Raw genomic sequence first — 72,089 nt, forward strand, 5'->3', positions numbered from 1 at the left:
ACGCCCCCACGACTAGTAGCCCACTATTTAGCATATTTATATAAAAATGATTTTTAGCATATGCTGTAATCAATAAGACAATAAAATGTAAATGTTTTGAAGGGTATAATGGTACTAATAAATACATGATGGCAGTTTAGGGGGACCTGGGAAGCTATCAGGTTCCTCTTAAAGATGTTTCATTATGACCGCAGGTTGCTAGATGATGCAGGAAACCGGTTCCAGCATTTTAGTAAGGACGGAACCACGCCAGAATGTAAAAATAAACTGTAATTTAATAGAGGCACTGATGAAATGCTTTACACAGAAGTACTCATGTTGCGGTTACAGGTGACTGTGCATTTCTTGTGAGAAGCATTTCATTTACACAGTGGAATTGAATGGAGCCCTCCATTTCCAGCTTGCTTTCCTTCCTAGTCACAGTTCACTTTGGTGAAGAACCCATGCACTTGATGCGCCCCCTGGGCCGTGGGGTACCCGGTGCCGGGCCGGTAGATGCAGGGGGATGATGTCACAGTGGCGGTGACCCGGTCCGTGACCCAGGGCGGTCAATAAAAGGGGTTATTTACAGGGGAATTAATAAAGTTTTTAGATAAAGTTCGTGACGCCACCTGTGGTATGCGGCCAAGGGAGCCGCCGCTGCGGAGCAGTCCTCTGGAGCTGATGTTACTGCAGCAGGGATGGTGTGGCTCTCCACAGGTAGAGCTTAGATCCAGGGCAGTGTAGATGTGATGGGTTGTGCTGGGCGTTGTAGTGCAGGGGTTTGATGGCGCAGCAAGGATCACAGAGACAATGAAGTGCAGTCCTCAGGGTCTTTACTCACGGTTATTGCAGTCCAAGTTACAGGTACCAAAGTAACTTCCCTCGTCGTGCTGCGCTTACTCAGGGAGGGGCTCAGTCCACCCTCAGGTATCTCCGGAGTGCTAAGCAGGACCACCTTCTGTGTCCTCTCTCTGGCCGTCTCCCTGCACCTCATACCTAGTGTCCCAATCCGGTACCTGCGGGCCTTGTTGGGCGACGTCTGTTCCGTCCCCTGGGTCCTCTATAGCTACCTTCTTGGTGAGACTGATATGGACTGTTGGCTGCAGGACTTGAAATACTACAGCCTCCGGTTTCTAGTTAAGACATAAAGTCCTCCGCTAGTTGAGGGACTGGTCCCCTTTGTGTGGCCTGACCCCTTCACCTCCTGGTAGATTCGGGCATACGGGTGGCCTCCAGCACTGCCCGTACCCCTGGGGTCCCTTCCTTCGTTCCTGGAGCCCTTCCTGCTCCTCTCCCTCTCCTTCAGTCCTGGGCCTCTCCTCAGGCCCTCTGCCTGAGCAGAGCTCCTGCAGAGTCCTGCTCCACTCCTCTCACTGTAGACTGTTCTCTCTCTCTCCTCAGACTGAACTGAACTGAACTCAACTCTCTAAACAAGATGGCTTCTCTATTTATACCTTCCTCTCATGTGCTCCCCTAAGCAACTTCCTCCACCCACACCCACTACATGGTTCCCCCTCACTAGGTTCCCCCCACTCCAGCCAGGGAAGGGGCTCAGCAAGAACCAGAGGCATCTTGCCCCCTCCTGCTGGCCTGGAGTGGTGTGTTGGATGCAGGTGTTAGGGTCCTGAGCTGTACTCCTTCCTTACCTGAGAGTGAGATACCACACCTCTGGTTGAGATGCAGTACCTCTGTGGCGACCGTACCCTCAGGGGCGCCACACACTGGCCAACCCAATATCTATGCACTAAAATTTCAGGTCTGGACTACACACAGCCTCTGTCTCTTCATCTCCTATGCCGTCTCAGGGTCCCCATCAAACCACAACTCTGTACCATGGAAGCGGAGCTCGAATGTTTGTTTTCTGAAAAATAGAGGAAAAATCGCACTCACCCTCCTTTAAAACATTTCTTCTTTATTAGAAAATTAAAACGGGGTGAATGGAATGCTTACAGGACGGCAGCTGTTTCTCACCAACTGGTGCTTCAACAGGTCCTTGTTTGTTTCCGGTGCTACTCTTCTGACCGGGGACAGAGCAGGTTATAACTCTGCCCCGACCCCCCGTCTCGAGGCCTGAGACCGGGAACCGTGGACCATCAGCCGGCTGCAGCTTTGTGCTGACTTGCCGTCCCAAAGACCCACGACCAAAGACCTTGTTATTAAGATGGCCTCCAGTTAAATAGAATTCTAATTAAGTGCTTAAGTAAATGCTTCCTCCACCCTCACTCACTACGTGGTTCCCCCTAACTTTGGTTCTCCCCAACTCCTCCATTCAGGCCCGGGGCAGCACTATGGTGCTTTAGGCCTGTAGCGTCGGCGTCCCTGCCCTCTGCTAGGCAGGGACGCTGTTCCCCTCACCTCCCTGCTCCGTGCCCGGCGTCCTCCTCCCGCTCTGCTGGCAGCGTGCGCTCCTTCCCGGCCACTGTGCTTAGGGTGCGCGCGCGCGCTCCCCCTCCCTCTTAAAGGGGCCGCGCGCGCCGTCCTAAGGAGTCCCCGGCCAATGGCCGGAGGACTTCACCATATATAAGGCACCTCCTCCAAAATGGAGGTGCCCGAGCAATGTTGTTGCACTGTTCACTACTCTGCTTCAGCCCTCAGGTCCCGTTGCCAGTTACCTGCCAGTTACCTGCCAGTTACCTGCCAGATTCCTGCCTGATTATCTGCTACCTGCCTGCTAGTCTGAGGTCCGACGGTCTGCCTTACTACTTCTGTCAGTCTGTCTAAGGACCAGCCTGTCCGCTCACCTGGGAGGGCACATCAGCCACCTGCCTGCTTGCCTGAGGTCCGACGGTCTGCCTTCCATCTCCTGTCAGTCTGTCTATGGACCAGCTTGCCCGCTCACCTGGGAGTACACACCAGCTACCTGCCTGCTAGTCTGCCTGGAGGCTCCGCCGTCACGTGCTGTGACCACCTGCCTGTCCAGTGACTCCTGCTCGCTCACCTGGGAGCGCTCTTCTGCTGCCTGTCTGCTAGCCTACCTGGAGGCTCTGCCGTCACGTGCTGTGACCACCCTCCTGTCCAGAGACTTCTGCCCGCTCACCTGGGAGCGCTCATCTGCCGCCTGTCTGTTGGTCTTCCTGGAGGCTCCGCCGTCACATGCTGTGACCACCCGTTCATCCAGAGACTCTCGCCTGCTCACCTGGGAGCTCACGTCTATCATCAGCCGCCACAGGTCGTACCAACCCTTTACCTAGAGACTGCCCCGGTCACTTGCCGTGACCATCTGCCCGTTCATCCAGAGACTGCCCTGGTCACTTGCCGTGACCATCTGCCCGTTCATCCAGAGACTGCCCCGGTCACTTGCCGTGACCATCTGCCCGTTCATCCAGAGACTGCCCCGGTCACTTGCCGTGACCATCTGCCCATTCATCCAGAGACTGCCCCGGTCACTTGCCGTGACCATCTGCCCGTTCATCCAGAGACTGCCCCGGTCACTTGCCGTGACCATCTGCCCGTTCATTCAGAGACTGTCCCGGTCACCTGCTGTGACCTCCTGCCCGTCTTCCCTGGTCGCCACCCGCTCCCTTACAAGGACTGCCCCCTTGTATAGTAGCTCAGAGGTTCCGCCTCCCAGACCCGTTACAGTTTGCTCGGGCCATGGAACCCGGTGGCACCCAAGCTCCCTCGCTCTCGGACCTGTGTCATGAACTGTCCCGTCAAAGGTCCCAACAGGAGTCCATCCTGGGTCACCTGCGGAATGTCAATACTCGCCTGGACACTCTGACTGCTCCACCAGCAACCTCTGCCAGTGCCAAGTCTCGCAATCCGGCAGCTCCGCTGCCCACTAATACCATGGTATCCTACCCCGGACCCCGGCTTTCTGCACCTCCTCGCTTCGGAGGCGACTCCGCCCAGGCTCGGGGCTTCATAAATCAGTGCACCCTGCACTTTGAACTATTGTCCCACCAGTTTAACTCCGACCGGGCCAAAATTGCATTCATCATGTCCCATCTCACCGGGGAGGCCCTGGCCTGGCTAAATCCTCTATGGGAGAGAGGAGACCCCCTGGTGTCCAACTTGCTTGCTTTTCTCACGGCTTTCCGGAAAGTCTTCGACGAACCCGGACGGAAGACCTCATCCGCATCATCACTGCTACGCCTCCGTCAGGGAAGTCTCACCGTGGGCCAATATGCCATACGGTTCCGTACCCTTGCCTCGGAGCTGGTCTGGGATAACGACGCTCTGGTATCCGTCTTCTGGGAGGGTCTGTCCGGCCGTATTAAAGATGAACTTGCCGGTCGGGACATTCCTACCACTCTCGATGACCTAATAACTCTTGCCACCCGGATTGACCTACGGTTCCAGGAGCGTGCCAAAGAGGTCACCCGTGAGAGGAGGTTTCCACGTCTAGCTCCTATTTTTCAGAAACCCGTCACTCCCTCCGTCTCTACCCAGGTACACTCTCCTGAGTCTATGCAGGTTGACCAGACCAAGATGGTCAAAACCCGTCAGGACTTACGCCGTGCCGAAGGGAGCTGCTTCTACTGTGGCAGTAGGGAGCACCGGATCCGTGCCTGCCCGGAGAGGTCGGGAAACGCCTGTGTCTAGGTTCGCTCAGAGAGGTCAACCTAGACAAGAATAAATCCTCTCCATCTCTGCTGCTGTCAGTCTCAATCGTCTGCGGGGAGAACCGTTATTTCGAACTAGCCCAACTTGACTCTGGAGCAGCCGGGAATCTTATTTCACAGTCCCTGGTAGAGAAATACCACATCCCCACCAAACCTCTGGCTGTGCCCTTGTCTGTTGCTGCCGTGGATGGGGGTCTCTTACCACGCCCCATCCAACTCATCACCGAATCCATTACTCTGCAGGTGAGAATGCTGCATTCTGAGAGTATCTCCTTTCATGTTCTGCCTGGACTCTCTCACGCCCTCTTGCTAGGCCTACCTTGGCTCCAGAGACATGCACCCGTGCTTGACTGGCAGACCGGAGAAGTCCTTCGCTGGGGACAGGACTGCCATAATACCTGTCTGGTTCCCGTCCATCCCGTCCGTCCTTCTCCTACCCCAGCTAATCTACCTGGACTTCCGATTCCTTATTGGTCTTATGCTGATGTCTTTAATAAAAAGGAAGCAGAGACACTACCTCCTCATAGACCATACGACTGCCCTATCGACCTGTTACCTGGTACTACTCCTCCCCGTGGGCGTATTTATCCTTTTTTCCGCTGCTGAGACCCGGTCGATGTCCGAATATATTGAGGAGAATCTGGCCAGGGGATTCATCCGGAAATCTACCTCCCCGGCGGGAGCAGTCTTCTTTTTCGTCAAAAAGAAGGACGGCTCTCTCCGTCCCTGTATAGACTATAGAGGCCTTAACCAGATCACGGTGAAGAATAAGTACCCCCTTCCGCTCATTCCGGAGTTATTTGATCGTCTGAGGGGGGCTAGAATCTTCACCAAACTGGACCTCCGTGGGGCGTACAACCTGGTTCGTATCCGTCAGGGGGATGAATGGAAGACGGCATTCAACACCCGGGACGGCCACTATGAATATCTGGTAATGCCCTTTGGTCTCTGTAACGCTCCTGCCGTCTTTCAAGAGTTGGTCAATGGCATCTTCCGGGACCTTCTCTACTCCTGCGTAGTGGTGTACCTGGACGACATCTTGGTCTTCTCTCCGGATCTCCAGACTCACCGGAGGGACGTTCGTCAGGTTCTGCTCAGGCTCAGGCAGAATCACCTCTTCGCTAAATACGAGAAATGCCTCTTTGAGCAGACCTCGCTTCCGTTTTTGGGCTACATTATTTCTCAGACCGGCCTACGAATGGATCCAGAGAAACTGTCTGCCATCGAGAAATGGCCTCGACCGGAGGGGTTGAAGGCCATTCAGCGATTCCTGGGCTTTGCCAACTACTACCGCCTCTTCATACCACACTTCTCTTCCCGGACTGCCCCAATTTCCGCGCTCACCCGTAAGGGCACTAATCCCAAAGAGTGGCCGCCCGAAGCAGAGGAGGCCTTTCTTTCCCTAAAACAGGCCTTCTCTTCCGCCCCGGTGCTGCATCGCCCGGACGGCAACAAGCAGTTCTTCCTGGAAGTTGACGCCTCCTCCTCTGGAGCCGGAGCGGTACTTACTCAAAAATCATCTTCCGGGAGAATGGTAACTTGTGGCTTCTTCTCCAAACTCTTCTCCTCTTCTGAGCGCAACTACTCCATAGGAGACCGAGAGTTATTGGCCATCAAACTGGCATTGGAGGAGTGGCGTTACCTACTCGAGGGGGCTCTTCACCCGGTAATAATTTTCACTGACCACAAGAACTTGGCTTACCTCCAGCATGCCCAGAGACTTAACCCGCGCCAAGCCCGGTGGTCCTTGTTTTTTGCTCGCTTTGATTTTGTTCTTCATTTTCGCCCGGCTGACAAAAACGTCAAAGCAGATGCCTTGTCCCGATCCTTTCTGGTGTCCGATCTCGAGGAAGAACCTAAACATATCATCGATCCCGCCAGAGTAATGCAGGTGGCTCCCGTGAGCCTAAATCGTCTCCCTCCCGGTAAGACGTTCGTATCAGTACCTGATCGGGAGAGGATCCTACACTGGGGTCACTCGTCTAAACTAGCTGGCCACGCCGGTCAGAAAAAGACCCTCCAGCTTATTGCCCGGCACTACTGGTGGCCTACCCTGCACAAGGACGTAATAGACTTTGTTTCTGCCTGTGTGTTCTGCGCCCGCAACAAAGTCCCGAGACACCTGCCAGCCGGTCGCCTTCTTCCGCTTCCTGTGCCTGCTGCCCCCTGGCAGCATATTGCTATGGACTTCATAACTGATCTCCCCGTCTCTGCCGGTTGTACGGTCATTTGGGTGGTCGCTGACCGCTTTTCCAAGATGGCTCACTTTATTCCCCTGCCTGGTCTCCCGTCTGCACCCGAGCTGGCTAAAGACTTTATCCGCCACATCTTCCGTCTTCATGGCCTGCCCCTCCACATCGTGTCGGATCGTGGGGTACAGTTCACCTCACGTTTCTGGAGAGCCACTTGTAAACTGCTAGACGTCACCCTGGATTTCTCTTCCGCTTACCACCCACAGTCTAATGGTCAAGTGGAGCGGATCAATCAGAACCTGACCAGTTACCTCCGGCACTTCGTTAATGCCCACCATTCTGACTGACTGATCTCCTACCATGGGCCGAGTTCTCCTATAACAATCACGAGAGCGAAGCCCGTCCTCCTGCCCGTCTTCCCTGGTCGCCACCCGCTCCCTTACAAGGACTGCCCCCTTGTATAGTAGCTCAGAGGTTCCGCCTCCCAGACCCGTTACAAGGCCCCCTTCAGAACTGGAGTGGTGTAGCGTTGAGTGTGTGGTTGGGGTCCTGTGTGGTACTCCATCCTTACCTAGGAGAGGAGATACCACACCTCATTCTGAGGTGCAGTACCCCTGTGGCGACTGAACCCTCAGGGGCGCCACATTCCCCCCTGTTGAAACACAGCACGTCCTCGGGCTGCAATAGAGCAAAGACATGGTACATTTCAGACATTCAAAAATTGTAATTCTTTTTTAAACAATAACAATCTTCCCTTTATGGGAGGCACTTTTCCTAAACGTTCCAAGTTATACTTGATAAATATAAAAACATTGTATATATATATATATATATATATATATATATATATATATATATATATATAGTCATATGAAAGAGTTTGGGCACCCCTATTAATCTTAAGCTTAATGTTTTATAAAAATTGGTGTTTTTGCAACAGCTATTTCAGTTTGATATATGTAAAAACTGTTGGACACAGTAATGTTTCTGCCTTGAAATGAGGTTTATTGTACTAACAGAAAATGTGCAATCTGTATTCAAACAAAATTTGACAGGTGCATAAGTATGGGCACCTCACCAGAAAAGTGACATTAATATTTAGTAGATCCTCCTTTTGCAAAAATAACAGCCTCTAGTCGCTTCCTGTAGCTTTTAATGAGTTCCTGGATCCTGGATGAAGGTATTTTTGACCATTCCTCTTTACAAAACAATTCCAGTTCAGTTAAGTTTGATGGTCGCCGAGCATGGACAGCCCTCTTCAAATGATCCCACAGATGTTCAATGATATTCAGGTCTGGGGACTGGGATGGCCATTCCAGAACATTGTAATTGTTCCTCTGCATGAATGCCTGAGTAGATTTGGAGCGGTGTTTTGGATCATTGTCTTGCTGAAAGATCCATCCCCTGCGTAACTTCAACTTTATCACTGATTCTTGAAAATTATTGTCAAGAATCTGCTGATACTGAGTGGAATCCATGCGTCCCTCAACTTTAACAAGATTCCCGGTGCCGGCATTGGCCACACAGCCCCAAAGCATGATGGAACCTCCACCAAATTTTACTGTGGGTAGCAAGTGTTTTTCTTGGAATGCTGTGTTTATTTGCCACCATGCATAACGCCTTTTTGTATGACCAAACAACTCAATCTTGGTTTCATCAGTCCATAGGACCTTCTTCCAAAAAGAAATTGGCTTCTCCAAATGTGCTTTTGCATACCTCAGCCGACTCTGTTTGTGGCGTGCTTGCAGAAACGGCTTCTTTCGCATCACTCTCCCATACAGCTTCTCCTTGTGCAAAGTGCGTTGTATAGTTGACCGATGCACAGTGACACCATCTGCAACAAGTTGATGCTGCAGCTCTCTGGAGGTGGTCTGAGGATTGTCCTTGACTGATCTCACCATTCTTCTTCTCTGCCTTTCTGAAGTTTTTCTTGGCCTGCCACTTCTGGCCTTAACAAGAACTATCCCTGTGTTCTTCCATTTCCTTACTATGTTCCTCACAGTGGAAACTGACAGGTTAAATCTCTGAGACAGCTTTTTGTATCCTTCCCCTGAACAACTATGTTGAATAATCTTTGTTTTCAGATCATTTGACAGTTGTTTTGAGGAGCCCATGATGGCACTCTTCAGTGGAGCTTCAAACAGGAGAACAACTTGTAAGTGGCCACTTTAAGTAGCTTTTCTCATGATTGCATACACCTGGCTATGAAGTTAGTACAATAAACCTCATTTCAAGGCAGAAACATTACTGTGTCCAACAGTTATTACATATATCAAACTGAAATAGCTGTTGCAAAAACACCAATTTTTAGAAAACATTAAGCTTAAGAATAATAGGGGTGCCCAAACTTTTTCATATGACTGTATATATATATATATATATATATATATATATATATATATATATATATATATATATATATATATATATATATATATATATATATATATATTATATAAAACAGTAGGAAATTATTGTGTAAGTGCAAGTTCAGCAGCATGAGGGACCTGTCCAAAGCAAACCCTCCACATAGGCTCTGGGGTGGCTGCAGGGCATGGCGATCCCGAGTTGGACCTCCGCTTGTGCCACACCAGACAGGTTTTTGTTCTGAGGTCTGGTGTTGTGCATGTAAAACCAATAGGGGGCACCTTAATAGGTGCAAACTATATACAATTAAGTTTGTTGACTGCTCACTGTCCGCAGGCACAATGTCTTAGTGAAACATGAACAATAACTGGGGAGGAAGTAAGGAAGTTCAGCCTCCGGGGCCGCGCTAGCGATGGTATCCCCACCGGGGGTACGGCTCATGCTTGCCCACAGATCCGGACCGGTCACCCGTGGCAATGCGCAGGGGGGTATCTTCCTTGAACACCCGGTGCACCTCTAGGGCGTACCACCCATGTACTCCGTGGTGGTGGGTGTAGGAGACCAAGTATACAGGGTAGAGATTGCGGTCGGGGTGGCCTTGCTCCAAGTGGGGTTCAACGTGCCGCCGATTAACAAAAACGTCATGCTTGAACTGGGGGCTGCGGATGAAGCCCCATCCCGCTTCCTGGTGAAACCGGACGATAAGTCCTTCCTCCCAGGAGCTGGGACGGGAGGCCTCCACCTGTCTAGCTTGGGCCTTGGCTGCTTTTGATCGCACCTCCAGCTGTTCACAGCGGACCCTCCGGGCACGTCGTTCCCTCTCTAGCTGGAGGAGCTCGCGTTCACAAAACTCCTCCCGCTGTCGAGCCTCAGCTTGGGTCTCCCGGGGAAACCCCATTAGATCCCCACCCTGATTGTCCCATCTAAACTCCTCCCCTCTTGGGCAAGCAACCGGGGATGCTGGCAACGGCGTTAACGGGGGCCGCTGTTGGTCCTCCACCTTCGCGGACCAGTCCGGGTTCGGGTGCGTGTACACCCAGGCGAGGGCAGGTGCTTGCGGTTCCGGGAGCGTGAGGGGAAGCAGGCTTCCGGAGGCTGCGGCGGCTTGGGCCTCAGGATCCGGGGCTAGTAACTGCTCCCAAACGGTGGCGCCCGGGGATGGAGGCGACGGTAGGATGTCCAGGAGCAGGTCGGCACACTCAGCGCCCAGGGCAGGGGTTTCTTTCTTACCCGCTCCTGGGCTGCATGCGGCCTCCTGGTCTTCCTCCTTTTCCGCCTGGGCTGGGGCATCGCTGTTGGGGCGCGACGTATCATGGCGTCGGGCCGCAAGTTTCCCCAGCAGGTCCTCTCTCCACTCCGCGACCGCTTTCCGCTGGGCCTCCTCAACTCGACGGGTCAGGTCCTGCGTCTCTCTGCGGAGGAACTCGGCCTCCTCCGCTGTCAAATGAACGCTGTATCCCTCCATGGTAAGAGAGGTGGCTGCTGGTGGGCCAGAGACGGAGGGCACATCCTGTTCTCCTTCCATCGCGGCTGCCAGGTGTGGTCTGTCTAGACTTGCCCAGACCACACCTTGTCTCCCTCTCTTTCTCCTCCTCTTTCGAGGGCGGTTCAGTGGCTGCTCGTAGACGGTCACTCCTTGAGACGTCCCATCCGTCTTGACGGACACAACTATGCGGACAGCCTCTGATGTAAGGGGTGGTCTGAGCTTTTGGTGCCATTGGGGAACCTGGCCCACGATGGGAGGTCTTAAGTTGTTGTCTTCCCTGCACATAATGGCGCCCGTTCTTCTTGGGCGTGCGCCACATTGAATCTGGAAATACAGTCTTTAGGAAAGGCGCACAGTACCCGATGGCAATGGGTATAAATCTCTGCCGTTGCCACGGGCACGAAATCCTGTTCGTGACGCCAGGAAGAGATGATGCGCCCAGGGGATGGGGGAAACGACTCGGCGCCCGTTCCTTGTTGTTGCCTGATCACGGGGGATGTCGCGGTGACCAGCTCCCGGGCCCGTACCCTGGGGTCACTTTTAAAAGGATAGGGGATGTGGGAAAGTTGTATGGGATAGGGGAATGTTCGTGACGCCACCCGTGGTGTCTTGTGAGGATCACCAGCGCTGCAACAGTCCTCTGAGGCCGGTGTTCAGGCAGCTTAGTTGGTGCGGCTCCCCACAGGTGGAGCGGGGCCTCAGGGCAGTGTAGAGAGAGTGAAGAGTAGAGTGTTGGCGGGTGCAGAGCCACAGAAGAAAGAACAGACAGAGGCAGTAGTTGAAGTCATCCAAGTCTTTACTCACGGTAGTGTTTTCTCAGCTCAGAGCGTCTCTCTGCTGTCACACGGCGAGCTGCGGCCGCCATGGTGGGGTTCAGCACACTCCAGGTAGTTCAGGAGAGCTTCACAGGACCCCCGCTCTAGTGTGTTCCTCTCTTGTTGAACTTCTCCCGCCTTGTGTCCCCCACTGAGTCCCGTACGGGTACTGCGATGTCCCTTGTGGGTAACGTGTAGTTCCCGGACCGACTGAGTGCCCTTTTTCGTGACTTGTGGTGAGAACGTGGCATAAGGCCGGGTCCCTCTGGATAAACTCAGATTAGGGCATACAGGTGGCGACTCCGTTCCGTCCGTGCCCCCCTGGGATCCACATAAGCCTCCGGACTTTTCCGACAGAGACGTGAAGTGCAAAGTCAGATAATCGGGGACCGGTACCCCCTCTTGCAGCAGGGTCTCTGGCAGGGCCAGAATAAGGTATGCAGGTGGAGACTCCGCTCCGTCCGCACCCCCTGAGATCCTTTTGCCTGTGGAGCCTATCTCCTCTGCTCCCCTCCTGGGCCTTCTTGGTTGGACCCTGACCGGGGACAGAGCAGGTTATAACTCTGCCCCGACCCCCTGTCTCGAGGCCTGAGACCGGGAACCGTGGACCCTCAGCCGGCTGCAGCTTTGTGCTGACTTGCCGTCCCAAAGATCCACGACCAAAGACCTTGTTATTAAGATGGCCTCCAGTTAAATAGAATTCTAATTAAGTGCTTAAGTAAATGCTTCCTCCACCCTCACTCACTACGTGGTTCCCCCCAACTCCTCCATTCAGGCCCGGGGCAGCACTATGGTGCTTTAGGCCCCCTTCAGAACTGGAGTGGTGTAGTGTTGAGTGTGTGGTTGCGGTCCTGTGTGGTACTCCATCTTTACCTAGGAGAGGAGATACCACACCTCATTCTGAGGTGCAGTTGACGTGCCCCCAGGGCCGTGGGGTACTCGGCAGCCGGGCCTTCAGATGCTTGGGGGAAATCACGGTGGCTGGCCCGGTCCGTGGCCCAGGGCGGTCAACAAAATGGGGAATGATTATATTTATAGGGGTTTTAGAATAATTTGTGACGCCACCTGTGGATTCTGGTAAGAGGTTACCAGCGCTGCGACAGTCCACTGAGGCTGATGTTAGGGGCAGCTATGATGGAACGGCTCCCCACAGGTGGAGCAGGCCTCAGGGCAGTGTAGTGGTGTAGAAAGATGGTGGAAGCAGGAGAGAGACGGCAGGACAGTCCCAGAGGAAGTACAGGCACACACACAAGGGCAAACTTCAATACCTTTACTGGTGGTGATGCAGGTACGGTCCAGGGCACTCAGGGCGAAGGGTACATATCCGGACTCTCCCCAATGAGCGGGTGTAAGGCCTCCTGATCTGTGTCTTTTTCTCTCTAAGCTTCGGGCCTGCCTGGAGCTAGGCCTGGCTTGCTTACTGCTTCCTTCTTGTACCTACTGACCTGGCGGTAGGGTTTTCTCCTGGTTCCCACTATTCCTGGTCTCTGGAGCCTTAGTGGTACCTAACCCTGTTGCTGTGGTCAGCGGTTGGTTAACCTGGGACTTGTAGTTCTCCAGGGATTACGGTTGTTCCTACGGATCATAAAGATCCCTGTAGGCGCGGACCCGGTGTCCGGTATAGAAATTGGGGTGAGCTTACTAAGCTCCTCTGCCCCTTAGTTCCACTTGCCTTCGGCCGCTTGGGGCCCTCACTAGGCTTCAGGGCTGCTGGAGGCCTAGCTTGCCTCACACAGCAGCCTGCGTGCAGCTACATCCTGTCTCTCTGCAGACGGAACACTGACTGAGCTGCCTTCCATTTATATATCCCTATCAGGGCTCCCTCTGCTTGTATGAGGTAGAAGGTGGAGGTGTTTGCATGTAGTGAGGGCCTCTTGTGGAGAAATCCATCTATGCACCCTTCTAGGCTCTGTGGCACCAATGCGCAGCAGGGGCGCCACACAGTACCCCTGTGGCGACTGAACCCTCAGGGGCGCCACATGCCCATCAGAAGTGATTCTTGCCGCATTAGAAGATGCAGACTTGCAACTATCCCGTGCAAGTCCTTGTCCCAGGGCAGTGTTCAATTGTACCTCCCCCATTCCTTGCAATGCAAGCGCAAATATGCAGCCATCCACCCACCCACCCACAGGCTGCAATACCATACTGCTAGCTTTCACTTGAAATGGGGCCTTTTAGTTTGGAGGAGGCCGAAGCTGGCCATTACCTCATGGCTGCTTCGGCAGCAAGGTATCCATACTCAGTTCCCAGCCGCCCGGCGGCCGGGTGTCCACGCTCGGTCCCCAGCCGCCAGGGGGCGGCCGGGTGTCCATACTCGGTCCCCAGCCGCCCCGCGGCCGGGTGTCCACACACGGTCCCCAGCCGCCTGGGGGCGGCCGTGTGTCCATAAACGGTCCCCAGCCGCCCCTATTTCTCCTGTCACCTTCCCACACATTTTTCTTAGCCTGGCCTGCTTTAGGGCAGCATTGGACGAGCCCACCAGAGAACCAGACTCCTCCGGTGGGCCCTGGCTTCTCCATCAGGGGAGTTGAGAGTGCCAAGGTGAGGAGCATGATGATGATGATAGAAGTTAGCATCTGCTTTGTTTTCTTTTAATGCAAGCGTAAGTGTGCAGCCTGCCACCCACCCACCCCCAGGCTGCAATGCCATACTGCTAGCTTGCACTTGAAATGGGGCCTTTTAGTTTGGAGGAGGCCGAAGCTAGCCACTACCTCATGGCTGCTTCGGCAGCGAAGTATCCATACTCAGTCCCCAGCCGCCCGGCGGCCGGGTGTCCACGCTCAGTCCCCAGCCGCCAGGGGGCGGCCGGGTGTCCATACTCGGTCCCCAGCCGCCCCGCGGCCGGGTGTCCACACACGGTCCCCAGCCGCCTGGGGGCGGCCGGGTGTCCATAAACGGTCCCCAGCCGCCCCTATTTCTCCTGTCACCTTCCCACACACTTTTCTTAGCCTGGCCTGCTTTAGGGCAGCATTGGACGAGCCCACCAGAGAACCAGACTCCTCCGGTGGGCCCTGGCTTCTCCATCAGGGGAGTTGAGAGTGCCAAAGTGAGGAGCATGATGATGATGATAGAAGTTAGCATTTGCTTTGTTTTCTTGGAATGCAAGCGCATGTATGTAGTAGCGGATAGGCCTGAGATGGTCAGCGATTTGGCGCATATCCTACCTCCAGGATTGCTGGATGTTTTCCTGCTACTATCCCAGTTCTATGACTCCCGTTAAAACAAAGCTTCAGGTGATGAATGATGGATGAGGTGGTGGCAAAGGAGAAAGAGCAGGAGGAACAGGGACCATTCACATCAATATCAGGCCAGTCAGCCACACAGGTCTTGTAGGATATGTTTCTGTAACAAAAGGAGCAGTTCTGCTACACAGTTATAGGGCATACAGTGAGTGCAATGCCTACCAATACCCCTTGGAAGTGACATGGAGGTCAGAGGGCCTTAACTAAACCATTTTTTCCATTTATAGCAACTGGGTCTCCTGTACACTGTTGGCCTAAGCAGTGAATGGAAGGCTTTCCAAAAATTATGAGGAACTGCAATGCCCCTTGAAACAGACGTGGATTACAGCGTACTAAAAACCTTCTACCCATTATTGGGGAGTGGGTCTCCCTTAGTTTTCGCCTTTGCATTGAAAAGCAAAAGCTGACTAAAATTAGGAGGAAATGCAATGCCCGCTGGAAGAGTCGTGGAGGTTAAAAGGTAATTAAAATCAACATTTCAATGCCCCTTGGAGGAGCTGTGGAGTTCAGAGTGGTTTAAGAAGACGCTTTTAATGCCCCTTTGAAGAGACGTGGAGGTCACAGTAGCTTAACAAGACGGTTTTAATGCCCCTTGGAAAAGTGGTGGAGGTCACAGTAGCTTAACAAGACGGTTCTAATGCCCCTTACAAGAGCCATACAGTACAGCATCTTAAAAATATTATTCCCATTATTGGGGAGTGGGTCTCCCACAGTCTTTGCTTATGGGAGGAACTTTCAATATTGGCAACACGGACCACGGTCACCCTGGTGGTATGGTGGTGGTGGAGGCTGAGGATAAGGAGAAGAACATAAAACAGCCGAAATGAGGAAGTGTATACGCATGTGTGGGTGTGAAGCGGTGCATGTGAATACACCTCCCGAAATAACACAGTGGATTTGACTTTATTTTACTCTGCTGTCATTTGGTGGTGATGAGAAGTCTGGCCCAATCCAGCCCTTGTTCATTTTGATAAGGGTCAGCTTGTCAGCATTGTCAGTTGACAGGTGAGTGTGCTTATCAGTTATAATTCCCCCAGCGGCACTAAAAACACGCTCCGATAACACACTAGCGGCAGGGCAGGCCAGGACCTCCAAGGCGTACAGAGAGAGTTCATTCCAAGTGTCAAGCTTGGATACCCAATAATTAAAAGGCACAGAGGAATCACGGAGGACGCTGGTACGGTCGGCAAGGTACTCCCTCACCATCTTTTGAAACTTTCCACTTCTTGTGAGAGTACCCCGCGCCTCAGGGTCTGTCCGAAGGGAGGGTCTGAGAAGACTGTCCCAGAACGTTGACAGTGTTCCCCTGCCTCTGCTGGATTGGAGTTGCGTCTCTCTTGCATGTACGCCTTGGTTGGGCAACGAACTGTGACCTCTGCCGCTAGCGTGTTCAGATGGGAATTTTTTTTAACAGTTCTGCAGCAAGGGCCTTTTGGTACTGCCCCATTTTTGTAGACCTCTCCACCTCAGGAATAAGAGAGTGAAAGTTCTCCTTGTAGCGGGGGTCTAAAAGTGTCACCAACCAGTAATGACTGTCACCCAACATTTTGACAACCCGAGGGTCACGGTTAAGGCAGCGTAACATAAAGTCAGCCATGCGTGCCAGACTGGTAACGGGCAAGACTTCCGTGTCCTCACCAAGATGACGACTGACCATGCTCTCCTCCTCCTCCTCCCCCCTGTCCTCAAGCCACCCACGCTGAACCGACGGTATGACAGTTGTACAGGTACTACCGTCTACAGCTCATGATACCAGCTCCTGTTCTTCCTCCTCCTCCTCCTCCTCCTCTCCCTCATTGTCCCCCAATGCACGTTGGGATGAGATGAGGCTGAACTGTGTGTAATCGACCGCTACGGCTTCTTGATCCATCTCATCGTACTCTGGCTGCAATGCCTCCTCTTTAATTCTCTGCAGAGAGCGTTGCAAAAGACAGACAAGTGGAATGCTGACGCTAATGATGGCGTCATCGCCACTCACCATCTTGGTGGACTCCTCAAAGTTTGTCAAGATGGTACATATGTCAGACATCCAGGTCCACTCCTGAGGTCTTATGTGTGGAGTATGACCTGAATATCGACGGCCTTGTTGCAGATGGTACTCCACAACTGCTCTCTTCTGCTCACAAATCCTTTGCAACATGTGGAGGGTAGAGTTCCAACGTGTGGGGACATCACACACCAGTCGGTGTGACGGAAGCTGCAAACGCTGCCGAAACACAGCAAGGGCGGCGGAAGCTGTAGCCGACTTGCGAAAATGAGCTGACAGGCGGCGTACTTTGACAAGCAGATCTGGCAACTAAGGGTACGATTTAAGAAACCACTGAACCACGAGGTTAAGCACATGAGCCAGGCATGGCACGTGTGTGATCTCCCCTCGCCTCAGAGCCGCCACCAGGTTACGGCCATTGACACACACGACCATGCCTGGATGTAGGTTCAGCGGTCTCAGCCACAGATCTGCCTGCTCTTTCACAGCTGTCCACAACTCACAAGCAGTGTGAGGTTTCTCACCTAAGCTTATGAGTTTCAGCACAGCCTGTTGCCGCTTGACGGAGGCAGTACTGCAGTGCTTCCAGCTTGTAACTGATGTGGTGATATCTGAGATGGAGGCTGAACATGAGGAGGAGGAGGAGGAGGATGATGCACAGGAGCTGTACACTGTGGGGGCAACTCTGACTGACATAGGGCCTGAAATCCTCGGTGTGGGGAGGATGTGTTCCGTCCCAAGGTCCAACTGGGTCCCGGCTTCCACTATGTTTACCCAGTGTGCCGTCAGGGAGATGTACCGTCCCTGGCCACAAGCACTTGTCCACGTGTCCGTTGTCAGGTGGACTCTCCCAGTAACTGCGTTGTTGAGGGCACGGCCGATGTTTTGGGACACGTGCTTGTGTAGTGCGGGGATGGCACACCGGTCAAAATAGTATCGTCTGGGTACCGAGTACCGAGGGACGACCACCGCCGTAAGGTTGCGGAAGGATTCCGTCTCCACCAGCCTAAAAGGCAGCATTTCCAATGCAAGCGGTCGTGAAATGTGCGAATTTAGGACTGTGGCCTGTGGGGCGTTGGCTGCAAATTTCCGCTTTCGTTCAAAGGTCTGGGATATGGACAATTGAACGCTGCGGTGGGACATGGACATGGACGTTGATGCTGTTTCTTGAGAAACTGCCATAACAAGTGAAGACTGAGAGGAGGGGGCATCTTTGCGTGCAGTATGGACAGGGGATTGCTTTGCACACACAACAGGGGTTTCTATTGCACGCACAACAGCGGAAGAAGCAGTGGTGACACCCACTGACACTGGTCGTGGACCCTGGGGTTCACCCCACAAAGTCGGGTGCTTTGCTGCCATGTGCCTGATCATGCTGGTGGTGGTCAGGCTGGTAGTTTTGTCACCCCTGCTGATGCTGGCATGGCAGGTGGTACAAATGGCCTTTTTGGGGTTATCAGCAGAGTCTTTAAAAAAATTCCAGACTGTGGAAGACCTACAGTTTGTACTGGCAACGTCCCTCGTGTTGGTGTTACGGGGAACTGTTGCTTGCCTTCTGTGTGCGGCCACCACACTGCTTCTTCCTGCCTGTTGGGGTACTCTGCCTCCCTCACCCTGTGTGCTGCTGGCCTCGCTATGCATGTCCTCCTGCCACGTTGGGTCAGTTACTAGATCATCCACCACCTCCTCCTCTTCCACTTGCGCACCACGATCCTCCTCCTCACTTCCTGGCAATTGTGTCTCGTCATCGTCCACCTCTTGTGACAAATTGCCATCGTCAACTTCCTGTGTCCGTGGCTGTTCAAATATTTGGGCATCGCTACATGGGATCTCCTCTTCCACCACTTCAAGCGGAGCAGGCAAGGGGCACAAATCTGGAAATGGACCAGTGAACAGCTCTTCAGAGAATCCAAGTGTGGGATCAGTTGCAGTCTGACGACACTCGGCATGGTGGGAGGAAGGAGCATCAGGGTGAGGAGGAGTATGCGGTCGAGACTCATGGCTACTAATATTTGACCGTGTGGAAGACAGACCGGAGGTAGTGTTTCCCAGGTAACTGGAAGTATTATCTGCTATCCAATTAATAACCTGTTCACACTGATCAGGTCGCAATACTGGTGTTGTTCTGTGCTTCCCTAGTAATTCGGTCAAGAACTGGGAGTGAGAAGATGTGGCTGTTGGTTGTGGCACATTTTCACCTTGGCCACGGCCTCGTCCTCTGCACGCACCATCACCAGAACGTCCAGTTCCACGTACCTTGCCACGCGCCTTGCCCATTGTAAATCAAGTAAAATATCTTACACTCGCACTATCAATGGAAAAAGGGTAATAAAAAGGAGATTAGAACCGTGGAAGAGGAAAACCACAGTTCTATTTCTCTGGCCTACACCCGACTCTTTTAAACAATCTGAACAATCAGGGAGAAACTATTACTGTTTTTCTTTACGGAAAAAATACCAAAAGCTGGATAATAGAGTGTTTTTTACCGAGGAACGGCAAAACCACAGTTATAATTTACTGGGGTATACCAGACTCTTTGAAACAGATATATTTGTGTCTGAACAATCATGGAGAAACTATTACTGTTTTTCTTTACGGCAAAAAATGCCAAAAGCAGGATAATAGAGATTTTTTACCGTGGAACGGCAAAACCACAGTTATAATTTACTGGGGTATACCAGACTTTTTTAAATAGATATATTTGCGGCTGAACAGTGAGCGACACACTCAAACTGGTTTTTTTTAGATAAAAATGGCCCAAAAGTGGATAATACAGAGATTTGACCCATGGAACTGCAAAACCACACTTCTATTTCTCGGGCATACACCAGACTTTTTTAAACAGATATATTTGTGTCTGAACTGTCACAGACACACTTTTTTTTTTTTGGGGGGGGGGGGGGGGACACCAAAAGGTTAATAAGATGGGTATTTGTACAGTGTGAAGGAGAAAAAAAAATGAGGATTTAGATGTAAAAAAAAGGATTTTTCCTGGCCCCCCAGGACCTGGCGCTAAGTCCAGAAATTTCAGCAACAGGAGCACACAGGACTGTAATGCAGCGTTTGCTGGTATAACCACTGCGTCTCCTATACAGCCTGCCTGCCTGATATCTGGGATGGATATTAGTCCTGAGAAGGACTGTTTGTTTGATTTGGCAGGCTTTACAGACCCTACACTTACTATTTCGCAGTATATATCTCTCCCTAAATCAGCAGCGCTGTCCCTACACTGTCTGATCCCGAGCGACTGCGTCCAAGATGGCGGCGCCCGGTTTTAAATACTCGAGGTGACGCTGTGCAGCCAGCCAATCACTGTAATGCCCACAACCAACATGGCTGCAGCATTACAGTGACTGGCTGGCAATCCCTGCATGTTCATTGGCTCTGTAAAGAGCGCCAAACATGCAGGGCGGAGACCCGAGCTCCCGCCCGAGTAACCCGGAAATGCTCGGTGCTCGCCGAACATCCCGAGTAGCGTGATGCTCGGGCGAGTACCGAGCAGTGTCGAGCATGCTCCCTCAACACTAATATATATATATATATATATATATATATATATATATATATATATATATATATATATATATATATATATATATATATACACACACATACATATATATATTTGTACAGTGCATAAATAGGATCACATACACAGTGAATGTAAGAAGCTTGACACAAGTCTGGCCCATGCTGGGTACGGTGGCAGCGTATATTTGGAGGAGAGCAGTTATTTATAGCTATTAAGTCTCAGGCTGAGAGATTAGCATGGGTGAGGATCTTGCAGGCAGTGCACTCAGATGTTACATCTCTTTAATGCGGCTTCATGCTGTTCCTGATTTATTGTTAGCTAATTTATCCACATCGGATCTTTTATCACTGGTGCTGCAAACTGTGTGATTGAGAAGATCTATGTCTCCCTGTAAATGCACTGTGCAATTTCAGTGTAATTTTAGCTAAGTGATAGCGGCCGGACAGTGAGAGTGAATTATAAAATGTGGACTTGGTTTTCTTGGGACTGCGTAAACCACAGAGGGCGAGAATCCGAGGCTATTTTATCAGGGAAGGACTGTAAGTATTTCTTAAATGGATTTAGGAAGAAACCCTCCAAACAGTCACAGGAGTTTCTCAAATGAAAGTTAGTGTAACATTGGTGCCATAATAATACTTGTTGTGCCAAGTACAATGGAGTCACAATAAACATATGTAAGAAGGAAGACTTGCCTAGGGTCAGGTGCGGAGCTCTGGTGCCAGAACTGCCAGGGTCCTGCCCAGTGTTGCCAGGGGACGGGATTAAGAGTGCACGGGGGACTTCCTGGACAGTGCTGGGGGACAGAGGAGAGGGATGGAAGAGAGGAAGTCAGGTGTCTGGGCTCGCGCAAAAGAGACAGTTTGTTGTGGAGAGTAGACCGGCAGTTGGGGAGGAACAGTCTGACCTGCCGACAACAAGAGAGAGACGTGCTGCCCTGTCCTCGGTGAAATAGAGACGTGCTGACCTGTCTGCGGTGATGGACGAACGGATGACACAGCTTGCCGCAAAACAAGGGGCGTGCGGTCTGTACCGGGCCTACAGAAAGTGATCGTTCAGTTACCTGCATCAACACAGTTTTCCAGACGACATCTGACGGTGACCTACGGGTGAGGACGCACCCGGGATTAGTGATCCTAACGCAGTTTGTTGTACGCCGGAGGAGCTTGCTACGGCTCTTAAAGGAGTCCTGACTGCTGTCGTGTGGTCAAAAGGATTGGGGGCCCAGTGGGTGAGACCCGAGACCGCCCACTGCCGCCAGAAGACGGACACCCTCCAGAGTGAGTGTCTGAAGACGGACGTAGTTATCGCTAAAGGACAGATAAGTGCAAGCCTTCAGTAATCTACCTTCTCTTATTCAGCCTGAACTTTTGGGACTGCGCCTTATTGTTCATCCTTTCCGTGTTATACTTAAACCACAATCGTTTATTGTCCAATTTTACTGTTTTATTGTTGTGTTACTTAAATTTACACTTCCTGCGTGGAGAAACCAAATCTTGAATTAAACCTCTGCCATACTCTCTGCGTGCTGTGTGCGGCATCCGAGCCTTTTAACACATACTTGCCCTCTTCTAAAAAATTGACAGATATGAGCAAAGGGCCACTTAAAAAATGAGTCATGTACATTACACTCATGTACAGAAATTATCACATCAGTCTCGGTTCCTCACACTATAGTTTTTCTATCCCATTCATCAAAGACAATTTAACCTACCTGTACATCTCCACCCTTACCTTCTCTTATTCCAATTTCTCACTAACCAAATTCAATACATTATTAGTACAAAGTGCTAACAAAACCCTAGACAGGCTGCAATTCACATCTCAACCACTGGGTGGTCACATGTATACACATATAGCATAAACATCTCCTGATAGAGTATCTTAATATATTTTTTAAAGTTGTGATTGCCCTTCACTCATTATTTATTTATTATTATAGCGCCATTTATTCCATGGCACTTTACATGTGAAAAATGGGTATACATACAAGAACAATTACAATAATCTTGAACACAATGTGACAACGACTGGTACAGGAGAAGCGAGGACCCTGCCCGCGAGGGCTCACAATCTACAAGGGATGGGTGAAGATACAGTAGGTGAGGGTAGAGCTGGTCGTGCAGCGGTGGTTACTGCAGGTTGTAGGCTTGTCGGAAGAGGATATCATTACAGGATATATTGAGCCAAGGGAAAAGGTTTAAGAAGGACATATCTGTATGTTTTTAGAGTGTACGTGGAAACCCAAAAGAAAATATGGAGAACGTACAAACCCCATGCAGATGTTTCCCTCAAGCGGATTTAAATCCAGAACTCAAGCCCTAAAAGGCAAAGTTCTACCCATTGGCTCTTTTCTACCATGTTGTCAACTTTGCAAGCAGTAAATCTGTCATCAGGTTTTTGTCACCTAATCTGAGAGCAGCATAGTGTAGGGGCAGAGCCCCTGATTCCAGTGATGTGTCACTTACTTGGCTGCTTGCTGTAATTTTCATAAAATCCATTTGATCAGCAGACATGAAGGAACAGTGCCATGAGGAACTGTAGATTCTCATGGAAAAAAACTTTCGGAAGGTGCCAGACTTCTGGCATAAAAGCTTTGATAGATCAAGCCCATAGACTTTATTGGTATAAAAGCAACGAGTTTCTACCACGGCTCGAAGACTTTATCAGGCTCCATCAGGTAGCACATTGGTCTTTCTGGTGAGTCCCAGGCATCACCTTGGTTTCTCAGGTGCATGTTTACACCTAGGCAGTGTATGAAACCAGTATGCAGTACACATCCAAACAAACACTTATTACAGATCCAATGGTCGATCTTAAAAACATCAGTCAACACTACAACACTAGCCTGATATGTTTCCCTGGTGAGTTCCAGCCATCATCTTGTTTCTCTGGTGAGGCCCATTTATCATCTTGGCTTCTGTGGTAAAGTCCAGCCATCATCTTGACTTCTCTGGTGAGGTCCAGCCATCATCTTAACTTCTCTGGTGAGGTCCAGCCATAATCTTGACTTCTCTGGTGAGGTCCAGCCATCATCTTGACTTCTCTGGTGAGGTCCAGCCATCATCTTGGCTTCTGTGGTAAAGCACCAAGTTGAGAAAGTTAGAAAAGTTGTGGAGCAGACTATAGTCAGGTATTACAATATATTCAGACAGAGTCCATATCTCCATAACATATATCTGTAATGACTGATTTTCTTTCTATCTCCACACAACTGCGGTATAGCAGTGTTTTAGCATCCGTATTGCAACTGTAGCGCGTGGACCGATTGTGGTTCAGTTGAAATAAACTTTCACTTAAAGCCATGGAGTTATTTGGATGTTGTAGCCATAAGATGTGGTTAATGGCCTAATGCTCCTGCTACATGATGATTATCATACGGCTCGATGACTTACAGGATACTTTCACACCACTCTACAGGGTGGGCTATTTATATGGATACACCTAAATTAAATGGGAATGGTTGGTGATATCAACTTCCTGTTTGTGGCACATTAGTATATGGGAGGGGGAAAACTTTTCCAGATGGGTGGTGACCATTTTGAAATCGGCCATACTGGAAGCCTGTGCTAGCATTTCTTCTGCGGTGTTGCTATCAGTGTGTCAAGAGTGGGAGAAGAGGGTTGCATTGACAATCCAACACAATGGGCAGCACTTTGAACACATTTTATACGTGGTCATAAACTTGTAAAAAACTCATGAAACAATAAAGTTATGTTAAAACCAAGCACACCACTGTATTTCTTATGAAATTCTCAATAAGTTTGATGTGTCACATGACCCTCTTCCCATTGAAAAAAATAAAGTTGGATCCAAAATGGCTGACTTCAAAATGGCTGCCATGGTCACCACCCATCTGGAAAAGTTTTCCCCCTCCCATATACTAATGTGCCACAAACAGGAAGTTATTATCACCAACCATTCCCATTTAATTTAGGTGTATCCATATAAATGGCCCACCCTGTATTTTCAGTCCAATTGGTGTTAGTGTGTAAAGTGCTGCAGAGCTGTAGTCATGACCGAGCTGCTGTCCCGTGATGCTTTGGCACTTTACTGGAAAATTGTGTGGTTCCTGGCTGGGTGTTGGTGTTGTGTGGGCCTGGTGCCCATGCAGGCCACCTTTAGCTGATGGTGTTGGCAGGCCAGGACCACGAGTTCCACAGATCAATGAAGGAGACTTCTGTGCAAACATGGGAACTTTGCTAAACTTGATAAGGTTATGTACAAGGGATAGTGGGTACACAGTCTTAAGCACGTTTTATTCAGAGCAAGAAGCCTTTTCAAAGACATTGTTTCCTTCCACTTTAGTCTACCCAGGGCTGGTATAGCACAATGTTTCGCCCTACCTCATCACAGCCTAGCTTGTCGCCACAGAACTGTTCAGCGAGTTTCTCTACACCCGCTCAGTGGCTCCACATCCTATGGCTATGGACGCCCTGTATCTGCCGCTTGGGACCTTCGCTAGTCCCACAGTATCAGTCCTCTTTAGGTGTGTATCTTTGATGTTTATCAAGCTCAGGATTTCTCGTGAAACGTCGTCCTATCCAAGGACCCCTTTAAGGTGGAAGACCACTCTCTCTTTTCTGTCAATTCCTGTATCCTTCTAGCTGTGGATCACCCTTTGGCAGCACTGCACACTCCTTGATCTACAACTTTACACTGCCTCTTTTCAGGAAGTAATCTGTCTTCCCTGGCACTATCCCCTCTCACTGTGGGCTATTCCCAAACATTAACTATATCATAACTCTCCCCGTCTCTGCCAGCTACCTGTGGCTGGGCAGACTACAGCTTCATACTAACAATGTAAAACATTACTATACACTAAGCCTATTACACTTATAATGCTTATCCTATGCTATCACATCCTGTACTGTACATTGCTTACATTACTACTTACATTACATAGCCAAATATCTTACACAATATGTACACAAGACATTATTTAGATTACACATCATATTATACACAGCGCAGATGTAATCAAGGGGGAGCAGAGCAATATGTCCATCTCCTTACAAGTGCAAACAACTGACAGTTCTCAGATCATTGTTATTCAGTAGGGCTGTTCAGACGACCATTTGTCCACTTGAAAATGATCACAATACACTTCTCTTCATTTTCGAAAAATTTCATTTTTTTTCCCGGTTGAAAATCAGACAATTGATAATATATGTATTGTGATCGACCTGTGTAGTCGGGGGTTCATGACACGGATTGTGCCTGTGGACAAGCTCTTTAATTCACTCCCAATTTCGAGATTGCAAAAAAAAAAAACAATGTTGAAATTTTTTTGCAATCTAAAATTACAATTGCAACTTGCAATAGGGGTGAATGTGGATAAATGAAATAGTAATAAATCTAATATGTAGCATTTTGCATGCAGCTGACTTAGCAGAAAGTGTAGACGGCTTCTTCCTATTGAATGTCACATGAGTCGGGTGCACACCTTACACACCACAATCCTGTCCGGGCCAAAGTACAAGCTGCAGGGACAACGCTCACCAATCCTCACTGACATTATATCCACCAATCACTCAGGGATTTACATTATGATGGTTCTTCCTTCTGTGTCAGACCTTGCAGGGAAACTTTTCTGATCCTTCACTTTCCTTGCAAGCAGCAAACATTCAGTAAGTGCAGAAGTTGTGGAGCAGCTGACAACTATTGTGTGTCCTGTTTGTAGCGGATGTTGCTGGAGGGGGGGGGGGGATGTAAGGAGCGACTGCATAGATTGTATCAGGGCTGGAGGAGGGGGGGATGTAAGGAGCGACTGCATAGATTGTATCATGGGGAATAATTCACGCTATGTATTTCATTACTAAAATTTCTGCAGCTGAAAATGGGTTACATTGTTTTAGATGAATGGGAAAGTCTTTTTCGAGAGAATTGTGCCCAGAATCCGCCTGAAAAAGCGCAGGATAAAATGATCATAGTGCACAGCAACGTCACACAAAATGTTCCATCTTAAGTCGCTTCTTTTTATTGCTTCAGGGTTCGGAAACCCTGAAGTGATGAAAAGTGACATGCTCAATTGCTCGTTCTTCGGGCAACTTCTGAGCAGAAACCTGTCCGTTCTCTGTACTTCATAGTTTACAGTGAAAGCTGCCGGCGAAACCTCCACAAAAAAAAGAACCGCCGGCTTCACCGGGGAAAATTCAGATGCTTTGTGCATGTAGCCTAAGGGTATGTTCACATTGAGTCTTTTTCAGGCATGTTCCACCTTTTAAAAAGTGTCACAAAACTTCTACCAAAAAATAAACATAATATCTAGAAATGTACAAAAGATATTGATGCGCACACATTCAGTCTTTTGTTACCTGTTTCAGGGCAAAAATTGACAGCATAACCGCTAGCGTTAAGAAAAACGTTGTCACTTTCGCCGTTCAAATTAAGACGCCATGTGTAGATGAGGTGCAGTTCGTCAAAGCTTTTGCCAGAATTGTGGAGAAAAAAAAGCTTGGAAAAATTGCAATTTTTTTTTGCACAACACGAGGTTGTGCAAAAAACTGCATTGTCTGGTGTTTTCATGTCAAGAAAGTGGACATGGTGGAGCTTGGAAAACCCCACTTGTCAAATCCATTACGTGCCTCATTCTCACCTGGTTCATCAAGAGGCATGCACCTCTTAATGAATCAGGAGCATACGCTCAAAAAAGGCCCCCTCATCAAGAGCGGCAAAAGAATCGCTGGTCTTGATGAATCACCCCCTTTGTTTTTTGAGGAGTTTTTGGAGCAGAAACCAAGCGGAAACTCTCCAAATCCTTTTCAAAAACTCAAAACTTCTCAGAGACTTTGCTCCAAAAATACTCTGTGTATACAAAGCCTCTATCGAGTATTTGGAGCAGAAACTGAGAGGAAACTCTTCAAAACCTCCTCAAAAATGGAAAACCTTGGAGTTTCGGGTCTAAAAACTCAGCAAAAAGACTGTGTGAACACACACTAAACCTATGTGCACCTGACCTCTTCAGTTAGGACCCACCAAGTTTGTCAAGGCAAAGTCAGTTCAGGAAATTACTGACTGTTTTTCATGAAGGGTCTTCTCTATCGTCTTTGCAGCGATTCCATCATCGGCTTCTTTTATTGTTACTTGAACATTGCTGTATATTATCTTCATTCTTCGTAACTTTTTTTTTAGCAAGTAAGAGAATGTTCAAACTGTTTTTCATGAGTTTTTAGAACAGGATCTTTCCAGGTATATGTGCACACAACGTCTTTTTTTTTTTTTTTCCCCGCCGGCTGCAACTCTTCTCTGTACTTTTCACAATAGTGGTAAACAGCTTCCAAGTGGAAGCCACCCAAAGAAAGAACATGCTACTTCTTTTTTTTAACCGGTAAAGGGTTAAAAATAAAAAGTGACAAAAGACGGAACAGGTGCACAGTAATGTCGTTTTTATATGCTGTGTATTATCTTAATTTTTTGCAGAGCATTTTCAGGTGGATTTCATGTGACTCTGCCTGAAAATAACATCATGCCACATAACCCAACTCTTCTACCAAAATTGGTGGTTTTTGGAGATCCAAAAACTCTGCTCAGGTTTTGGAGCAGAAACTCTCCAAAAACCACTCTTCTGAAAATCTAGTTAAAAAAAGCCCTAACTGTGAACATACTAAAAGGGTAGGTTGACACAAAAAAAAATGTATGTCGATATTGGAGAAGATTCTGCTTCAAAATCCACATCAGCCACTTTCCACCACAGCTAGTTTTGACCATTCTGATATTTCATAGCCCCAATAAAAGTGTTTTGGTGCATGATTTTTGATCCTTTTATTATTCAATATTTTTGTGCATTAATATGATGAAAAAAATAAATTTTTGGCATGTTTATATACCTATGGTATATATTATTTTTTAGCCATTCACTGTGACAGTTTTATAGCGGTTTTTTTTTTCAGACACAGCAATACCAATTATGCATTTGTTTATTTTTATTTTTACAAAAACTTCAGATTTATTGTTGCAATTTATTTATTTTTTCAGGTTTTGTTTTTTGCTATATATATTTTTTTTATTTACTTTTTTTAATACATCTATGGGACTAGAACTTTTGATATGCTCAATTCTAGTAGAATGCTCTGCTAGTTTTCTGCATTACTTTGCAACATATTGTAAGAATCAGAATCTTCTCCAAAATCTACATATACGGTAAATTAAAAAAAATTCAGATATTCTTTGAATTACCTTCCCCCAACTTCAATGGGAAAATGCTCCTTTAGTGCTTATGGTGAAGTTGTTCAGTATTGCAAAAAAAAAAACACAAAAAAACATAAAATTTCTTGATTAGTTTCTGCCTGAGAAAAAGTTTTAAAATTGGCCACTGAATTAACTAGAAGTCCCACACAAAAAAGTGTCATGAAAGCTTCATGTTTTCCAGTCCGATTTTTAAGGCAGAAAAATCCTCATCAAAAACCTTTGTTTGCCATTGTGTGTCTTTTAAAAATCTGTGAGAATCTACAGCAGCAATCATTTGTGATTGATAGGACTTACTATGTCTCGCGCATGTAAAGAAAGTTTCATGAAAATTTGCAAAAAATCTGAGATTGCAACTTTCCCATATAGGATAGCACAAGGGCGCCCAATTTTACTGCCCTAATGCAAACTCTAAAATAGGGCAATATTACGACTTGGGTGAATCCTGGGTAAATTTTTCTATATTTATTGAAACGTAAAAACAGTTTGTGACTATTTTTCAGCTTCTTGGTCATTTGGACATTTATCATCATCCCTGTTCCGTTGGCTCCTAATGGAAGATGTAAAGTTACCGTACCTGTATTAAAACTTGTAGAAAAAGTTTTGCTTCTTACTTGCGGAGGGTTTCAGATACATTCCGTCTATAGACCTGGTTATAAACACATTCGTCTCAGGCTGTAAAATGTTCAGCTCCCAGAATGAAGTCCTCTGGCTCAGTTATAAAACCTTATTCGGCATCGTAAACATTGATGGCATGAAGGAGTAGTGCAATATTCTCCAGGAAAAAAAAAATTCAACTTTTCCATTTCTTTTTGACATTTGCAGATTGCAGAATTCGCTAAATTTATCAAAACTGTAAGTGCGGCCCGATAGACGTATTTTAGGGAAGACGCTATAAATGGAATATTCTCTTTTAATCAAGATGTGTTTTTTTTTATTACCGGTAGCAAGCATCGTTTTCTTGGAAGCTGGTGGTGAATTTTTCGGAAATCTCAAGGACATGTAGAAATACATAGCCGGAATTAATGGAGCCCCTATGTAGTTGGTGTCTAAGATTCACAGCATGATAGTGAATTTTCAGCTTTGGGTAATAGGTCAAAAACAAGACTAAAGTATCCAGTTGTGGTGCCGACAGGATGAAGGCTTCATGATGAATTCACCTTGGTGCAGTTTTTAAGAGTGGACAATTGGTAGTCAGTAATAGTAGGCTCATAAAATTAGGCTTAAAAACCTGTACTATATCCATACTATATCCGTACTATGGAGATATTCTCTCCTAGAATCTGTTTTTAGGGGTGAATACTTCTTAAAGGGGTTGGACCAGCCTACAAATTAACAACCTATGGATCTGACCATTAGGATCCTCACTAATCCCGAGACCAGGCTTTGAAGTCTACCATGGAGCGATGAACAAGACTCTGGAGTCTTCCAATGGAGCGATGCCCAGATATGATTGTTATTCCATGCATCTGTCCTCCCCTGAAGACCCATTGAAGGAGAAACGCTTTGGGAGGGATTTTTAGGGCATTTTTCCACTACGGTGAGCTCTGAACTGCCCTTGCAAGGGCTTGAGTCTTGGGAACCTAGGGCTGACTAGTGCTGAATAGGGCACAGTAGGGTCAGGTCCAGATTCCCCTTCCCATTTATGCTTGTAGGAGACTTGCTGGTTGGATATTGGGTTGAAGGATATTATCTCTAACAAGATCTTGATGAGACTGTTCCATCTTTATATATATATTTATTATATTTCACAGCCAACAATTTTTCAGAGGTATTGAAAGGGATTTGACTATTGTAATATGCCTTAGATTTGATGACCACTGTCATAGTAACTGACTGGTTACGTGAACATGATTCTTATTTGACTCTATTTTCTTCCATCACTGTGGTTTAGACCTTTTGGTGTTTTTTTAGAACTTTGTGTGTTAGTGATAACTTTTAATCACGCCGAATAAAAGTATATGTTTTAATATCTGTAGTCGCCTTGCTGCAAGACAATTGGTAATGTGTAATAGTAGGCTCATAAAATTAGGCTTCAAAACCTACAATATATCTGTGCTATGAAGATATTCTAGCCTAGAATCTATGTTTTTTAGGGGTGAATACTTTTTAAAGGAGTTGGACCAGCCTAAAAATTAACAACCTATGGATCTGACCATTAGGATCCTCATTAATCCCGAGAACAGGCTATGAAGTCTACCATCGAGCGATGAACAAGACTCTGAAGTCTTCCAATGGAGCGATGGTCAGACATGGCACCAATACTCCATGCATTGTCCAGAAAACTGAAAGAGGTAGTCAAATCACAACTCTTTGCTGAAAAACAATGGTGGGACAACCCCATTAATATAGTACTGAATGGAGCCATGTATATTTCCCTGTTTGAAATTGGAGATGTATGGAAATAGATTAGCAAACCACAGGCTGCTATGGGGAATTAATTCTGGAGTTGTACAGAACTAATAAGGCTGTGTGCATGGAGCCTAAGATATAAAGACCTCTCCCTACTGAGACCAGTCTTTCCAAGAGACGAAAAAGGTTGTAAAATGATTTTGGGGAGATTGAATGCTATAACCTGCTGATTTTTTTATTTTTTATTTTGCCATCACAAAAAGACCTCACCTTATCTCGTTTTTTTAACCTCTTCACCCCCAAGCCTGTTTTCACCTTAATGATTTTACAATTCTGACCACTGTCACTTTACCTAATAACTCTGGAATGCTTCGATGGAGCCCACTAATTCTGATATTGTTTTTTTCCTGACATATTGTACTTCATATTAATGGTAAATTTAGGTCAATATGATTTGCATTTATTTAAGAAAATATCGAAAATTTGTCAAAAAAAATTAGAAAATATTGCAATTTCCAAACTTTGAAATTTTATGCCCTTAAACCAGATAGTTATATCACACAAAATAGTTATTAGACAATAAATATTATTTCCCACATGTCTACTTTACACAAGCATAATTTCTGAAACATTATTTTTTTTTGTTAGGAAGTTATAAGGGTTAAAAGTTGATCAGCGATTTCTCATTATTCCAATAAAATGTAAAAAAAAATTTTTTAGGAACCACACCACATTTGAAGTGACTTTGGGGGCCTATATGACAGAAAATACCCAAAAGTGACATCATTCTAAAAACTGCACCCCTCAAGGTGCTCAAAACCACATTCAAGAAGTTCATTAAACCGTCAGGTGCTTCATAGGAATTAAAGCAATGTAGAAGGGAAAAAAATGAAAATTAAGATTTTTCACACAAAAATGTTGCTTTAGCCCCAAATTATTAATTTTCACAAAGGTAGCAGGAGAAAATGGACCCCAAAATTTGTTGTGCAAATTTTCCTGAGTACCCAGATTCTCAGAGAGGACCTTCAACAAGGATTGGGAACTGCTGCTGTGATCATAGATCAGTCACACAGCACAGCAAGTCAGAAGGAATCACAGGAGGATTGCAGCCATTGGCCACCAATGAATTTTCTTTCACGAGTATACAGGGTGTATACAACCACTTGGCACACCAGATCTTAGGGAAAAATGTTGCGCAGAGCAGCGATCATTATTTTAAATGAACCCATTTGGTGCCAATTGGTCAGTAACTGTGAGGTGACTGGAAGTATGATTCCTCCATTCCCTGTCACTTCCAGTTGACCTTCCAATATGACTTTGTAGACAAGACCTTCTCACTATTCTTTGGTATGGTGTCCCTCAGAGGCTTTCTCAAATACTTCACCTTTTTGAATTTTTATATTTTTGGGCGACATTCTAAGCAAGAGATTCTAAAGATATACTTTAGATTTTCATAACTGTGACCACGATAATTGCAAATGGTGTTTTTTTTTCTAAAATATATTAGACTTTACAGAACAGTATACTGTATGCATATGCCAAAACTACATCACATACAGATTATGTACTATCAATGCAGTAGAAATTGTTCAGTGGTTGAATATCAAGTTTTACAGGCAAACCTTCCGTGTTATCTTTGTTTTTTTCAATACTTTTCAAACTATATAACAGATGAAAGAGAATTAAAAAAGGCCCCGTCCTCCCCTTGTGACTAAGGGCCCAATTCATCATTAGTGGTTTTTCAAGTCACTTTTCTTTTTTTTTATCCTTTGGTATTCACCAAATTAATCAAATGCCACACATAGTTCATGAATTTTGCACAAAGTCAAAAATGGTCCCTTTTTTACTGTCTTTTACTATTTTTGAGATTTTTAAGAGCAAAGGCAAATATTGCTAAAAATTCCAGTGTACATAAAATTACTCCAGAGAGGGGTAAGAGGGAGGGGATTGGAATACATCGGTGACAAACTGTGACTTTTCAAAAAGTCGCAAATAATGAATCACTGAAAAACATATGGAAACCCTAAACCTAAATATCTGGAAACCCAAAGTGGCGATTAAAAAAACAAACAAAAAAACAGGTGAACAAATTTAAAATGGACTTCAAAGAAGGTGTAAATGGAAAGATGAATTTGGTACAAAAAAAGGCACGAAACACTAAAAACTCAACAAAAACCAGGGCAAATACAATAATGAATCGAGCTCCAAGTCTTCAGTCTTCCTGATGCACCTTTTTGGTTTCCTGTCGGTTCTAGTTGTGTATGTAAAAGCCTCTACACTTTCCTATATTTCGTCCTGTGTAAAGAATGATTAATCTATTTTTTTACCATTTCTTGAAACCTCTCTTTATAGGAGGAAAAAAAACTTTTTTTTAATATAGATTTCTCAGCTGATATTTAGTGATATATCAAGCCTTTGTGGTGTTAATGGTGGTATCCTGATTTGCCAAATCTCCAATATATATTTTATACTTCTCTCCAAAAATCTCTTGCCATTCCCTTGGACTTATTTTAGTTAATTTTGGGTTTAACGTTTTGTCCTCTTGAGAAAATAAGATCTAATAATTCTACAAGGCAAATATGCTTAAAATTAAGTTCTTTAAAATATTTTTTTAAAAAATCAGTCATTTAGCCTTAGTTGTAGGGTTACAGTATTGGATAAATGTTTCTTTTCTCATTATTTCTTCTTTATTTTTCTCATAGTATTTTTGGGGGATTGAAAATGTCATCTCTAAGCGGTAGAATCCAGACTGTTTTGGGGTCCATCCCCACAGACCAGCTTGGAAAAACCTTGACCCACGAGCACTTGACAATGACATTCGAATGTTGTTATTATCCACCACCTGCATTTCAAGCCAACTTGGCTGATGGACCCATCGTTATGAAGAACTTGTTCTGGCTAAAGCAAAATCCATACAGTCATAGAGAAAACCTTCTCCTGAATCAGGAGGTGGATGCAGTAAAAGAAGAACTCATTGCCTTTAAGGCTGCAGGTGGAGGCTGCATCGTGGAAAACACCACTACTGGAATCAGCAGAGACGTAAAGATGCTTAAATGGCTTTCCCAGGAAGCTGGCATACATATTATCTCAGGTGCTGGATTCTATGTGGATGCGACCCATAGTCCTGAAACTCAGGCAATGTCTGTTGAGCAGGTAGCCAATAATTATAATTTTTCTGAATGGGCTTTTGGGGTATTTATTTGCATAGATTAAAAGTTAAAAAAAATATAGAACATAAAGTCTAGAGGTTATATTGTGCTTTGACATATAATATAATCTCTAACCTGACCCTAAATGATATTTTACATTTTTGGTCTTCCATTGCACTGCCTTCCAGTAAGCTCTAAAGTTTGTCATGGTCGAGGTCTGAGGGGTTTGACAGTATTCCATGCTATTTAAATATCCAGGAGTTTTTTTTTATTAGATGCCAAAGGAACGCTGTTTATTAGGAGCCTTAATCAGTGCCCGGGAGACTTGGAAACTCTTCTGGCATTCTGAGAGATCTTCCTTCCTTCTTGGGGTCTCCATAATACTCCTGGAAAAGTTGGGAAGAAATGCAGATAAGAACCGGGAGGTCTAATTTTTTGCAAATGGTCTTTAGGAAACCAAGATAATGCCCTGTGGGTGTTTTAATTGCAGCCATATTGGTTGCCACCAACATTTTCATAAACTGGTAGATCCAGCTAATTTCAACCTAAAAAAAACCTCTTATTAGAGGTATTTGGATCTGAACACATCATAATTCGCAAAATCATTGGAATTTTACTGGAAATATGATCTACAGCGAATTTATTATCCATAAATTGAAGGTCCCTTATTATACACTGGGGTCTGGAGAGACTACAGGGCATAATAAACATGAGATGTGGTGAAAAAAACAATCTACTAATACTCCCCTCACCACTCACCTCTGCTGCTCATTGTCCCCTTTACAGTCCTCAGCATATCTTCTTGCTGCCGCCACCGTCCGATGCATTTCGTATGCACACCTTCGTCCTGGGCTTAGTTGCGGCCGGATGTCCAGGCTTAGAGTGCGTGTCGTAAGGCTGCAGCGCACGTTGTGGCAACTTCACTGTGACCTTACAGATGTTGCAGCAGACGTCCCGGCCTAGAGTGTGTGAGTAGGCCTGAGACATCTCTGCACTTAAGTGTTGTAATGCTTTTGTGACATCATCATGACCTTACGATGTGCACTTTAGGCCAGGACTTCCGACCGCTACTAGGCCCGAGACGGCCCTGCGCATGTAGGTTTGTCCTGGGCCTAGTTGCAGCAGGAAGTCCTGGCCTAGTGTGAAGATGCAGCGTGTGGTGGCCATAAATAGATGAACCGAGGACCGTATGGGGATAAGTGGACAACAGAAATGTCCGGAGAGGTGAACAGTGAGGTTTTCTATTTTTTTATCATTTTGCCGGCCCTCTACAGTTCAGCACAATGAGAGCGAATTACAAAAAAATCCACATTCTGGAGAATACAGATTTTTATAGATTTTAATTCCACTTATTATAAATTCTCCCATCTCTATTAGCATTGAGATGTGTATATATGAAAGATCCATTCAGTAAAATGTGGATTGTCTACTCTGTAAACTGTATTTTGTGGGCTGAGGATGACAGGATCTTCCCTGATTTTCTTTTCATTCTGTTAGACAATGAGTTTTCTAGTAGGAAACATAATGTCCTTTGGAGAGGACGTTTCTCTATCACTCCTCTCCTTGCCATTAAACGCTGTGCTACTGATGTATGTAACTACTGTAACACGCAACTCCCACTATCCGGATACTGTCTGTGATTGCTCATCCCTTTCATTCTTGACTATACAGTCTTAAAGAATCCATCGACTTTTCTTCTCTACTTTTATATAAAATAGAAGATACTGTGATACCATGCACATGGTTTAACAAAGTCCAATTAATTGTAAAAATTCAAATAAATTTACATGATAATTCCACTTCTTCCAACGATATAGATCCTCCGTTCTGTGCAGTGTCGGGCCCATTGGAGGACCTTCAGTATTCTGGTGGGACAGTCTAAGCCTGGTCTAGAGGGAACCCCAGCGATCTATCACTTATCAACTATCCTGTGTATGAGAAATAAATGTATATGTGCCGCCACTGTGGGTTCAGTCGCCACAGAGGTGCTGCATCTCACCCAGAGGTGTGGTATCCCACTCTCAGGTAAGGATGGAGTACTGCCCGGGACCCAAACACCTGCATCCAACACTACACTACTCCAGACCAGCAGGAGGGGCAAGATGCATTGCTGCGCTGCTGAGCCCTGTCCCTGGCTGGAGTGGGGGGAACCAAGAGAGGGGGAACCATGTAGTGGGTGTGGGTGGAGGAAGAAGAGAGGGGGAGCACTTGAGAAGGAGGATATAAAAAGAGAAGCCATCTTGGAAGTCCAGTCAGTCAGAAGAGAACAGTCTGAGGGAACAGTGAGGAGAGAGTGTGTGGAGCAGGAGCTCTGTAAGAGCTCTGCTCAGAAGGAGGGCCCAGTGAGAGAGGCCCAGGACAGACTGAAGAGAGGAGAGGAGCAGGAAGGAAGGCTCCAGAACAGAAAGGATCCTAGGGGCACAGGCAGTGCGGATGCCACTCGTGCGGCCGAACCCACCAGGAGTGGAAGGATGAGGACGCAGAGAGGGGACCGGCCCCTAAACTAGCAGAGAGGGGACCGGCCCCTAAACTAGCAGAGTTCTTCAAGTCTCAACTAGATAACCAGAGGGTGCAGCATTTCGGGTGCTGCAGCCAACAGCCACATCTAACTCGCCAAAAAGGTGGCCATAGAGGACCCAGGGGACAGAGAAAACGGCACCCGACAATGTCCGTGGTCACTGGCTTGGGACACTGGGTGTGAGGTGCAGGGAGACGGCCAGAAGGAACACACAGAAGTGGGTCCTGTAACGTACTCCGGAGGTAACTGAGAGTTTGCTGGACCCCTCCCTGAGTAAGCACAGGACGGCGTAGAAAGTTACCCTGGCCCTGGAAACTTGGAGTCTAAAAATCGTGAGTAAAATCCTGAAGACTGCACCCCACTGTCTCTGCGAATTATTACTGCGCCATCATCCCCTGCACAATCCTACACACCTACTTCATCTATAACATCCCTGCAACGCCCTGGAGCTAAGCTCTACCTGTGGAGAGCTAAACCAACTCTGCTGCACTAACATCAGCTCCAGATGACCTGCTCCGCAGCGGTGGCTCCCCTTTTGCCGTATACCACAGGTGGCGTCACGAACATTAAATACAAAAACTATAAATCGCCCCTTTTATTGACTGCCCTGGGTCACGGACCGGGTCACCACCACTGTAACATCTCCCCTAGCAACGACCGGCCCGGCTACCGAGTACCCCATGGCCCAGGGGGCGCGTCATATATAGTTATGAAAACCACCTTTAATAAGTTCTAATTGTAACACCCCTTTAGGGCTACCACGTTACACTGGGTGTTATGGGAGGTCTCACCTCTCTAGGGCGCAGTGCCTCCACCCGAATCTTGATTGGAGCTCTCTCTCTGGGACTGCAGAAGGACTGTTATCTTCTGCCAGGGGCTGATTCGGGAAGCCCCTGCCACAACTCAGTACACACTCACAGGGAACAGGAGTAAAACCGTTTAACAGGTTTATTGCTATGCAGCAGAATTGAGGTGGGTTTAATGGAATAACATACAATACAAGTAACAGTGCTCTATAAAAGTCATACACACATCACAATCTACTTCTACTTCGACCCTGCAAATATAACGTAGCAGGTTTTCCCTTTTTGTATTAACTCAGTCCAAATGTTGGAGCCCAGTTGCCGCGGATGTTGGCGCGCAAATGAGAACTGTTGGTGCACTTAGAAGAATATTAATGTCTATAGTCTGGGTTGTAGTGTACTCACTGTAAATAGAGCTGATAGAACCACAAGTCTCAGAAGGGTACTCACTGTGTGTCTCAAACGGTCGGTTGGTTCTCTGGACACCAGCTGGGGGCGGCAGGATTCAGGCCTTTATACGGTGGGAGTGCCAGTAGAACTCTCCGAGTCCTTGATGTAACTCGCTTCAGAGGGTGACAAGACTGCGCTCTCTCCAGCAGAGCGGGTATCTCAGAGGGGGCCGCCACACTCGGCAGCATAGAGGAATGCTGATCCACACCGCTCCGTCCCTCACAGCCAGCTGCCACACTCTTTTTTTTCTCTGAACTTTCACTTTCACTTCCTGCCCAGCTCCCTCCCCCAAGTCCCTCCTCATCCAATCCACACTCTCTCCTTCTATCCTTCCAGGCTGTGTCATCTGACTGAAACAAGGGTCCCTGGGAATTGTAGTCCACTGCTGCTCAGGGGAAAAAACGGTTAATGTCTGTTGGTCCCTGTTTAACAGCAGCTGCAAAGCTCTTCTTAGTGTCTGTAAGTTCCAGTATACCAGTAGCTGCCCTGACAATTCCATGTGCAGGTGTTACATAAGGTTAAAGGGAATGTGTCTTCAAAGTGACCGAGGCCGGTAGCCATGGACGAGCTTCTGTTCCATTAAGCCCTGGCACTTTTTACAGGAAAATCAAATCCCAGTCCCAATGTGCTACCAGGTGTGGGGTGCATTACACTCACTTTTAGGCCGCTGACTTCCACTTTCTCCAAGCCTCCATCTTCAGGAGCCGCCGCACATAACTCGGAACACATAGTTTGTTTTAACAAGCAAACTTTTACTGATCGGTTCAAGTTAATCAGATTGTTACACGCAGTTTTAGGCACAACACTTCTTAGTTCTTGTTTCCTTAGTACAGTGCATCTTCAGCATTACTATCCATTCCTCCTGGACTATCCCTATATTTACTGTTCCTGTCAGCTACAGGGATTTCTCATGCAGTCCTTCAGTGTACCCGGGATCCGTTACCTTCCTTTCAAGCAGTTCCACGTCCATCGTCCCCTATACGCCAGAGGATAAGTCATTCTTCGTAGTACGTATACCCAGCATTGAGCTCTGAACATTGCAGGAATGTCCGCAAGGGATTCCAGTAAGGCCGCCCACTGTCACGAATGATAGATGCTTGCCCACTGCAACTTGAACTTGACCTTGGTTACTGTATTTCCCTATCTGATCTGCTATCAAGAAGCAGCTCTCTATTTTACTGGGGCTTGCTCATCCCATTATGGACTAGTTCCGAACCTTAAAGAGGTTGTCCACTACTTTTAGATTGATGACCTAGGGCATCAATGTCTGATCGGCCAGCGTCTGAAAACTGACACCCCGCCGATCAACTGTTATCGGTGGCGGTGGCCGGAAGTACTCACTTGCGAAGCTGGCCATCTTCTGATAGTGGTCGCTGCAGGATACTACACATCAGCTTCCTATTGATTTGAATAGGAGGCGAATGTGCATTACCAAGCCTTGGCCACTACCAGAAGACAGCCAGCTCCACATGTGAGTACTTCTGCCGCTAACACCGATAATAGCTGATCAGCGGGGGTGCCGGGTGTCGGACCTTGGCCAATCAGACATTGATGACCTAAATAGGTTATCAATCAAAAGTAGTGGACAACTTGTTAAACTATGTTGGTAGCTGACAGATATACTTTTACCAACACTGAGCATGGCATTTTCATACATTAAACATGTTACATATAAACTGCTTACGAAAGTCTCTAATTATGTGGTCACTACCTTAAGTTCTAAAATCTAACCTATGTATTATATCACTTATCTTATACTTTACACTTCCTGCATTCTTACTGCCCCCTATGCCTACTATACTAACAATACCTGTTCCCCACGATACATTATAGGTGTAACCTGGTTAATGCTTATCACATTCTATACATTACAGAATATATCTAAAACCGCATGACACTATTCACATCGTAATATACCGCACAGCGCGATTGGTGTCAGTCTACCACTTTTACATGTCATCAGAAAATAACCTATTGTTGAAATCAGTCTTATATATACATTGAAAAAATGAAAAATCTTAATTTTTCCTACCGGTTAGTAGATGTAATTTAAGACTTTTACTTAGAGCGTAGTCAGATGGCCATATAACTCTGCCGAGGATTGCATCGCAATGCTTTAACTGGTCTTCGGCTCTACTGACCCGAGTGTGACAGCTGTATAGAAATACATGCTATCATGCTCGGGTCAAGAGAGTCGATGGCCAGTCCGATCATTGCGATGCAATCTTCTGCTGAGTTATACCGCTGTCTGGCTGCGCCCTTAAAGGGGTTGTCCAGTCAATATCGCCTATCCACAGTATAGGTGATAAATTGTTGATCGGTGGGGGTCTAACTGCTCGGATCTGCACTGATCGACAGAACAGGGTACTTTAGAATGCAATGATCCCTGCACTGCATTTGTTTCCTATGGAGCTGCGGAACACTGTGCTTGGCTTTTTTCAGCAGCCCCATAGAGAATGAATGAATGGAGGGTCGGTTGCACATGCGCACTGACTCTCCATTGTAACGGGGATAAAAGTGTCATGTTGAAGATAAAAGTTCACCGATCACCCACCAATCAGCAAGTTATCACATGTCCGGTTAATAGGTGATAACTTGTTTAACTGGACAACTCCTTGTTTCTAAAAAATGTACGTAAACCCCTAATAAGACAATGCAACATGTATTTCTGCCACAACCAAGAATGTTTATTGCTAGAATCCGGATAATTAATTTAAAATCTGGACTATCGGATTCCTCATTGAAATTCTATAAATATTTTAGCATTCTGATTACTTGTTGCTGCAGTTTGGAACTTTGAATTTTTGCCTTTTTTTCTGAGATCGTTTTTCTCTGTATTTCTACGACGTCTTCTTATTAGCTGACTGAGGTTTTAGTTGATGAAGTTCTCCGAGGAGCAGATGGGACAGATATAAAATGTGGAATAATCGGAGAGATTGGATGCTCATGGCCACTCACTGACAGTGAAAAGAAAATTCTCCGGGCGACTGCTGAGGCTCAGACACAGCTTGGATGTCCTGTGAATATTCATCCTGGCAGAAACAGCGAGGCTCCCTTCCAGATTGTGCGCATTCTGCAGGAAGCCGGGGCTGATGTCTCCAAGACTGTGATGTCTCATCTTGATAGGTACTGTAGTATAAGCAGTGTGGTCATTTTGTTTTTATTTTTTTTTTAATGCACTTCTTGTATATGTCACGGATAGTCACTCTAAGAACTGAAAATGCCAAAATCGAATCCAGAAAAAAATTGTATTAATTTAAATCAAATAACTTTGCAATATTTTTTTGCTTTTGAACCATCCTCATCACCAAGAAAACCAAAACAAAATATGTGCCAGGACTAAGATCAAAACAATAATCATGTTTAAAAATCTTTTAAACCAATTAAGTAAAAAATGTTAAAAATGACATACAAAAGATACCAATGTACAGACATAGAAACAAAATAGTGGGAGAGCGACTGCTGGAACCTTAGTAGTTTTAGGCCCTAATCATGGATAATGTACTGTATATATCAAATACATTTTTGGTTCATTCTTAACTATTTATCAATGGTTGATATGATAATACATTAATTATAGCAATATTATGATGGAGACTGGAAACACAAGCAACATCAATCCCACAGAGAAACTCCAATAATGATGAAGGTAAAAACAAGGTATAATTTGATAATATGGAATTCACCCACCAAACACCTGACGCTCGTTTCACAAATGCTTCATCAGGGGAGGTGTAAATTCTACATTTCCTTTTCCTGGATTTCATTCCCTGAGTTCTCCTATAAAAAAATTCTGTGACCAAATAGTAAATCAAACAGCTCCTTCTGTGTCTCTACGAGCAGGAAATTTCAGTGTCATTTGAAGGAAACTATCCACCAGGTTCTTGTCCCAAAGGTTCAAACTTTACCGTTGCTCCCTTCTGCCCTGCGCCCAAGTTGTCTGGACCTTGACCTCAGGCCTGGAGCAATCATACCAATGGTGCAAGCTGTGCAGGGGCCCAAAAGGTAAGGGGGCCATTACCACTTCCAAAGCAGATGGAATTGTACATTATGATGAGCTATTGGACTGCAAAGGGTCCATATATTGTTCTTGCACAAGTGCCCTGTTCTGTCTCCCTCAGAGTCTAGGACAGAGATGAGTAAATCTCCTGAAATTCAAACAGTAGACTTTATTTGGTCGGAATCAAATGTGCCTCGAAAAAATGTTTATTATGCTCCCAGGTCTCTCCAGACCCCAAAGGATAAAAGAACCATGTGGGAGAGAAGTGAGTAAAAAATATTAAACATTGTATACTCCCCAGTCCGAGACCTATCCCTCACTTGTCCTTATGCCACCACAGCTCCTCGATGGTCCTTCAGTATTTGGATCTTCCAGCATTAAGGCCTTTGATTAGTCTCTCATGGTCACATACGTTTTGACAGCTTGTGGCCAATCACAGGCTTTAGTGTCAAAGCGTAGCACCAGAAGATCCAAACACTGACGCAGGACGAGCCTGCCGACTAATTGCCATTAAGCAAGATTGTTGCTAACCGAATCTGAAAAATTTTGGATTCACCAGAATTTGACATTTTTGAGAAACTTACAATGAATTTGATTCACTACGAATTGATTCGACCATCTCAACACTTTGCACATTATCCAAGAGTTTTACTCCTGTACTACAATAGCACGGACCCGCTTCACCATACTTTACTATACTAGAGAAAGCTCCATTCAATCTCGCACTCAATTTCCAGGACTTATCTCAGGACAGCCAGAACCTCATTATAGTTTCTTTCTAGTACTTGCAGATCAGGCTTTTATCATGGCCCTAACTGGACCCAGTGATGGTCTTCCCTGGGTTCCAGCTCAGCACTGCTCACCCCTACATAGTACCCTGTAGACTGACATTATATCCACAGTCCCTGAGCTATTTCTTTCCCCACACAGAACTCAGCCTATATCGCTTTACTAATTATCTGCAAGGAACCTTTGCAAACCACCCTCCTCTTCTGACCAGTCTCTCTAGCCTCCAGTATCTATAAGCAGTCACTAGAGACAAGCAAAGTGTTTTGAAACAAACCAAATCCGTTTTAAATTTCACATGAAAAAAGTTGGATTTAAGAAAAAATTTTGTAACTAATTTTGCTTGTCATCGGCTGCCATTTTGCTGGATTCATTTTAAGATTGGTAAGGAGGACAAAGAAATAAATATAATACTCGCCTCTCGCTGTTCTGTCCCACCACATAGATCACTTTTCAGGGAGGTTTGGTGCTGATTAGACTTCTTGTAACATCATGACATTCGTTATCCCCACCCTCCCCCAGATGTCATGAAGTGCGTTGACTCTTGACGTAAGTTTTAGTCAGCGCCAGAGCCATCAAAAGAGCTCTGAGAAACGATTGGAGTCCAAGGTAGCTGTGCAGTGGCACAAGCGAGGCCCGGGGAAAGAATATATATTATATTATAATATAAAAATTGAAAAAAATTCAAAAGCAGCACAGATAAACTTCAGGTGCAAAAAGCCCCCCAGGTACATACCAAACCTCGGTATATCCAAAAAATGGAGGCAGCACTCAATTGTAAAGTGAAAAAAAGTAGTTTTTTTAATAGCCCATGTGGCTGTGGCAATGTTTCGGTCCCAAATTGGGGGACCTTTCTCAAGCTATATATTATTTATTTATTTATTACAGTGCTGCTCACAATTATTGGCACCAATTCATTTTTTTCATAGACTGTACTATATCTTCAGAAATAAATGGAAATGTACCAAAGTTATATCCTCAGGATTTTTTAATTAGTGGTTCAAATTAATACAATAAAATATTGTTTTTCAACTTCGATGTTGAAATTTCAAAGAAGAAACAGAATAAATAGAATGTGCAGCAATAAAGTTACCCCTAATTAATACTTGGTTGCACACCCTTTGCCATTGCTGAAGTCTCCAAACGTTTCTTGTAGCCATCTATAAGCTTCTTGCACTTCTCAGCTGGAATTTTCTCCCTCTTTCCTTTGCAGTTTGTTCGAGCTCTTGAATGTTTGCAGGGTTCTTTTTTCCCAATGGCAGATTTCAGCTCACCCCAAAGATGTTCAATGGGGTTGAGGTCAGGACTCATTGATGGCCATTTCAAAATGGTTCATTCTTTCTTTTTCAACCATTCCTGTGTACTTTTGGATGTTTGCTTTGTGTCATTGCCTTCTAGAGAACCCATGATCTTCGAATTAAACCAAGTTTTCTTACAGTGGGTAGGACATTTGGCTCTAAAATGTCTTGATAATTCTCTGATTTTATGATTCCTGTGATACGGTCAAGGCCTCCAGTACCGGACTCAGCAAAGCAACCCCACATCATTATGGATCCTCCACCATGCTTAACTGTTGATAAGGTGTTCTTTTCCTTATAGGCTTCATTGTGCCGTCTGTAAACAAACTGTTGCTTTACATTGCCAAAAAGCTCCTATTTTTGTTCCATCTGTTCACAGAACATTTTCCAAGAGGGATTGTGGTTTGTCCTGGTACTCTTTGGCAAAGATCATTCTTTCCTTTTTATGTCTTTTCTTCAGCAATGGTTTCTTCCATGGACTTCTCCCATACAGCTCTGCTTGGTTTAGTGTGCGGTGTATGGTACTTGTTGAAACCATGACCCCAGACTGTCCAAGGTTGGCCTTCAGGTCTTTGGATGTTTGACGTGGTGTTTTTTCCACCATTCACACCAACCTTCAAAGACATCTCTTGTCAATTTTCCTCTTTCCCCTACAACTAGGGAGGTTCTTGACGGTTCTATGCTTGGCAAACTTCTGAATAACATTGCACACTGTTGAAACTGGGATACCAAGGTCTTTGGAAATGTCCTTATACCCTTTTGGAAGTCTTGTGTTTGCTAATAATAGCAGTTCTGATGTCCTCAGACAGCTCCTTTGTCTTCACCATTGTGACAAAGGAACAGGGCCTACCATGTGGCTTTTTAAAACACTGAAGTCATCATTCATTGGCTAATTCATGTCACATGGGCACCGACAATTAATCACAGGAGAATCTCTTTTGTGATTTACCACAGGCGAGTCAAAATGTGTTTCCACACTAAATTAATGTAAAGGATGCCAATACCAGTGTCACAGCAAGCTTTAGGTTTTTCTATTTTTCCCTCCCATTGTTTGGTGTTTTAAATTATTGTTTATCACTTACTCTTTTGTATTTAACACAAGAGCTCTGTACAAAAAAACTTTCATGTGATTCACTTTTTCAGGAGATATTCCAAATTATGTACTTAAACTTCATGGGTGCCAATAACGATGAGCAGGGCTGTATTTATATTTATACTATTATTTTTGTCTACTCAAACATTATTCTCTCGGGAGAAACGTTAGAGGATAATAAGTCTTTAAATTCCAAATATGATTCATATTGAATAGTCTCGATGCAAAACAATTTTCCTGGACAAATTAGAGTAAATTTGGCGGATCGCTTATCGTTAGCGGTCACAGTATTTAGCTCACTATCTGCTACATACACTTTACTGACTGTAAATTTACTGACAGTTATGAATAAAATTATCAGGGGAAATTAAATATTCTGTATGTCCAGTGTGAATATTTCTACAGAGAAAGTGTACATGAGCTGTGATCATCCTGATGAAAGATTTATATGTAATTAGTCTGGGTGTGCGGAAAGTGACCACATTATGTAATCACCGCCCGTCTGTTTGTATAGAGAGACTTAATCCTTCTTAATAGAAAGTAACTAATGTCAACATAGAAGTAATAAAACCACCGCTTCTTTTCTTTGTCCTAGGACGATATTTGATGAGAATATACTGCTGGAGTTTGCTGCACTCGGGTCGTACCTGGAATATGATTTGTTTGGGACAGAAATGCTGAACTACCAGTTTAATACAGCAGTGGATATGCCCAGTGATAACGACAGGATCAGAGCGTAAGTGTGGGCGCATAGACTGGCATTAGACTGGCTTAGTCATGTTCTAAAACTAAATAAACTGAACTTTTTATACAGATTTTTTAACCACTTAAAGGGGATCATGTCATTACAGTTTAAAACGCAAGTGACGTGACTGGGGCAGCACTGGTCTCTGCTTGCTAGTTCTTTACTTACAATGTGCAATGACAGTGCGCTCCATTGCTAACTCGTCACTTCTGATCAGACGCGGTGAGAGAGTGCACTGTCACTGTGCACTGAGATAACAGTGCACAGTGACAAGGACCTACTGAGCATGTGTCGGGATTGACAACCTGGATTAGCCCAGCCACTGATATTGAAGTATATTAGAAACCAGATTAAATAATGACATGAAATAGATAGGTATTTAGGATTGAAATAAATTTTATTTTCGGACCACCCCTTTAGACAGCAGAAAACATACAGTGTACGTCACATGTTTCCGTTTTAGATTGTGGGCTCTCTCCTTTTGCCTTTATTGTTGTTTTTTTTCTTCTTTTATCACGTATTCTTTGGTATGTTTCTGCCTCCCTGAATTATACAGCGCTGCAAAATTTAAGAATTTTTTTTACATTACTATTATTTATTTTTCCTATTCGGTTAGACATGATTGGCTGTTTATTAAAACATTTACTTCCCAGGAATCTTGTCTATAATTTAACTGTATTGAGTGCTATGTCTAATTGAAGGGTTTAGAGGATGTTCACCCATCACAGCGTCTCTGGCAGTCAATTCCAGCACTTATTCTTACTAATTAACTTGATTAATGGTGAGATTCTTCTTTTATTGACTTGTTGGTATCTTTCAGCACAGCTACCGACTGTATATTTATCAATGGCTGCCACTTAGTCGCTAAACAGTCAGTAATCCGTCCTGTTAGTGAGGCACATTCATATAATGTGTCATTGTGCTGACAGTTTCCCAGTTTTCTGCTTGCTAAATATAAAAAACTTTTGTAAAATATATATACAAAATATAAATATGTATTTTACATCACAAAAAGACTTATGGTCAGTTGCATGAAGAGATGAGAAAATAAATTTGAATTGAATTCTACTCAAATTTTTCAAAAATCGACATTCACCATTTTTCTGAACCATAAAGAGTCTTGAAAAGGTAAAAAAAAAAAAAAAAAAAAATCTTTCTACTCACCTTACTACTCACCTTTCTGGCACTTCACAATTTCTCGTCTGGTCTTTGTTGCATCTTCAGATCCCCACCGCTCGCACTGAAATATTAGTGAGCTGGGCCTTCCAGCTGTGATGAAGCCTGGCCAGTTCTAATATGACGTTTCGCGCTTTCGCTAGCCCTCCTCATATTCTCTTTATTATGCGCTGGGGTCTATAGAAAATATAGAAAAGCGCAAACGGGCAAATTTGACTTTTTCCTTATTCGCTCATCTCTAGTCGGTACTTTGTGTGCTGTAGTCATCATCATAGGCGAATTATAATGAGGACGATCTGGGCTACCTCCCGGGGCCCGAAGCTCCGTGGGGGGCCCATGGCCAGATCGCCCTCATTATAATGTTTTCTGCAGAGGCAGGGGCAGGGGGACCGCACTGTACCATTAGACGCTGGCCGGCCGCATCAGGGAGACAGACACGCTCCCTGCACACTGTGTGCTGCGTCTCCAGGACTGACGTCACACAGCGGCGCCTGGAGCTGCTTCTCTTCAGCCTGCCGGAGAGGAGCTCCTGCATCAGTGGATGGCGGTAAATAGTAAATACGAGGTCGGGCCTAGGGCAGGATGTCTGGAGTCACAGTGAGGGGGGGGGGGCTGCAGGACGCTGTTCCCCTCCTGATCAGTTCACAGGAATTCCTTAGTGTCAGTTGGGGGCTGCTCTGCTGGGGCTCTGTGTGACTTATTGCCGAAGTCTGACCTTTGCTGCAGATCAGGTCGCGCTGTCAGTGCCAGGTCATCGGCTCCATTGTCACCAGATCTGCAGGAAAATTCACAGTCCTGCAATACATCACACTGAGCCCCAGCAGAGACCACAGACATCACCATAGAGGATCTTGCACTGACTGATCAACCCTGACCCTGCAGGACGTCACATACTATACTGCTGCATATATAATATGTGAGGTCCTGTGTGCCGGTCTAGGTGTAATCAGTACAGTGTATATCCCTGTACAAGAAATGTCATCCAGTATACAGACTAATGTACGGTATACTGTGGTACAGACATCAGATGGGATATAACAATGTGTATAGTATATAACATCAGATATCTGTATCACAGTATTTCGTACTAGCTATTGAACCCGTTCTAAGCCCAGGTGGCGAGCTTTTTTATTGGTATATGCTCTCCCATCCTGGCCCCATATCCTGGTATATGCTTCCCCATCCTGGTATATGTGCCCTTGTCCTGGTATATGCTCCCCCATCCTGGTATATGCGCACTTGTCCTGGTATATGCTCCCCCATCCTGGTATATGCTCCCCCATCCTGGTATATTCTTCCCTGTCCTGGTATATGCTCCCCCATCCTGGTATATGCTTCCCCATCCTGGTCCCCATCCTGGTATATGCTCCCCTATCCTGGTATATGCTCCCCCATCCTCGTCCCCTATCCTTGTATATGCTCCCCCCTCACCCTGGTCTATGCTCCCCATGTCCGCATAGCGCAATATCCAGTTTCATTTGAATGAATACAAATGTGCAGAGTGTATTCAACAAAATGGCGCCAAAGTACGCGCATGCGCATACCACGCTGTCCATTTTGTCAAAGACACTGTTCATATTTGTCTTCACTAAAATAGCGCCGGAAATCACAGTACGCGCAGGCGCCGATTCCGGCGCCACACTCCTCCCCTGGCCTCTCCAGAGATGACAGTGTGGCGCCCCTGAGGGTTCGACCGCCACAGGGATGCTGCACTTCTCTAATGGAGTGTAGTGTTCCTCCTCTGAGGTAAGGCCAGTGTGATAGTCGTGACCCAGCTCTTGCATCCAACACCACATTTCTCCACCAGAGGGAGCTAGTATGCACTAGGTGCTGCTCCCCTGGTTACAGGGAGACTGGGGAACCAAGAGTTAGGGGAACCAGTTAGTGGGTGAGGGTGGAGGACTTACAAGTTAGTTACACTTTAGATTTCTTATTTAATAGAAAGCCATCTTTGATCTTGGTTCTTTTTAGTCCTTTGTCTAGCGTTTGCTAGTTCTTCGGCTGTTCTGTGCTGTCAAATACTGTGTGTAATGTGACCTTCCTCCGGGAGCGCAGATCCTGTGTGGGCCTGCTTCGGCAAGGGACACAGCCCTCGTACCCTGGCCTTGGGACGAGAGGTAGGTTGTAGACAAGGAATGTCTCAACCCGGCCAAGGACCACGATCAAGAAGGCCCGGAGCTTAAGAGTGTGGCTCCACAGCAAATGGATCCCAGGCAGGATGCAGACGGAGCGGAGTACGCCACCTGTCCTAGCCATGCTGATATATTCAGAGGGACTCCGGCTGCAAAAGGGGTACCGGCCCCCGACACCCGACCTTGCTACTCTACGTCCTGGATGGGAAAGCCCTTTAGGCCCAGAGGATCCCACCGGGTATCGGATGGAGCGGAGCTGCCACCCGTGCCCTTGTTCTGAGAGGAGCTCAGAGGGAGACCCGGCCTATTTGCACACACACGGACAGGAAAGGCTTCGGTCTGTAGTTCAGGAACACTCTGCAGTAGGGTCCCGACTGAATGCTAGACTTACTCGGAGGTTGTCGGACCCCCGTCTCTGGTGAGCGCAGGACTCCGCGGGGAGCAGGGAGTCGCCTTCCTTTGCCATCTAAGTGAGTAAAGCCTTGGAAGTTCACCCCTATGGACTCCGGACTGTTTATTCTGCGCCACACCGCACGACGCGGCATCCGTTCTTCCTCTACTACTACCCCTTCCATCCTGTCCCTCTGCCCTGAGGCCTTGCTCCGCCTGTGGGGAGTAGTAAGAACTCTGGCCGCCATAAAACCATGCCTCAGCGGACTGCAGCGGCGCTGGTGGCCCTTCACCAGGCACCAGAGGTGGCGTAGTCGTTAATTAGCCACTCAACCCGGACAAGCCCACACCATCTCTTTTAACACTGACGGTCCTGAGCACGGGTCGGGCCCGGGCCACGGCTGCATCCCATCTCTCCATCACAGGGCCCGACACCGAGTCCCCCAACACCCAGGGTAAAACACGGGCTTTACGAGTAGAGGCGTCACAACAGGACCAAACAGGTATGTGTTTATGGTGCCGGAGATCGTGGTATGTATTCATTGCCTTTGCATACCGCGATCTCCGGTGCCACACTCCTCATCCCTGTCTGGGATGTGGATGTGTCTTTCTGTCTGTGGCCAGACTGTGCAGGTATTGCGCTTGTGCAGTCTATAGAGGCTTCTGACAGAAGGACACATCCCTGATTATACTATAGATACCAGTCATGTATTGTCATATAGACTGTACAGGGGCATACCTAGGGGAATCGGGGGAGCATGTGACCGGGGTACAGCCGTCAGGGGGGTGCCTTCGGGCCACCTCATGCGGTGGTCAGAGGTGTCTCCCAGGTAGCTGCGATTTGCATTCAACCATTCTCAGAGCAGACTGTGGAACCGACAGTCGATCAGAGAAGGGAGCTATGTACGAGCTCATATTGTATATAGGGAGCTATGTGGGTGCTCATACTGTATATAGGGAGCTATGTACGGGCTCATATTGTATATAGGGAGCTACGTACAGGCTCATAATGTATATAGGGAGCTATGTGGGTGCTCATACTGTATATAGGGTGCTATGTGGGTGCTCATACTGTATATAGGGAGCTATGTGCGGGCTCATACTGTATATAGGGAGCTATGTGCGGGCTCATACTGTATCTAGGGAGCTATGTGTGGGGCTCATACTGTATATAGGGAGCTATGTGCGGGCTCATACTGTATCTAGGGAGCTATGTGTGGGGCTCATACTATATCTAGGGAGCTATGTGCAGGCTCATACTGTATCTAGGGAGTTATGTGGGGGCTCATACTGTATATAGGGGGATGTCGGCATACTTAATTCTGCTCAATATTAAGTCATACAATTAATATATTTTTTTTAGTATTTTGTTAATATTTTTAATATTGAGCAGAATTAATTTCAGCCTATTGGTTCGGCTTTCACAACAGTCACGGTCTCTCATGTGGCCCCTTAGGAAATTAATCTCCCACTGCTGCTCTACTATATATAGCACTATGTTATGTATAGGGCTGTGTACATAATAGAAAAAAAATTCCATTATTTTCCATCTACAGATGTGACCAAAGCATCTGTGTGTTAGTCACATGACCAGTCACATGATCTATTAAAGGGGATCATGTGATATGTCACGTGATACATCGGGTACCTGGGGGGGGGGGGGCACACCTTCTAAACTGCCCGGGGCCCTGACTACTCTTAATCCACCCCTGGTCATCATGTCATAGCTCCCTTGCCAAGAAGATTTTCTGAAAGGTCCAAAGTGGCATGCATGGCGTGAGTTCTTCATCTCTGATGTGGGGTACTGTTTGATGGTTCAAGTTTCCATCTTAATACTCCCACATGAATTCCATTTTTCTTTCTTCTTGTAGAATCTCTAGCATTCACCTTAGCTGAAGCTCAAGATACTCATACTCTTTTATTAGATATTCTAGTAAAAACATTGAATTTTTTTGTGGTAGCTCAGCAGGAGGACTGGTCTACATTGTTACCTATTCAAGAGTTCGCATTTAACAGTCGAGTAAATCAGTCTACTGGAACCTCTCCGCTTTTCTGTAATTATGGGTTTCATTATCATTTTGGTTAATTTTCTAGGATTAGTTCTGAATGTCCTGGGGTGGAGGTCGCCTTACAAATACTTGGGGATGTCTGGAGGGAGTTTCAAAAGCATATTGGGACTGCTCAGATTCGCCAAAAGTGGAAGGCCAATAGACGTTCAGTGGGTCCTATTTTTAAGATCGGGGATAAGGTTTGGTTGTCATCTAGGAACATTAAACTTAAACTTAAAGTGCCTTCGGCGAAGTTGGGTCCAAAGTTTATTGGTCCATCTGAGATCCTAGAGGTGGTCAATCCGGTGGCATTCAGATTAAAGCTTCCTCCATCCCTTCGCATCCCTAACGTGCTCCATAAATGCCTATTAAAGGAGTTTGTCCCTTCAGCATTGCCTCCCTTATCCCCGCCTCCTACGGTTTCAGTTGACAGTGTCTTGGAGTATGAGGTTCAGAGGGGTGTGGATTCTCATAGGGTCCAAAATTCCCTCCAATACCTCATCCACTGGAGGGGATACGGAAAGAGGAGAGATTCTGGGTCCCTGCTCGGGATTTGAAGGCCGATTGGTTAGTCAGGGCCTTCCATCTAAAACTTCCTGGGAAGCCAGGGGGTCCGGTGCCCCCTCCCCACTAGAAGAGGGAATGCTGTCACGGTTCCACCTTTCAGTGTGTCTAGGATGCAACTGCTGACAGCTCAGCCTTCCATCTGGTGCAGGGGCATGCTAAGCTGTCAGTGTGTTGATTGGACGGCCGAGCTGTCAATCTGAGACTGGGAGGCGCTGGCTATCTCCAGGTTTCCATTATCGCAGGTGATTGCCAGGCTACTTAATTGGGCTGTGTGAGGTTTGTTTCTCTGTGCCTTGTGTTCTGTGAATTGATGTTTCGTTGCCTGACCTTGGACCTCGGTTTGACCATCCGTTTAACCCCTTCTACTCTGATCCGCTATCCTCCTGGTTTTCTGACCTTGTAACATTACCTGACTGTGCCTTTGTCCCTTCCTTCTATTTCTGACGTACCCTCCTGGCTTTTGACTTCTTGACTACACCGTCTCACGGCTTGGCCGTGAAAAGTGACTCTGCATCATAGCTTGATCCTACTGACAGATTCCCTATTAATGATGAAAAATGTGTACAAATTGCAACTTTCCACAAGTTTTTTGTGCAAATTGTTACTTTTTACAATTTAGTTTTTTTTTCTCAAATTGCGACTTAATATATTAATTAGAACAGAACCTAATATTTAAAAATAGCTCTAGACCAATGTGTCAAATATCACACTTTAAATTTAAAATTTAGTACAATTTTTTTATTCATTTTAAAATGATTGCAGTATACAGTGGGTACGGAAAGTATTCAGACCCTTTTAAATTTTCACTCTTTTTAGAATTTACCATAAGGCTGCAATGAAACAAAGTTCTTTTTTTATCCTCATTAAAGTACACTCTGCACCGCATCTTTACAGAAAAACAACAAATGTAGAAATTTTTGCAAATTTATTAAAAAAGAAAAACTGAAATATCACATGGTCATAAGTATTCAAACCCTTTGCTCAGTATTGAGTAGAAGCACCCTTTTGAGCTAGTACAGCCATGAGTCTTCTTGGGAATGATGCAACAAGTTTTTCACACCTGGATTTGGGGATCCTCTGCCATTCTTCCTTGCAGACCCTCTCCAGTTCCGTCAGGTTGGATGGTGAACGTTGGTGGACAGCCATTTTCAGGTCTCTCCAGAGATGCTCAGTTGGGTTTAGGTCAGGGCTCTGGCTGCGCCAGTCAAGAATAGTCAGAGTTGTTCTGAAGCCATTCCTTTGTTATTTTAACTGTGTGCTTAGGGTCATTGTCTTGTTGGAAGGTGAATCTTCGGCCAAGTCTGAGGTCCAGAGCACTCTGGAAGTGGTTTTCATCCAGGATATCTCTGTACTTGGCCACATTCATGTTTCCTTCAATTGCAACCAGTCGTCCTGTCCCTGCAGCTGAAAACCACCCCCATAGCATGATGCTGCCACCACCATGTTTCACTGTGGGGATTGTATTGGGCAGGTGATGAGCAGTGCCTGGTTTACTCTACACATACCGCTTAGAATTATCACCAAAAAGTTCTATTTTCGTCTCATCAGACCAGAGAATCTTATTTCTCACAGTCTGGGATTCCTTCATGTGTTATTGAGCAAACTCTCTGCTCATTCTGCCATAAAGGCCCAACTGGTGGAGGGCTGCAGTGATAGTTGACTTTGTGGAACTTTCTCCCATCTCCCTACTGCATCTCTGGAGCTCAGCCACAGTGATCTTGGGGTTCTTCTTTACCTCTCTCACCAAGGCTCTTCTCCCACAATTGCTCAGTTTGGCTAGACGCCCAGGTCTAGAAAGACTTCTGGTGGTCCCAAACGTCTTCCATTTAAGGATTATGGAGGCCAATGTGCTCTTAGGAACCTTGAGTATTGCAGAAATTCATTTGTAACCTTGGCCAGTTCTGTGCCTTGCCACAATTCTGTCTCTGAGCTCCTTGGGCAGTTCCTATGAGCTCATGATTCTCATTTGGTCTGACATGCACTGTGAGCAGTGAGGTCTTATATAGACAGGTGTGTGCCTTTCCAAATCAAGTCCTATCAGTTTAATTAAACACAGCTGGACTCCAATGAAGAAGTAGAACCATCTCAAGGAGGATCACAAGGAAATGGAAAGCATGTGACTTAAATCTGAGTGTCTGAGCAAAGGGTCTGAATACTTATGACCATGTGATATTTCAGTTTTTCTTTTTTAATAAATGTACAAACATTTCTACATTTCTGTTTTTTTCAGTGATGGGGTGCAGAATGTACTTGAATGAGAAAAAAATAATGAACTTTTTAGAATTTACCAAATGGCTGCAATGAAACAAAGAGTGAAAAATTTAAAAGGGTCTGAATACTTTCCATACCCACTGCAAATGTATTTGTCCCATGCCTTTTTTTAAGACAGCTTTGACCAGTTGAGAATATGAAAAATTTATGTAGAAATGCATTCATAAATGTTTCGTGCTTCATGCCAAAAAGTTTTCACGTAAATACTGACAAATGATATAAAGGGTGCAAAACTTTAGCTTAGTTGTGTATGACAGTGAAATGTTACAAATTACATAATTTTGGCACTCACACATTTCAAGCCGCGCCCTTTCCTGTGTGAAGCCGCGCCCTTTCCTGTGTGAAGCCGCGCCCTTTCCTGTGTGAAGCCGCGCTCCTTTTCCACTAAGCTACTCCTCCTTGTTGAGTTAGGTGCAAAAAATGTCCAGAACAGAAAATAAATGTGGTGCAGGGAATGTAAGATTTTTTTTGCTTGGTAAATGTTCACCTGTAGCTCCCAATGCAAAGTAATGGAGTGTAGAATACTGGACATGGCTTTTTGTAACATTTTCAAGACTATTTTATATTTCAATTCTTTCCTCTGGATCCCCCGTTGATCATGACATATTATTCTTCATGATGACTAAATTTATAGGTTCCAAGTTATATGACGGCTAAAGTCTTTATATTTCGCAGGATCCGCTCTTTGATCAACGAAGGCTACGACGAACATATTGTAATTTCCCATGATATACACACCAAGAACAGGCTGGTAAAGTATGGAGGACACGGATACTCGCACATATTCAACAATATTGTACCCAAAATGCTCTTGAGAGGCATATCCCAGCAAAACATCGATAAAATATTGTTAGAGAACCCCAGGAGGTGGCTGACTTTTAAGTAAAAGATGCAAGTAATTGTCAGAAAGTGTATTTTATTTGAGTTATATATCATTTTTAATCAAACTTATAAATACAAGGGTTAACTAAACATGAAAGGCGAAGATAAAAAACATCTGACTGAAGAAAACCAAAGTAGAAATTAAATTCTTCTAGGCAAAAAAAACAAAAGCAAGCAAAAACAATTAAGATAAAGTTACAATAACTATTGAAAGAATGTATAAATCAGTAATTACAAGAAGAAAATAAAGGATATTAGGAGCCTGGAAGTGGTATATCCTTGGCATTAAGTAATTTGATGTAGGTTTTCACATCTTGTTTTTTGTCCTGTTGCACAGTTCTTGTTCTTCAGAGATGAACGAAACAATTTGATGTAAATCGAATTTGTGTAGAATCTTTAGACGTTCACCAAACTTTGCGAAATTCAACAATTTACAATTTGCTTCATGTGACTCACCTAAAATTGCAGCCAACATTTTACACATTGCCAGGTTCGTAACTAATAATGGGTGGCAGGATTGCAGTCACACCTGGGCTCTGGAGTATGGGGAGCCAAAACGATCTCTTTGGCCCATATTAGAAGACAAATACTATTACAATCCCATGGGACCATTTGGAGATTTTGTATTCAAGCCCATAAGCTTCCAGTTAAACCACTGCACATTGCAGATGATTGCATCAGTTACAGAAGTCTCACATGACCTCAGGGGTGACCACGCAGGATTCATGATGCCTTGCTGTTATCACATCACATGGTATAGCACAAACAGTTAGTAGGGACTATCATAGCCGCCTGTATAAAAGCAAAGGCAGGGAATGCAGCAGCCATTTTATGGTGAATCTGGATAGTGAGAGGACGTCACAGCTTAGCCATAGAGATAAGGAGAGAAAGACATAAAACACTGAAGAAAATGGACAGATAGTGTGTGTGACCTCACAGCAGTGAGGAAAAGATGGTAGGGTCATCCACAACTATTTAGGCCAATTGGAGGTGTGCTATATTTTTGACTGGCTGCAAATAGATTTTTTGGGGAAAATTAAGTGAAGCTGGTAAATTCAAATTTCAATGATTTGCTTATTTCTACTGCACCTATTTAGTTGACCTATGCAATGGTTAACAGCTTCACGTATCCTTTTGGTACATTCTGTATGTGCTGGAGGTAAAACATAACTTTGAAATGAACAGAAAATAAGAATACTTATAACTGACCTTGCTCAAGAAAATTGAGTTGACTACCTTGTGAAAGTCCCCAAGCTCCCCTGATTCCACCGCTCTTTTCCATTTTGCTCTGCTTCGCTCCATTGCAGAGATATTCACATTTGTTGTTTTTGGAGCGCAGCATCTGAAATATCTGCTTGTAACGCAACTGGGCACGCGGTGCTTTCACCCTTCCCTCCCTCTCAGGCACTACCAAGGACAGCTCGTCAGCTGATTTAGTAGTCTACCAGTCTCACATGTTGTAAGCTGTGATTGGCAACATCTGGGAGTGAGGGGTGAAAGTGTACACCCCCAGAGAAGACTCTGAACAAACGCCCAGTTGCTCTACAAGCAGAGATTTCACATTGTGCCTTCCAGAAGAAACAAATGTGAATATCTCTGTAATGGAGTGAGGCAGCGCAAAAAGGGAAAAAGTGGCAAAACCAGGGGAGCTCAGGGATTTTTGCAAAGTATTTTGCTCAATTTTTTTTTGTTCCTCTTTAAAAATTTTAGAAAAGAGCAAGAGTCAGTGATGTCTAAAGATCTGAGTCTTATTTTTGTAACAATTTATATATGTATTGTATAGTTTTTGAATGATGCCGAGACCCTACCTGTACTCCAATATCAAGTTGAGTTTTTTCTTGTCCTTGAGATGATTATTTATTATTGTGAATTTCAAATTTCTTTTTGCCCTTTTTTTTCCTCTCCACAATTTGTTAGATAAATCGTTTAATAAAAAAAAATATTAACACAAAAAAAAGAAATGATTTCTGATGGTTTTTCTGTGTGTAAATGTAAGCCTCGGTAATGTCTGGATTTCTTTCCAGCCCAGTAATAAACACTTAAACAATTGTCTCTGAAAAGAATGAATTGAATTCCTACAAGCAGCGCTAATCACGACTACTCTGAAGCAAGTAATAATAATAATGCACAAGTTGTAGAAAAGTAAAGTGATTCCAATTAAATGACTCCCCTCTGGAACAATTTGATGTTCCTTGTAATATTGATGATGCTTGTAATTATCCCGCTGTTCTTTAATTAATGCTTGATATGGAACATAGCCATTTAAATTACTTTCTGGCAAAACCTTAGGACGCTACCTTTTAATTAAAGACTGTGGACAAGTCTATATAAGATATATGTATATAAACTGGGGCACACGCAGAGCAATTGCAGTCTGTTCAGGGGCACAGAGAAGGAAGAGGCCCATTCATTGTGCTAACAGAGAATTACTACTATCCTGCTTCTCCCATTCCCTATCACTACTCACATTTCCCATTTTCCAAGTGACTAGCTGATCGTTTCCGTGATTGGCTGACAGGTGATGATCCTGGGAGGAAGGAGCAAGCAAACAGCTGTCGTCTGTGCATCCTTCATTATAAGTGAACCCCTTCGCTACTCTAGCCCACCAGGGATATTCTAAAAAGATACTCTAGCCCACCAGGAATATTCTAAAAATGTAGTCTATCCCTGGTGGGCTAGAGTATCTTTTTAGAATATCCCTGGTGGGCTAGAGTATATTTTAGAATATCCCTGGTGGGCTAGATTACATTTTTAGTATATCCCTGGTGGGCTAGAGTGTCTTTTTGGAATATCCCTGGTGGGCTATTCTAAAAATGTAGTCTAGCCCACCAGGGATATTCTAAAAAGATACTCTAGCCCACCAAGGATATTATAAAAGTTACCCCCCTTGCCAACAGGGATATTATAAAAAAAAATCCTTACTGCTCTAAACCACCAAGGATACCAACCATATCACTACTTTTAGACCCATGACTATTCTAGACCATCAAGGATGTTCTAAAAACCTTACTGCTATAGACCACTAGAGATATAATAACCCCCACTACTGTAGACCACCAGTGATATCAACGTTAGATCACTAGAGATACAGAATTAGAATCTGCCCTAGTCCACCAGGGATATAATAAATCCTTACTACTCTAGACCACCAAGGATACCAACCGGATTATTACCTTAGATCCATGACTATCCTGGACTATCAAGGATATTATAAAATAACCTTACTACTATAGACCACCAGAGATATTATAACAAACACCCTACTACTCTAGACCACCAGGGATGTCAATGTTAGATCACTATAGATACAGTATTATAATCAACGCCATGACTGCATTAGACCATAAGGAATATAATAAATCCTTACTACTCTAGACCACCAGGGTTATCAGCCACATCATTATTCTAGATCGTGAGAGATATTATACTCAACCACTTAACTATTGTAGAAATCTGAGATTTTATGTGATTGGTGGACAGATGATGATCCTGGGAGGCATGAGCAAAAAGAAGGATGTAGTTTGTGCCTCCTGCAGCCATCATCATAGGTGCTGCTCGACTTTAACACTGTCGCTGATCTAGACCACCAGGGATACCAACCTCATCATTCCCTAGATGACTAGAGATATTATTACCGACCTCATAACTACGCTAGACTATCAAGTATGTTTAAAAAAAAAACTCTTACCACTCTATACACACCAGAGATATAAGAAGCCCTTTAATACTCTAGACCACCAGGGAAGTCAAGCTTATCAGTACTTTAGACCACTAGACATGCAGCATTATAATCAACTCCATGATTAACCTGCACCACCAGGGATATGATAGCAAATACTTACTACTCTAGACCTCCAGGGATATCAGCCCCGTCATGGCCTTAGCCCATTAAGGATAATATATTCAACCCTTTGACTACTTTAGACCACTAGGGATATCATAACAAACCCCTTACTCCTGTACATCACCAAAAATATTATAAAAAAAACCCTTTACTATGCCACATCACTAGTGATATTATAACAAACTCCTCACTACTCTAGACCACCAGGGATTTCTATCCAGTAGCTACACTAGACTACGAATGGAATTATAATCAGCCTAATCAGTACCCTAGACCATGAGGGGTATTATAATCAATCCCATCACTGCCATAGACATTTAGGGATTTTATAAGCAACCCTTTCACTTCCCTAGACCACTAGGGATATTGTCACTACCCATTCAGTACTTCGGATCAACAGTGATTTTCAGTAAGCTAGTTCAGGGCTTCGCAAACTTTTTTCTACTGTGACTCAACACCCAGCATATGGTGATGCCACGGCTGTACCACGGGTCAATATCTACAATTGCTAAAATATTGTCTCAGTTTATATTATTTTGTGTCTCATGTATCCAGATTGTTATTAAAATGTGCACATAAAGGCAATCATGCTGCTATACTGTGCAACATATGATCATCTCTGTCACAACTGCCTCCCCTGCGGAGCCTCACCAACTAGTCCTGCCTCCCCTCTGTAGCCTCATCAACAAGTCCTGCCTCCACTGCGGAGCCTCACCAACAAGTCCTGCCTCCACAGCGGAGCCTCACCAACTAGTCCTGCCTCCCCTCTGTAGCCTCACTAACTGGTCCTGCCTCCCCTCTGTAGCCTCACCAACAAGTCCTGCCTCCACAGCGGAGCCTCACCAACTAGTCCTGCCTCCCCTCTGTAGCCTCACTAACTAGTCCTGCCTCTCCTGCGGAGCCTCACCAACAAGTCCTGCCTCCCCTGCGGAGCCTCACCTACAAGTCCTGCCTCCCCTGCGGAGCCTCACCAACAAATCCTGCCTCCCCTGCGGAGCCTTGACAACAAGTCCTGCCTCCCCTGCTGAGCCTCTACAACAAGTCCTGCCTCCCCTGCAGAGCCTCACCAAGTCCTGCCTCACCCTATATCTCCACATTTGTTGGTTTGGTATTAACCCCTAATTATGGGAAACTATTACAACTTGGGTATATACAGTATCCTGCAGGAAACCAATTGTGATCAGCTTATTGCCAAGAGGGAGTGTCCAAATCTGACATCCCACATCCGCCTGTAATACAAAAAACCTTTCTTTCCAGACTTATCTATGCCATCAATCTCATTTGTGGAGTGTCTCCATCTTGGTCGTGGTGGTCTCCTCCTAGCTGGGTACTGATGACCTTGGAGGTTGAGAACGAGCAGTGTTCCCTGCACACAGGAGATTGCAGCAGTGCAGGGAAATGTGCAAGAACAACATAAAAAGGGTGCTGAAATGGTCAATTTCTTAAAATAAGACCTAACGCTCATCAGTCAGCAATGCTGTGTCTCGCTGCAGTCAATGGGGGTCTTCTCAAATAGCACTTGTTCCAATGGGAATCTTAAAAAAGACAAGCTGTAAATTACCTCCTATTTATAGTCATGGGCAACAACAATTAATTATCAATTATTTAATGACCTTAATCTTAAAACTTATTTAGCACACGATTTGCCTCATATTTTGAATGCATTATTAAATACTGTATTTATTAAGACTTAGGGGGTGTAAGAGGCCAAATGATTCAGGGCAGAGGGATAGCAAGGGGTTCAGCTCAGGTGGGCGAAAGTTCTGAATGGCCCCTAACCAGGTAATCGTGTGTACAACTACGGTGGTGCAGCCCTAATCATAGGTATAGGGGAACCTCAGCAGATGACCGCGCTGTTACTGAAAATCTCTATACAAAGACCAGCACTGATATTACTGCCACATGGTGACCATACAGTGGTAGATACCAGTGCTGCAGAACACATAAGACTTTACAGTACAGTTATATATAGTAACTTACAGCTGACGTTCTTTCTGATGTAGTCGTTCATTTTTTCAGTCTTTTCTAACTTGCCCAGACCGACATGACAACTTCTCCAGCCAGGACTCGTTTGCAGAGATTACAAAAAAGACACATCTGACTTCTCACATTTCCAGCACCGTCCCCATCTATCCCCAACCTGCACAACCTCCTCATCCTGCTGATACCTTAATGCTGAGCCGCTGCTGCCGAAAGTGTCCCTATTACTGATCCTCTTAGTGCCCCATATAATAATTTCCAGCACTGTGCCTCTTACAAAGTAAAATGCCTCCTTTGTGCCTTTTACATGGTACAATTGTGCTCTAGAAAATATTAATTCCCTGCACAAGTGCTCTAGAAAACAGTGCCCACATTTTGCCACTATAAAGTAATAATGTCTCCAGTATGCTCATTTGACAGTCACAACTCCCTGAGTGCCCAATAACAATTGTGCTCCTTAAGTGCCCATTTAACATTTGATAATGTCCCAAGTCCCCCCCCCCCATATATAGTTCCCCTCTACACAGCATGATGCCCTCCAACAGCTCCCACGTACACAGCATGATGGGCCCCACAGTTGCTCCCTCCCACTGTATGACAGCATCAAGTAGCTCTCCCCCACAGTATGATTGCCCCCAGTAGCTCCCCACACTGTGTGATAGCTCCCAGCAATCCCCCCACTGCATGATGTCCCCCAGTAGTCTCCCCACACTGTAAGATGGCCCCCAGTACTCCAGTATTCCCCCACACTGTATAGATGGCCCCCAGTACCTCCCCCACACTGTATAGATGGCCCAAAGTACCTCCCCCACACTGTATGCATGGCCCCCAGTAGCTGCTCCACATTATATGAATGGCCCCAAAGTATTCCAGTAGCCCCCAGACACTGTATGCAGGATCCCCAGTAGCCTCCCCCACATTGTATGCATGACCCCACAATAGGCCTCCCACATTGTATGCATGGCCCCCCCATAATGTCTAGGGTCCCCCCATATATAGTTCCCTTCTACACAGCATGATGCCCCCCACAGCTCCCACATATACGGCATGTTGGGCCCACAGCTCCGTATACACATAATGATGTGCCCCCACCCACTGTATGATAGCCCATAGTAACCCCCAATGTATGATAGCCCCCAGTAGAACCCCCACACTGTACGTGTTGACCCCAGTAGCCCCCCCACACACACACTATGCATGGCCTCACATTAGCCCACCCACATTGTATGCATGGCTGCCAGTAGCCCCCCCCATACTGTAAGCATGACCCCCAGCATTCCAGTAACCCCCCACATTGTATACAGGGCCCCCAGCAGCCTCTCCCACACTGTATGCATGGCCTCTAGTAGCCCCCCACATTGTATGGCCTCCAAGTAGCCCTCCCACATTGTATGGATGGCCCCCAGTAGCCTCGCCCACATTCTATGCATGTGCCCCGGTAGCCTCTCTCACACTGTATGCATGGCCTCTAGTAGCCCCCCACATTGTATAGCCTCACAGTAGCCTCCCCCACACTGTAGGCAGAGTCCCCAGTAGCCCCCCAGATTGTATGCAGGTCCCCACAGTAGGCCTCCCCCATTTTATGCATGGCCACACAGTAGGCCTCCCACATTGTATGCATTGCCCCAGTAGTCCTCCCAACCTTCATGACTAGACTCTTGACCATCTGGGTTATTACCATTTATTTCTTCACAATTCTTGAACACCATGGTCATTACCACATTTTGTACAACACTTGGGATACGAGGAATATCGCTTTTTAGCCTTCATGACTCTTGACCACCAGGGTTATTGCCATTTATTTCTTCATCATTAATGTATTTATCTCTATTCCATTTTAAAATGGCTGCCTGATTGAAAGTAGAGCGGCCCAAAGGTCACGTGGTGTAGATGGAGCAGCGCAGAGCTGACGCTGGAGTGGTAGTAGATGAAGTAATGCTGATTTTGCTATTTTTAAGCTGATCAAACCTTAAGGCCATTTTACTTTCAAACTAAGTAAGTCACCACTAGAGGGAGCTCAGGAGCACTTGTATGCATTAAGTTCCTGAGCTCCCACTAGTGGTGGCTGCAAGGAGATAGAATTTTATTTAATTTGATATATACACAGGTTCTGTATAATAATGTGTGACACCCCAGGGGTCTGGTTGTCACAGTGATAGAGATATTACGTCTGAGAGCAGGTGGGAGGTCCTTTGGTCAGGGATCCTGTGCATGCCACACCTCCTGCCCAGCCTTGGGAGGGGAAGAACTTCCCCTGTATAAACCCGGGGCTGAGGCAGAGTGATTGAGTCCAGGAAGAGCAGAGACAAGAGCAGCATAGGAAGCAGCAGAGTCACAAGGAGTCAGGGGCTGGCAGCTAAAGAGCTCGCCCTGACTAAGAAGATTCTTTACCGGACCCGGAGTCCGAGGCTGTGGGGACTAACTTCTACCCAGCAGCAGAATCCGTCAGGCAGGGGATTTCAGGTCCCCTGGCCCAGAAGCCCGAAGGCCCCGAGTCACCGGCCATACGGGTGAGCACCACACGGTACACTCAGGGACGTGGGCTACTTACATCAGCTTCTAGCAAGGTAGCCAGAAGAGTACAGTCAGCTTGGGAGGCCTACAACTACGCCTGGCCAGGGGAGATCCCATCTGCTCAAGGACTGACCAGGCCCCGTTCGCTAGCAAGTACTCCGGGAGGGTCTATCGTTGTTATCAGTAAAGACCCTGAACGCTACCATACCGTCTCTGAGTGGTTCCTGCTACCCCCATCATCCACGTCGGCTGCCCTGAGGCCATACCCCTCCCGTTGGGGGTTATACTATCACGCTGCACCATCCTTCCACCGGCCTCAGCGGTCTGCCCTGCAGCAGCAGCCCCCTGGCTGCATTCAACGGGTGGCGTAGTCATCAACCGTTTTCTACCGCTAACAGACTGCCGTCCAGTTTGACTCCCTGGGCACGGACCGGGTCACCGCCACGAGACTACAACCCTAAACAGATCCGGCTCCGGGTAAGCTCCCGCGTGCGCAACGCAGCGCGACACAGGCCCAGGGGCGCGTCAACTTTGGCGTAGTCGGCAGGATCACGTGCCCGCAACCACCGGGTACTGCGTGCCTGAAAAGCAAAGACTGTTCAAACTTACCAGTGGTGAAGATTCCCGCCATCGGTGAAGATTCCCGCCATCCGGCGCCATCTTCAGCCTTCTTCCCGCCATCGGTGAAGTTTCCCGCCATCCGGCGCCATCTTCAGCCTTCTTCCCGCCATCCGTGGAGTTTTCCCGCCATTGGACGCCATCTTGAGGACGCCGCGCGGGAAGAAGAGGGGCGTGGACTCCGAAAGCGCGCGAGAACTGAAGCCCCGCCTCACGTCCGGACGTTGCGTAAGGTCCTGGAAGGAGCCCAGCAGACGCCGACGTCACAGGAGCGCGACGGAAGGTCCTCAACCCTGACGATCCACTGCGGAGCCGCGGCCTACGGAACAGGATCATCGCAAGGTAGGCCACGGTCCACTAGGGGGGAGGAAGATGTCGGATACGGAGGAGAGCTCCACTGCCTCAACCCCCGCCAGCGCTACCGCTGTTGCAGTTATGCCCTTCACCATGCCCTATATCCCGGGAGCAGCTTGGCTACCCCAGTACTCAGGGGAGTCACATACCCTGCATGACTTTAGAGAAAAGCTGGATAGCCTCTTCCAGGTGTACCCCCTCACAGAAGAGCAAAAAGTGAGCATCCTGGTGGCCCAACTAACTGGGGCAGCCAAAAGGGAAGTAAAATCCTGGCCACCTGGGAGGAAGACTGTCGCAGGGATACTAACCCGGCTGAAGGACACCTTTGATACCCGCACCTCAGCCGAGATTAAACTTAGATTCTACGGGTGCAAGCAGCGAGCGCATGAGAGTATAAGGGACTATGCACTCAACCTACAAGAGGCCCTGAGGGCCATTAAGCAGACCGACCCTAATGGAGTGGGAAACGAGGACAGGCTGTTGACCGAACAATTTATAGAGGGTTTATATTGCAATGCCCACCGCACCCAGTTGCGGGCAATGGCCTTACAGGACCCTCATCTAGAATTTGCACAGTTCAAGGACAGAGCCATCCGGGTGCTCCGAGAACCGGCACCAGGTGGCGTTGTGACCCACAGACGCCCCACTACCACTTACTACCAGGAGGCGGCGCCCTTGTCAGCAGGGCCTGTGGGAGCTGATGCGCAGGCTTTGGACAATGACCCGGCTCCAGACCTACACCATCAGGTCCAAGAGCTAGCTAAAAGCGTTGCTGCGCTAACCCGAACTGTGCAGTCTTTACAGGTTTCCACTCCAGGGAAGATCCAGCTGGCATCCGGACCGGAGGACATCCCGTGGCGTCGACCAAGGAGGACCCCACCGGCCAGAGGAAGACCCAGTGACCGATACAGCGAGGACGGACGACCCATCTGCCGCCGCTGCAGTCAACCCGGACATATGGAAAGGTACTGTTCTTTAAACGGGCACAACCTGGGGTAGAGGGCCAACCCCCAGGAAAAAGATCACCAGGCCCATCGAACTGGCGCGACAGATATGTGGGAGGACGTCCAGTCTTGCCTGTGGTACTGGATGGCATTCCCATGAGTGCCCTACTGGACACCGGGTCACAGGTCACCACCATCCCGTACGTGCTCTTCAAGCAGTACTGGAATGACTCGGATATTACCCGCTACCCTGACGACGACTTGAGTATCATCGCCAGCAATGGTCAGCCCGTGCCACAGATCGGATTTAAAGAGGTGACCATCAAAATTGGTAGAGTCGAACTGGCCGCACAGGGACTGATCATTGTAGATATTGACAAACATGAGAGTCACCCAAAAATAACTCTAGGAACTAATGTAATTGAAAATTGTCTTGCAGAGGTGATTTTCCTTTTACAGCAGGTTGCCAAGAATGCCAGCTCCGGCGAGCAGCGGGTGCTCCAGAAAGAGATCCGGGCACTGATGCAACGGCAACAAGTGGAACTCTCCGGCGGTGAGATTGGTAGCGTAAGAATGTGTGACCCTTTTCCTATTGCCATGCCCCCAAAAAGTGAAATGATGATTTGGTGCCGGGCAGCTATTGGTCTGAGAGGTAGAGATTACCAGGCAATGGTAGAACCAGTTTACTCAGACAGTAGGCCCACCATTTTGACAGCACGGGGGGTGGTCAATGTACGCCATGGGAGGGTGCCCGTTCGCATAATAAATATCGGGGAGAGGGAAGTGTACCTGCCCCGGTATGCCACGCTAGCCAAATTATATACCACTAATCAAAATTCTATACAATCTGTGGAACCCTTGCCTCCATCTCACCCGGAGGAAGGTAACGGCTCTAAGAAAGACATGGAGGACTGGTGTCAGCAACTACATCTGGGTACTGACTCCACTCCCTCACACCAGAAACAAGGAGTCTATCGGGTGGTTCAAGAGTATGAGAGAGTGTTTAGTAAACACCCGTTAGACTTCGGGCGAGTCAAGGGGGTAGAACACCGCATCCCCACGGGAGATCATCCTCCCATAAAAGAGAGGTATCGACCCGTACCCCCTGCACATTACCAACACGCCAAGGGGATGCTTAGAGACATGAAGGAGGCTGGGGTAATCCGGGATAGCTGTAGCCCCTGGGCAGCCCCACTAGTTTTAGTCAAAAAGAAAGACAACACCATGAGGATGTGTGTAGATTACCGGAAAATCAACCGTATCACACACAAGGATGCGTACCCCTTACCAAGGATAGAGGAGTCATTGGCTGCTTTAAGATCTGCTAACTTCTTCTCTACCTTGGATCTCACTAGCGGGTACTGGCAGGTTCCTGTAGCAGAGGCGGACCGGGAGAAGACCGCATTCACCACCCCGATGGGACTTAGCGAGTTCACCTGCATGCCGTTCGGACTCTGCAACGCCCCAGGAACCTTCCAACGATTAATGGAGTGCTGTCTGGGCCACAGAAACTTCGAGACGGTCCTGTTGTACCTGGACGATGTCATCGTATACTCCAAAACTTATGAGGACCACCTGAAACACCTGGCGGAGGTGTTCGAAGCTCTGGCGAGTTACGGCCTAAAGGTGAAACCCTCCAAGTGTCACCTCCTGAAACCAAAGGTGCAATACCTGGGACACGTGGTGAGCGCTGACGGAGTGGCTCCCGACCCCGATAAGATCACCGCAATTAAGGGATGGCCAAGCCCCTCCAGCGTAAAAGAAGTGCGGCAGTTCCTAGGGTTGGTAGGCTACTACCGAAGGTTTATTCCCGGTTTCACCAAAAAGGCAGCACCTATGCAGGACCTCCTGATAGGCCAGTCCCGGAAGGCCAAGAACCAGAAGCCGCCCTTCAAATGGGAAAAGCTAGAAGAAGAGTCCTTCCGCCAGCTGAAGATGGCCCTCACGGGGGATGAAATCTTGGCGTACCCGGACTATAGCCAGCCCTTCATCCTCTACACCGACGCCAGTAACATCGGGCTAGGAGCCGTACTGTCCCAGATTCAGCAGGGGAGAGAACGAGTAATCTCCTATGCCAGCCGAAAACTGCGACCCACCGAAAGGAACCCCGAAAATTACAGCTCATTTAAGCTAGAGTTCCTGGCCGTGGTATGGGCAGTCACCGAGCGCTTTAGGCATTACCTCGCTTCTTCCCGGTTCACCGTATACACGGATAACAACCCGCTGACACACCTGGACACGGCAAGACTCGGTGCCCTGGAGCAGAGGTGGATGGCCCGTCTGTCCAACTACGAGTTCACAATTAAATACCGGGCAGGGCGCTCCAATACCAACGCGGACGCCCTGTCCAGGATGCCCAACCTGCCGGACGGAGGAGAAGATCCGGAGGGACTGGAAGAAGTTGAACTCCCTGCGTTCCACCGTCATGGGACTATCCAGTATTCCCACCGGGTAAGGAGTAAGCAGGCTGCTACGTTGAACCCCTTACCTCACTACAACTGGGCGGAAACGCAAGACAGCGACCCTGCCGTCCGACTGGTGAAGGAGATGCTGACTCGCCCGGAGGCTAGCCTGGAATCAGACGCTCCAGAGGAAGCCAAACAACTATGGGCAGAGAAGAGTCGACTGTTCCTTTACAAGGGGAAGTTGTGCCGCAGAATGGTTAACTCCAGGACGCATGAACTACTCTGGCAAGTAGTGGTGCCACGAAGAGACGCAGCCATGGTGATGGAGGCATACCACGACGGAGCTGGACACTTCGGGTGGAAAAAGCTGGAGTTCCTGCTGCGCGAGCGGTTCCACTGGGTAGGCATGAGGGGAACCATCGAGAAGTGGTGCAGAGACTGTGGCCCGTGCAATCTGAGAAGGAAGGACCGGGCCAGCCAGAAGACTCCCCTGCAGTCCATCGTCACCCGGCAACCGTTGGAACTGGTGGCCTTGGATCATGTAAAACTGACCCCCAGCAGAAGTGGCTACGTCTACGCGTTAACCATCGTGGATCATTACTCCCGGTTTCTGGTTGTCGTCCCCGTCAAGGACTTAACGGCTCGAACAGCAGCTAGAGCCTTCCAGCAGCACTTTTGCCGCCCACACGGGTACCCGGACCAAGTGCTGACGGACCAGGGACCTGCCTTTGAAGCGGAGGTCTTCCAGGAATTCTGTAATCTGTATGGCTGCCGGAAGATAAGGACGACACCCTACCATCCGCAAACTAATGGACTTTGTGAAAAAATGAACCAGGTGGTAATGGATCTTCTAAAAACGTTGCCCCTGGAAGAACGCAGTCTGTGGCCTGAGAAGTTGCCCGATCTGGTGGACCTATACAACCACATCCCGGTAGGTTCCACCAACTGTACCCCGGCTTACCTAATGAGGGCAAGACCTGGTAAGTTACCTGTTGACCTGGAAATGGGAGTCCTGACGCCCGAGGACACTTCACCAGAAACAGACTGGGACACAGAGAGGCAGCAGCAGTACCGGAAAGTACAGGAGAGCGTGGAGCGAAGTCTTTGTCAGGCTAGGGAAAGACAAGAGAAGACTTACAACCAGTATGCTCCCGCTGTTCCCCTGGTACCCGGAGAGCAGGTCTTGAAGAGGAAGAGACGGCTCCACAAGTTGGACGACCAGTGGGAGAAGGACCCGTACACTGTACTGCCCTCAAGCCACGAGAACCCGAAGGTCTGTACCATCAGTAAAGACGGAGGGGAAACCACAGCCATTGTATCCCGGGACCACCTGAAGAAGTGCCCCGAACAACTGAGGAACCCTGAGGAGGAACAGGAAGACCATCGACCCGTGGAAGAAAGGGAAGATATGGTTAGTACCGTGCTCGGGGACTTCCCTCGGTCTTGGACTCAAGTCAATGGTGCAGTTGTGGTACCCGTACTCACCTTCCTCCAACCATCATCCCAAGAACCTACGGAGCAACGGGTAGAGCTGGAAGAGCAGCCGGTCCAGGAGGCAGAAGACTCCACCCAAGCGGAACGGGAGAATCCACCCTCTGCTTATAGTGAGCCTGCCGTACCCCTAGTGAGACAAAGAGCCGGTAGACAGCTGCCCAGTTTACCCTTGACAGCTCCTACACCCTGTAGTTCAGGGCCAGACAGTCAGCTCCGTAGGTCCACTAGGGCCACTAGAGGCCAGTTACCCGCACGTTGGAGGATCTAAATGTTTAAGTTGTTTTACAATGTTTACCTGTTTATTGTTGCTTGTGTGTAATTTTGTGTTTCTAGTTGTTTTTAGGAGTCTTCGGTGGATTTACCGGGAATCCTTTGTATATAGTTGGAGCGTAACCCAGGATGGACTAGAGACTGTTAAGGACTCGGGGTAGGACAGACCCCTACCTGGTTACGTCTCCCTGTGTTGGTGAAATGGACACCTTTGCTTTTCTTCAAAGACTGCACCCGGTTGCGGACATCCGTGACCATCTTATTGTGTTTCCTTATTGTATTTTATTGTTCTTTGATATACCTTGTTATATTTTTCTAAAAAATGTTTAGTCCCGGAGTACTAAATTTCACTAGGGGGGAGTGTGACACCCCAGGGGTCTGGTTGTCACAGTGATAGAGATATTACGTCTGAGAGCAGGTGGGAGGTCCTTTGGTCAGGGATCCTGTGCATGCCACACCTCCTGCCCAGCCTTGGGAGGGGAAGAACTTCCCCTGTATAAACCCGGGGCTGAGGCAGAGTGATTGAGTCCAGGAAGAGCAGAGACAAGAGCAGCATAGGAAGCAGCAGAGTCACAAGGAGTCAGGGGCTGGCAGCTAAAGAGCTCGCCCTGACTAAGAAGATTCTTTACCGGACCCGGAGTCCGAGGCTGTGGGGACTAACTTCTACCCAGCAGCAGAATCCGTCAGGCAGGGGATTTCAGGTCCCCTGGCCCAGAAGCCCGAAGGCCCCGAGTCACCGGCCATACGGGTGAGCACCACACGGTACACTCAGGGACGTGGGCTACTTACATCAGCTTCTAGCAAGGTAGCCAGAAGAGTACAGTCAGCTTGGGAGGCCTACAACTACGCCTGGCCAGGGGAGATCCCATCTGCTCAAGGACTGACCAGGCCCCGTTCGCTAGCAAGTACTCCGGGAGGGTCTATCGTTGTTATCAGTAAAGACCCTGAACGCTACCATACCGTCTCTGAGTGGTTCCTGCTACCCCCATCATCCACGTCGGCTGCCCTGAGGCCATACCCCTCCCGTTGGGGGTTATACTATCACGCTGCACCATCCTTCCACCGGCCTCAGCGGTCTGCCCTGCAGCAGCAGCCCCCTGGCTGCATTCAACGGGTGGCGTAGTCATCAACCGTTTTCTACCGCTAACAGACTGCCGTCCAGTTTGACTCCCTGGGCACGGACCGGGTCACCGCCACGAGACTACAACCCTAAACAGATCCGGCTCCGGGTAAGCTCCCGCGTGCGCAACGCAGCGCGACACAGGCCCAGGGGCGCGTCAAATGCATAATGATATCAAGAATTTACCAGCACTGAATTTTCTTATCCTGCTTTGCACCTCTTTGCAGCAGATGCTTCCCCTGCACCACCTTCCCCTTAAAAACAAGACATTTTACCATTCAGAACCCTAGAAAAGTTGGATAGTATGGTGGCTCTTATTCCATCAGATATTTTATATGTATGTATCTGGAAAAGAATAACTAAAATGGACAAACAACTATCGATATAAAGTGAATCAGCAAGACGCTGCGTACAAAGCAACCTACTTCTTACCCTCATTAAAACATTGAAAATAACATTAGACTATCTCCTCTGTCGGCTCAGAAGAGTAATTTTCAGCTGCACTTCTGTATGTGCATTATAACCTCGCAGCTTCTCCTTCCAGGACAGTGGGATATCGATCAAAGTTCTGTACAGACATGAAAAATTCACCAAAGCCTTTGTTTCTGAGTCTTCTTTTCCAGACCTTCCTTTATAGGGTTTCACTCACTGCCATATATTAGTAAAAATAAAGAAAAATCTCCTAAATCGTCCTTTGGTTCAATATCCGATACTGGATGACAGACGCCAATAAAGTATCCATAGGGTTATCACTCAGCCGCAAAAATTGCTCCTGCAGATCTTTGCTCTATTTCTTATGCACTTTATTTGTGAGACTGGTGGCCCTCCAAAAAAAAATCTTCAGCCTTTTTATTAAGTGCTAGTTTTCATGGTCTTTACACGTGGCTCACAGGATCCTCGGGGACGTGGCTTTAGGCTGCTCTGCATTATTATTAACCTGTGAGCCCCAGCCCCTTGGAAAAAGCCATAAAAGCTAGCAATAAATAAAAAGTCCCATATCTCTTGAACTGTATGGCGGGTATGGGAAATAAAAAAAAAAGCTGAAATACTCAGGAGAGCTGCGGGAATAAAATCAGATGGCAGAGGTTGAAGTCACTGCAAAAGCAGCCCCTGCCTCCTCCCTGAAATGAAGAGTCATCAGTGATGCCCGTTGCAGGGGCTAGACTAGTCCATGCTCTACTATGCATGCAATTCCGATGTATGCTCAGTACGAGCTCCCTTCTTACTGTACAATATTCTTCTTGGTGCACAGTGACAGTGCGCTCCCTCGCCAGCTCTAAATAGAAGTGATTAGCCGAAAAGAAAGTGCACTGTCAGTGCACATTCTTAGGAAACAACGTGGCAAGCAGAGACCATCCCCACCCCTGAAACAGATGGCACTTTCAGGGTCAGGGCTGGTCTCTGCATGCTTGGTTCTCTCCTTCCAATGCACACTGACCATGCACTCTCTTGCCGACTCGTCACTTCTTATTAGAGCCGGCAAGGGAGTGCACTGTCACTGTGCACTAAGAAGGGAGCTCTTACTGGAGCTTGA

General features: G+C 46.6%; 2 protein-coding genes and 1 long non-coding RNA gene across 4 annotated transcripts in view; 1 reads left to right on the top strand and 2 right to left on the bottom strand.

Moving 5' to 3' along the window:
• Positions 1–22,037: 22,037 nt before the first annotated feature.
• On the bottom strand, positions 22,038–25,863 carry LOC141264983 (uncharacterized). The gene is made up of 2 exons (XR_012320031.1): positions 25,668–25,863; positions 22,038–23,240 (listed from the first exon to the last, which is right to left on the bottom strand). It is a non-coding gene; the product is annotated as an uncharacterized lncRNA (long non-coding RNA).
• Positions 25,628–56,973, top strand: PTER (phosphotriesterase related). Of its 2 annotated transcripts, none has more exons than XM_073677456.1 (5): positions 25,628–25,795; positions 33,407–33,743; positions 40,485–40,750; positions 45,397–45,537; positions 54,806–56,973. In XM_073677456.1, exons 2-5 carry the CDS (start codon positions 33,426–33,428, stop codon positions 55,014–55,016), a joined length of 936 nt encoding a protein of 311 aa, XP_073533557.1. In that variant the 5' UTR covers positions 25,628–25,795; positions 33,407–33,425; the 3' UTR covers positions 55,017–56,973. The 2 variants fall into 2 exon arrangements, with proteins under 2 accessions (XP_073533557.1, XP_073533556.1); XM_073677455.1 differs by having other exon boundaries at positions 25,638–25,795; positions 33,407–33,857.
• Positions 56,974–70,739: 13,766 nt separating this feature from the next.
• The window catches only part of C1QL3 (complement C1q like 3), a 68,981-nt gene continuing 67,631 nt past the window's right edge, over positions 70,740–72,089 (bottom strand). Inside the window, exon 2 of the mRNA XM_073677457.1 lies at positions 70,740–72,089. This exon is cut by the window's right edge and continues 1,364 nt beyond it. The gene's annotated coding sequence lies outside the window, so the exon portion shown is untranslated.

Source organism: Phyllobates terribilis, unplaced genomic scaffold, assembly GCF_046119375.1.
Source record: "Phyllobates terribilis strain yellow unplaced genomic scaffold, ASM4611937v1 Scaffold_4__5_contigs__length_816908805, whole genome shotgun sequence".
Taxonomy (NCBI): Eukaryota; Metazoa; Chordata; class Amphibia; order Anura; family Dendrobatidae; genus Phyllobates; species Phyllobates terribilis.

Coding starts and splice junctions, on each gene's coding strand:
- PTER (XM_073677455.1), top strand. CDS start 33,426: ATGTCATCTCTAAGCGGTAGAATCCAGACTGTTTTGGGGTCCATCCCC. Junction 40,751..45,396: donor GTGATGTCTCATCTTGATAG/GTACTGTAGTAT, acceptor TCTTTGTCCTAG/GACGATATTTGATGAGAATA. Junction 45,538..54,805: donor GATAACGACAGGATCAGAGC/GTAAGTGTGGGC, acceptor TATATTTCGCAG/GATCCGCTCTTTGATCAACG.